Here is a 72,089-nt window from a genome sequence, read left to right as displayed (position 1 = left end):
GTACTATAAATTTTCCTCTCAGCACTGCTTTAGCAGCATCCCACAAGTTTAATATGTTATATTTTTAGGTTCTTTCTATTGTTTCTATTTTGAAATTTTGGGTTGTGACTTCCTCACTGACCCTTAGGTTTTTATTTTTAAAGATTTTACCTATTTATTTGACATGGAGAGAGAACTAGCACAAGTAGGGGGAGTGGAGGAATCCCTGGGTGGCGCAGTGGTTTAGCGCCTGCCTTTGGCCGGGGCGTGATCCTGGAGACCCAGGATCGAATCCCACGTCGGGCTCCCGGTGCATGGAGCCTGCTTCTCCCTCTGCCTGTGTCTCTGCCTCTCTCTCTCTCTCTCTCTGTGTGACTGTCATAAATAAATAAAAATTTAAAAAAAAGCAGGGGGAGTGGAGTAGGAGAGGGAGAAGCAGACTCCCCACTGAACAGGGAGCCCAACTCAGGGCTTGATCCCAGGAGCCTGGGACCATGACCTGAACTGAAGGCAGATGCTTAATTGACTGAGCCACTCACATGTCCCTGACCTATGGGTTTAGAATCATGTTGCTTAATTTCTCCATGTTTTCCTGTTGTTTTTCTGCTATGGACTTCAATTTGATTCTAATATGGTAAAAATTACACTATATTTCTGTTATTTAGAGTTGGCTAAGATTTGTTTTAGGGCTCAAAATACAGTTTATCTTGGTGAGTGTTCCATGGGTACTTGAGAACAAAATGTATATTCTGCTATTATTGGGTGAAATATTCTATGTATTTCAATTAGCTCCATTGGTTGATTGACTGTGTTCAGATCTCCTATATACTGTTGCTCTTTGGCTTGTAGTCCTTAGAGTTGCTGAGAGGGAGAGTGCCTTTTTTTAAGTTCATTATTGGTTATTTTATAGAGTTGCTATCGTGAAAGAATTTTTTCCTTATTTCCATTTTCTGGCACTTATTGGTAATATTGAGCAAAGTCATTGAATCTTTTTTTTTTTTAAGATTTTGTTTACTCATTTGAGAGAGAGAGAGAGAGAGAGAGAGAGAGAGAGCATGTGTACAAATGAAGTCAGTAGCAAAAAACTTTACCTAGTCTTTTCTTTTTTTTTTTTTTTTTAAATTTTTTTTTTTTAATTTTTATTTATTTATGACAGTCACAGAGAGAGAGAGGCAGAGACACAGGCGGAGGGAGAAGCAGGCTCCATGCACCCGGAGCCCGATGTGGGATTCGATCCCGGGTCTCCAGGATCGCGCCCTGGGCCCCAGGCAGGCGCCAAACCGCTGCGCCACCCAGGGATCCCTACCTAGTCTTTTCTAATGTTTACATCATTTTTTTTCATTGAACAGCACCTCAGGGATGCCTGGGTGGCTTAGCAGTTGAGCGTATGCCTTGGACTCAGGACATGACCCCAGATTCCCCGGATTGGTCCTTCATCAGGCTCCCCACAGGCAGCTGCCTCTTTCTCTGCCTGTGTCTCTGCCTCTCTCTCTGTCTTTCATGAATAAGTAAATAAAATCTTAAAAAAAAAAAAAAAAAAAAAAAAGAATAGCACCTCAAAGAAAGCATTGAATGCTACTTGAAATTGTGAACAACCCTGCCTGGATTCTAAGTATAATCGACATGGTTTTAGTATTTAACATTTTACAATAGTATTTGTTAATTTGGGATAGTCTTTGTTATATAATCCATTCTTTTGCAATTCTACCTTCTTTAAAGTTTTATTACCAAAAAAGTAAAAATAAAAATAGTTTTATTTCCATTGGCTGCTGCATATTATCAAATACCTTTTAAGCGACTAGATGTATGCTTCTTCCCTTTAATTTATGAATGTAAAGAATTATATTGATGAATTTTCTTAAATGTAATCACTTTTGTATTCCTAGATTAAACCTTACTTGGTCAAAACTCACTGGGTTTATTATTTATTTATTTATTTATTCATTCATTCATGAGAGACAGAGAGAGAGAGAGGCAGAGACACAGGCAAAGGGAGAAGCAGGCTCCATGTAGGGAGCCCGACATAGGACTCGATCCCGGGTCTCCAGGATCAGGCCCTGGGCTGAAGGCGGTGCTAAACCGCTGAGCCACCCCGGCTGCCCACTCACTGGGTTTATAAGTAAGGTTAGTCTGTAGTCTTCTTTATTGCATTATCTTCATCAGGTTTGGTATTAAAATTATGCCAGCATGGGGCACTGGGGTGGCTCAGTCGATTCAGTGTCTGGCTCTTGGTTTCCACTCAGGTCATGATCTCAAAGTCTTGAGATTAACCCGGGGTCAGGCTCCATGCTCAGAAGGGAGCCTGCTCCTCTCCTCCCTCTGTCTCTGCCCCTCTGAGAGCACTCTTTCTCTCAAATAAATAAAATAAATCTTTAAAAAATCTTTAAGGTTATGCCAGCTTAATAAAATAAATTGGTAAGATTTTTATCATTTCTATTGTCTTAAAATGTTTAAATATACGGATTTATCAATTTTCAACATTTATAGAACTTGGCTTTTTTAGTATTTTTATTTTTTAAAAAGATCTTATATATTTATTCATGAGAGACATAGAGAGAGGCGGAGACATAGGCAGGGGGAGAAGCAGGCTCCATGCAGGGAGCCCAAAGCTGGACTTGGTCCCAGGACCCCCAGGTCACGCCTTGAGCCAAGGCAGATGCTCAACCACTGAGCCCCTGGGGGTTGCCCTGAATTTGGCTCTTTTAAATAACTAATTACTTTTACAATGTCTTATGGTGACTTTCAATTTCTTCTGTGGTTAATTTGTGTTATATCATCTCAAGTTTAATATACATTTGTTGTTTCTAAATAGTTAATTTTTCTTTTTTATTCCTAGTCTGGCCTATTTCTCATTTTTCTTTAATAAGGCTCTACTAGGAATTTATTGGCTTTATTATTCTTTCTAAAAAACAGCTTTTTTAAAAAAAATTTTTTTTTAAATTTATGATAGTCACACAGAGAGAGAGAGAAGCAGAGACATAGGCAGAGGGAGAAGCAGGCTCCATGCACCGGGACCCTGACGTGGGATTCGATCCCGGGTCTCCAGGATCGTGCCCTGGGCCAAAGGCAGGCGCCAAACCGCTGCACCACCCAGGGATCCCCTAAAAAACAGCTTTTGAATTTATTTATCCTTTCTACTAATTTTTTTCTATTTCACTATGTTCAGCTTTATATTATCCTTATAGTATAATATCTTTACACTTAACTCCACCTTTGTACTTTGGTTTATTTAGTTATTATTCTAATTTCTTAGTTAATTTTTATTTTTTTCTTAGTTAATTTTTAAATTAACTAATTAGAATTTCTTTTTTTTTCCAGTTCATCTAATTTTTACCAACGCATAACAAAAAATCTTTTATGCAGACAAAATTTGAAGCAGAAATAACACTTTCAACTTAGTTTTCTAATACATCAATTAGATGGTAACTAGACTTACTGTGATGATTATATTGCAGTAAATACAAATATTGAATCATTACATTGTGCACCTGAAACTAATATATTGTTATATGTCAATTTTACCTCAATACAAAAATTATAAAGTTAGAGCAATTAAAATAGTTTGCATTGATAAAAAAAAATCACATCAATTCTACAAATCACTATTTCTGGACAGAATTATAATTGTTCCCTTCCCATTTCTGTCATGCTTACAATAAAAGATAAAAAGTGTTCTAAACACAATAAATGGAATTCTTATATTTTAAACTATTTTAATATGAAGAATAACAATTAAATCATGTTTTACATTTCTAGTTAAGTTTATATTGCACTAAAATTATTTTACATGGAAGAACTAGTCAGTGTATCATGACAAAATACCTTAGAAACATTCTTTGACGTTCACATCTATATTAATGGATATTTCACAGTCCATTTAAATTTCCTAGTATATACCAAATGACCTAACAAAAACAAATCTATAATGCTAATCTGTTTTGAAAGCAAAGATATTCAGTATTTATTATTACTGCCTTTGAGGAATACATTGACTTTTAAAAACAAATTTAAGTCAGTCATAGTACCTAGAAATAACAGTTGAGCAATACCTGAAAATTCTTCATTTATTGTTGAGTTTCTACAAGACTAATTTTTAAATACAACATTTATTTTATTTTAAAACAGAGAAAAACTGTCAGTCCTATGCAGTGGAGCAGAGTTAAGAGAAGAGAGATAAGAGCAATCTTCAGGGATCCCTGGGTGGCGCAGCGGTTTAGCGCCTGCCTTTGGCCCAGGGCGTGATCCTGGAGACCTGGGATCGAATCCCACGTCGGGCTCCCAGTGCATGGAGCCTGCTTCTCCCTCTGCCTATGTCTCTGCCTCCCTCTCTCTCTCTCTCTGTGACTATCATAAATAAATAAAAGTTAACAAAAAAATTTAAAAAGAAAAAAGAGTAATCTTTAATGCTGGCTTCTAAGCTACAGGTTTTTAAATTTAATTTTTTTTATTTAATTAGAATTTCTTAATTCTAATTTTGTTCTTTCATTTTTGTTTTTCTTCCTTAATGATGATGGCATTTAGTTTTTCTCTGAGTTTAGGTTTTGCTGTCTTCCTTAGCTTTTGTTCTGAAGTGTTCTTTTCAAAGTGTTTTAGATAGTTCAGGAAAGGAGTGATATTAAGAATATTTTACAACCAGTGTTTGTGAGCACCCACCAATCAGGATGGATGTTAGTCATTAACATCAGTATAGCTGGGATCCCTGGGTGGCGCAGCGGTTTGGCGCCTGCCTTTGGCCCAGGGTGTGATCCTGGAGACCCAGGATCAAATCCTGGAGACCCGGGATCAAATCCCACGTCGGGCTCCCGGTGCATGGAGCCTGCTTCTCCCTCTGCCTGTGTCTCTGCCCTCTGCCTCTCTCTCTCTCTCTCTTTCTCTGACTATAATAAATAAATAAAAATTAAAAAAAAAACATCAGTATAGCTTTATCAGTGCACATTGAAGAATATCTAATTCCATTTATAATTTCAATTTTTATTACCTCTTTGGACCAAAGATAATCTAAGAGTGTGTTAGCGTATTCACTTCCCGGTAGTTATATAATTCTACTTCATAAATTAGTATAAGAATTAAATGAATTGTTACATGTCAAGTACTTAGAGTAGCACCTGACATAATATATTTTTAAACAATGCTGCATATATATTGCTAGATATTTTTACTCTGAGTCACTTTTTAAAAAAACATTATTTCATGGATTAAAGGATGTGTGTCTTTTTTTTTTTTTTTAGGAATGTAAGGGTCTATGTATGTTTATTAAATCTAGTGCATTGATTTATTTGTTCTAACTTCTTTACTTATTTTAAAAAATATTTTAATTAATTAATAATTAATTTCAGAGATCTTGCAGGAGCAGGGGGAGGGGCAGAGGGAGAGAGAGAAGTAGACTCTGCTGAACAGGGAGCCTGATGTGGGGCTTGATCCCAGGACTTCAATCAGCATCATGACCTGAGCCAAAGGCAGATGCTCAAATGACTGAGCCACCCAGGCACACCTAATTCCTTATTTTTGTTTATTTTGTCCAATTCTGAAAAAAGAATGTTAAAATTTATCAACATAATTGAATTTTCATGAGATTTTCCTTGTGTTTCCCCTTAGTTTTTATTTTATTTGGATGGTGGTTTTAAAATATATTTGCAGATTTTTTGACCTTTCTAATTCCCCTATCTTTGAATGTGGACTGGATTTAGTTACTTGTTTCTAATAAACAGAACAATACTCCGTAACCTCTGAGGCTCCACCTGGCTCTTGAGGATATTCAGCTCTGGGGGAAGCCAGCCACACTATCATGAGGGCACTCCAACAGTCCTTGGAGAGCTGATGTGCAAAGGAACTGGGGCTTCTGACCGGTAGACACCCAACTTGCTGGCCAGGTGAGTGACTCAGTTTGGATGCAGATCCTGCAGCCCCAGTTGAGCCTTCAGATGAGTTCAGCCCTGGCCCATGTCCTGAGTTCATCTTCAAGAGCCTTTGGGCCAGAGCCTCCTAGCTAAGCCATGCTTGACCCACAAACATTGTGAGAGATAATGAATGCTTAGTGTTGTTTCAAGCCACTAGGGTTCGGAGTAATTTGTATATAGTCATAGAGAACTAATACTGTGTATATAAGCTCCATTCAGATTAATTTGTTATTTAACGCTCTTTCCCAAGTCTTTTACTCAACTGGTAGTACGTATGATATATTTTCTGAATCCTTTTGTATGTATTTCCGAACTAACAGGTAAGTGATAACTTGCCTGGAATTCTTGATTTTTGGTACTTTTTTCCTCAGTACTTTGTAGTTTTGCCACCAGCTTTCAGCCTCCAGAGTTGAAGATAAATCATGTACCTGTCTGATTCTTTTTCTTTATAATTTACCCATCCCCCCCCAGAAACTTGTAAGATTTTCCCTTTCTCTTGAAGTTCAGAAATGTTACCAGTATATGCCTGGATATTAGAAAGCCTCCTGAATTTGCAGACACTGGTCTTTCTTTAATACAAAAAAATTTCAAAATATTTTCAGAAAATATTTTCTTCTATTATTACCTCCCCTCCATCTGCTCCTTTTTCTCTTTCTAGAACCACTCCTTTAGGGTCTGTATTCCAAATCTCTTGTCTTTTTTGTTTGTCTGTTTATTATGATTTCTATCTCTTGGTATTTTTGCTCTGTCACTTTGAGATCTTTCTTCCACTAAATTTTCCATTAACTTGAGTCTCAAAAATGAGACTTCATTTTATTAAATTTTTAGTGTGAAAATCATGGTTTGGTTTGATTTATCTTCAGAGTGTCTCTGTTATGCTGCACTGAAGTCTCCTTAGGGTCCTCATTACTTTTGGTGTGCAATTACTATCTGTCTTTTCCCACTGCTCTACTTCATAAGGCAACTCAGTCTGATTGTGTGACTTGCACTCTCTTTCTTTCTGGTTGTGGGCCTCTTGGGAGTAGCTGAAGTATCAGTGGCCCTCAGAGAGTGAGAGGGACATGGTGTCTGATTGTATGATAGTTTAGTGGCAGAGACATCCTCAGGAAGGAAGGAAGCCCTGCTGCTCCGTGATCTTTTAAACCTCTGGCTTCAGTTTGGTTCCTTCCCAGTTCCTTGGGGTCAAGGAGAATATGCACACTTACACAGGGCAGAAATCAACCTGCTGGTAGGCCAACTATATCCTGACACCATCAAGAGGTCCAAGTACCAGGAACCACTATTCTCAGGTCTTTGCATCAGGACTACCCTACCCTGACCCCCAGCTTCGGTCCTGCCCACAGGTGAGAATATATCACCTCAAGCCTCTGATTCCCACAGCCCAGGACCCTCCTGCCTTCTGAGTAGCAGGCAGATGGAGTTGGAATGTGTCTAGAGTTGAAAGTAGAGGGAATGTGAGAGACGTTAAGTGCCACCTTACTCTGGCATAAATTTGAAATTAATTATTTTTTATATCCATCCAAATCATCTTTCACTCTAAATGGATAATATGCAAATAAAGCCTTTGTGAGTCCTGTAAACATAAAAATATACTTAGAATTGAAATTTCAAGGAACATTTTATATATTCCCTACAGAATTCGAACTAACCAGATGATTTTTGGTTAGGCTCTCTGATGTGACTCTGTGTATGTAGACATCAAGCATGAGAAATGTCAAACCTGGCATGGAATCTCCACAAATGGAAGAATCTATGGCTTTAGAGTGGAATGGTTATTTGATCTCTATGCAAACCTCAGCATATTTCTTCTTCTTGTTTTTGTATCCTCTGGAAAGCTATAATTTGAATTTAAGAGCAGTAGTTAGGAGCAAAATGCTAATCAAAATCAGAAAACCATGTATTACGTGAGTGAGGCTCCTCAGCATCCATCTTTGAAGACTTGAAGCACTTTTTCCAACCCCAGCATTAGTCCTTCATACATCCCCAATTTCTTCTTGCAGACCTCAGGACTTCTCCAGATTACTTCTCTTCTTAGCCATGACCAGTCTAATTTTTCTTCCAGAAATCTTTTTTTTTTTTTTTTCCAAATTTAGCCTCAGAGAGGGCTACTCTGGTTACTTTTGAAGCAAGCACACAAGTTTTTCATTGTAAGGGTTTTCATTGCTCCACATTGAGAACCAGAGGATTACACATAAACACACAGTGGAAGAGTTATAGAAGTTTAAGGATTTACCAAAAGTTATCTAAAATACATGTCCCAAGACCACAGTAAAATGTATCTGTGACTAGGAGGGCTTACTCAACCACTGTCTTTGGTTGCCTATGTTAAGAGTTGCAAGAGCAAGCTCTGGGAACCTCTTTCTTCCATTTTACATCACTCTTTTATGGCTTTGGCCACAGCTCAGCAAGATCTTCCCTTCCCTCCCACACCCTCAGCCCCTCTCCATTTCCACCAGGCTGAGATATTCCCATAATCTTATCTGAGTAGAACTTCGTGTGGGCCCTTGCAGGTCATACAAACACCTACAGACATAGGAAGTGGGTCATTTACATCCCCAGTGAAGTTCCATGTTTATAATCTTCACCTAAAAACAAGTATCACAGACGGAAGGAACTATGAAGTCATTTGTCCTTACTTCTCAGTAACAGTCAGGCGCACATGGAATTCACAGCTCCAAATCTAAGTGGAATCATGTATGTTTGAGTAGAGGTTGAAAGAAAATTAAATTGATTGTTACAAAGGTCTGGAAAATAAGACTATGTTAAGAAAGGTAGAGGGGCATCTGGTGCTGCAGTTGGTTGAACGTCTGAGTCAACCAACTGCAGGTTTTGCCTCAGGTCCTGATCTTGGAGTTGCAAGATTGAGCTCAGGCTCTGGGCTCAGTGGGGAGTCTGCTTAAGACTCTTTCTCAAAAAAAAAAAAAAAAAAGACTCTTTCTCCCTCTCCTTCACCCTCCCCCATAACTAACTAACTAGCTAAATAAATAAATAAATAAATATTCTCTTTATAAAAGTATAGTTTATCAACCTTAATACTGTTAACATTTTGTAATAATTCTTTGGGGTGGAGAGAGAGAGAGAGAGTAGAACATTCCTGTGCATTGCCGGATGTTTAGCAGCATGCCCAGCCTCTGCCCATTAGATGCTAGTAGCACCTCCCCTCCAGTTGTGACAACCAAAACGTCTGCAAACATTGCCAAATGTCCCCTGGGGGTGAAATAACCTCCCCATCCTGTTGAAAATGACTGGGTTAAAAGAGTTAAAATAATCAGCATCTAGAAGAGCTTTTAATTACAGTGTCCAAATATATGAAGGGCTCTCACACTGATGATAGTCATCAGTAGCTTTTTGTTTCCAGAACAGAAGAATTTCAGCCCAAAGGATTTGGATAAAACATAGTTGATTAATTTCTTGTGAAGCTTGTTATGTACTGACATGGGTTACTAAAAAGGAATGGAATTCCCTCCTCTGCCAATCTTTAAAATGAGATAAAATCTCTTATTTCTAGCTACTTCTCCTGCAATCATTCCTTAGAGGAGATGTGCTGGAAGACTTCTGAGCCTGTATTCTTTTATCCAGCACCCTGCAGGAGCTGCCCCAGCTTCATGTAACATGACCAAACACCAGTACCACCCCATTGATCAAATAGGACTTTTCCAAACAGACAAAATGAAGTGTGAGTAATTCTTACTATTCTGAGATTATTAGAAATGATACAGGAATCCATAAAATTATGCTTCAATATTTTCCTAAGCGATTTGGAAGAAATGTAATTAATTCTATGTTACATTTGGTGTTATCTTATTCTGAATTATTTATTCACTGTAAGTGCTAAGAAGAAGTATTGTTGGTACTTTTTCGGAGACACCGGATGAGGATGTGGAGTCTGTGTAAAAGGAGAGTTGATTGCTTAGAAAAGAAGCTACTAGAAAGAGAAAGAAGTTGCTTGACACCTTTTTCAACTTATTTATACTCCTACCTCATTTCAGAAAGATTTAAAACTGATTTATACATAATCACCAAATTTTTAAACTCTTGAGTCCATGGTAATATTAGTATTTAATAATGTATGAGAAAGAATTCTTGAAGCCTGTAATCCAGTCAGTGCTTCAAATTCTGGAAGTACAGTGTAGAACAAATGATGCTTTGTGCATATCTTTGCTTTATGATAATAGCTCATTCATTTAAATATATGAACTAATCAAGTATCTTACTTGGTTTTTCAAAACTATTTTAATTCTTTATTGCATATAATCTTACATCCTGGAGACTTAGAAATAGTCTCAAATATATCAGTTAGGATTCTTTTTATTACCAGTTACAGAAAACCTACTACAAACTAGTGTAAGGATAAAAATAAAACAAAACAAAAATGGAGAAGAGGGTTTACTGGATCTTGTAGCTTAGAAGCCCCACTCTAGAGCAGACTCCAAACATGGCTGGATCCTAGGCCTAAAAAAACCCACCACGACCAATAAAAAAAACCCCAAAAAGGAATGGTTTTACTGTCATACTCCATTTAGCAAGATGGCTGCGGAATGAAAGGAGAGTCTACTTTCCTAGTGGCTGAAATGAAATTATGTGCCCATCCCAAACCAATCATTGTTGCCTAAGGAATGTGGTATTCTAACTAGGTAGGCTGGTTAGGTCACAAGCCATCCCTGGATTCGAGAATGGAGGCACATGCACAGAACCATGGACTGAGAGGAAGAATGGATGCCCAAATACAAACCAGAATTATTATTGGAAGTAGAGCGAATGGATGTTAGGCAGTCGAGAACAAATGCCCCTCACATACCTATTACTGGTATTTGGGTATTTCACCAAAACTCTTAGTTTAGAGCACATTATGACTGTGATATTTGGTGATAGCTTCTATTCAGAGTTATTGGAACACAGACTGCCAATAGTCTCCTACTATGCACCCTCTCCCTCTTCCCAGAGTAAAGGAATTTCTCTCCAGGCACAGGGCTACCCAGAGTAAACACTATGTTTCCCAGCTCCCTAATGGCATGTGACAAAGCTCTAACCAATGAGATGAGAACCAAAGTTCTTTTTTTTCTTTTTTTTTTTTTAATTTTTATTTTTTTTTTTTGAGAACCAAAGTTCTAACAAGTAGAAGCGGTATATACAATTTCCATGGCAAATCTTAAAAGGAAAGTGGATGAGGCTATTCTTTTGTAACAATATATATTTACTACATACATAGATATTTATATCAAGAATATATATTTTAATTTATTATATATTTTTAAGTGACATACTTTATTATATATTATATTAAATATATGTAAATACATATAACCAACATTTCAAAGAGCAAGAGATCTTTAACAAGAAGACTTAAGATAATGGCTTTCTAGCTATTTTTAAAAGATTTTAGCATATTCCTTTTAACCACTGAAATAACATTTTAACCTCAATGGGGCATCACAACATTTAACATTTTGCCAAACTACTACTAGCTTTCATGCTCTAAGGTGCCGATACTGCCCAAGAGGAGGGCATTCTCATTCTGCTTTTACATTCACTAGACTCCAGGTAGGAGTCACTGACTTAGTGGATGAGAAAGCAGGTCTTTAAGAATTAAAGTGCTGTCACGGGAGATGGGCAGACTTGTTTTTGTGCAACAATAATAAAAGTTAACCACAAACCTCGCCAAATATGGAATATGGCTGAGATTTCCTACTTTTGGAGGTGTTTAAAGAGACAGTGGATAATTATTCGAGATGCTGTTGAAGGGGCTGATGCCTTTCCATCACTAATTTGGATTTAAAGATTCACATTTATTTGAAAAGTGATTCTAGGAAATAAGAAGCTGGGAGGCCAGGAGGCTGTCTTGTTGCTTTGGAGTCAAAACTGTACAAAATGGCTTCATTATTTGGTTTGAAATACTTGGGTTTTGAAACACTGAGTCATTAGTATTAAAACATACTGAAAAAAAATGCCCAAAGACAAAACAAACAAACAAAAAAAAAAACAAATGTCACCATCTCAACCCAAGCTGTGCTGCGGCCAGCCTCTACTAGCCTATCATCTGGAATTGACTGTACAAAAAGTTATTGTCTTTAAGATTCGGGTCCTTCAATGATGCCTGCACTTGGGAGAATGAGCTTTTGGACTCATTTAAGTTGGAGAATCAGTGATTGATGAGGTTTAATGTGCTGACTTTTAGGAGTATCGTACTCAGGAAGGTTTAACTGAAAGGTACACGTTTCTAAAAATTTTTTCAAAATAAACAAAATAAAACATACAGCTCTTTAATGGTAGGATTTATGCCAAAAAGTTAATGCTAGCAGGTGGGATTGTGATCTTGTGTTTGCCTTTAGCAGGGACAGCCATCTTAGCAGCTCTTGTTTTTGGGGTTTTTTACAACGAGTTTGTTTAAATCAAGACAGCCAAATAAGGGTTGCATATTACATTGAGCATATACTTCTCTCTTTTTTTGTTTGTTTTAAGTACCCAATGCAGGGCTTGAACTCACGACCCTGAGATCAAGACCTGAGCTGAGATCAAGAGTGGGATGCCACCCAAGCACCCCACTTATGGGTCTCTTTTAAACTCTGGGTTCCTCCTCTGTTTCTGTTGCTCTCCCTTTCTTTTTCTTGTCATTTTTTCCTGTTTTTCCAAGGTCTGAATTTTACTGATTGCATCCCAACCGTGTTGTTTAAAAAACTCCCGTCTCTTACATTTTCTGTAAATTGAAACACCATGAGGCTCCATCAGATTTAGGTTCAATCTGTTGGCATGAATACTTTGTGAGCGGTTTGTGTACTTGCATCAGGAAGCACAAAATATTTGATTGTCTCTTTCTGTGATGCTAAGATCGATCAGTGGATTCAGGCAAAGCCAGCAAATCGTGCACCATCAAGTTTTCTGTCACTTTTTCGATGGCTTTTAGGGGCCACTGATGATCTTTGCTTACATCCATCATTTCATTAGAAGTCCCCACATGGTGATATTCTGATTCTAGCAGGCCTGCTTCATTTATTAGCTAGAATATCTCTATAAAGGGAAACTTCATTTCATCCACTCATGGTTGCCTTCACATATGGTTTGTACAGGAAAGACAGACAATTGTTTGATGCTTTCTTCTCATTTATAAGGTTTTAGAATTATAAATTGGCTCCTAAAAGAAAAATGCTATTTCTCACCACGCTCAACAAGGCCAAATGTGTGGGGGGCAAATCTGTCACTACCTACCCAGAATTAGCACAGAAAGACTGGGGGCTTTCTAGACAAGACTGCCCCCAACCTCAGATGCTAGTTGCAAATTTCAGTACAACCACCAGCTAAACCCCAAGACTCAACCTTTACAGCTGACCTGCATGTACCCACCAACTTTTGTCCCACATTTTTCCTTAAGCTCTTCTCTCATGCTTATCTCTTAACTCAAAGGACCCCATGGGCGTGACATCCCATGATGGAAGCCAAAACTATCCCTCGGGTGGTGACAACTACCAAGAGGAAGAGCTCTAGTGGCCCAGGTCTCCCAGACTAGTTTGAGCTAAACCCCCAATTTGCGCCTGCACGGATGGAACAAAGCAGTGACTTCTGCAATGACCCACAATTTTTTTTAACTCGTTATGATACTAAAAATCTCAGCCCAAGGAGGAGCACAAGCCTCGTTTGCATATCGTACCGTGTGTGTCCTGGGCCTGTTTCCTTAAGGCCTGGGTGTCCCCTTATGCCCGCCCCTGCACGCGATGACCAATGAACACTCATCCTAACCCCAAATAAAAGGAACTACTGTACCCCTGTTTGGAGAGCAGTACAGGGCTCTGGGAGTCATTCAGGGGCATCTCCTTATTTGTGGCACATGGTTTTCTCCGTGTGATAATGCCCGCGTGTAGTTGTGACAGGGACGCCCCACAGCGTGACCTCGTGTCCAGTGGGCTGCAAGCCAGGGGCTCCCACACGTCCCCTCGGGTTTGGTAGGTTGCCGTCCTGGCTCACAGACCTCGGGGGAGCCAGTACCCCATAGGCCTTCCGCAGGTGCCCCCGCCCCGGGAGCATCCCTGATGGACGGATGCTCATCCACCAGGACAGCGTGGCCTCCGGCTCCCTCCTCCCGGAGGCCGAGGCGGGTGGAAAGTTCTGACCCTCCAATCAAGCGGTTGGTCCCCTGACAACCTGTCCTCCTAAACCCCACAGGCAGGGGGGCTGTCAAAGCCACATGATGAACATCAGTTTGGGTGGGGTTGAAAAGGGCTTGTTACAAATAGGAAAAGATGCTTCTCTTTCTCCTGCCCCTCAGGAAATTTCTAGGGCTTTAGGAGCTCTGTGCCAGGAACCTGGTGCAGAGACCAAACACATTTCTTATTATATCACAGTTCCCTAGCATCCCCCGGGGTGGCTCACCGGGGTTCTTCTTACCTGTCTTCTTTCTTTATCGTCGTCAAATCTATCTACCTATAACATGAACGTAAGTAGGGCTATGTAACATTTTTACTAATACACTCTTTTCTCAATTTTTAGGTATTAAAGGAAATCAGTTCCACACCCTGCCATATAACACATTTAAAATACTGTGGGGCCTTCGTCCACTCGGCTGCCAGGACAAAATACCGCAGCCTGGGTAGACCAGGAACAACAGAAATTTATTTCTCGGGGTGCCTGGGTGGCTCAGTGGGTTGAGCATCTGCCTTTTGGCTCAGGTCATGATCTCAGGGGCCTGGGATCGAGCCCCACCTCGGGCTCCCTGCTTGGCGGGGAGCCTGCTTCTCCCTCTCCCTCTGTCTGCTGTCCCCTTAGCTTGTGTTCTCTCCCTCTCTCTGTCAAATAAATAATTTTTTTTAATTTTATTTTTAAAAATTTTATTCTCACAGTTCTGGACCCTAGAAATCCGAGATCATCATCAGGCCAGAAGATTCCGTCTGGTGAGGGTTTTCTTCCTGCTTCATAGATTGTGCCCTCTTGTATCCTTCTCTGCTGAAAGGCACAGGGGGTCTCGGTAGAGTTTCTTTTTCTTTTTTTTTTTTTTAAGATTTATTTATTTATATATTCATGCTAGACATAGAGAGAGAGAGAAAGAGGCAGAGACACAGGCAGAGGGAGAAGCAGGCTCCATGCCGGGAGCCCGATGCGGGACTCGATCCCGGGACTCCAGGATCGTGCCCTGGGCCAAAGGCACTCGCCAAACCACTGAGCCACCCAGGGATCCCCCTAGAGTTTCTTTTATAAGAACGTTAATCCCTCTCCTGAGGACTCAGTCCTCATGCCCCAGCATCTCGTGAAGGCGTCATCTCCTAATACTACCACACTAGGCATTAGGTCTCCAACACGTGAATTTTAGAAAAACACAAACATTCAGATCCCGGCATATATATTTTTTTAAGTAATTGAGAGGTAAACTAAATACTGATGTATTTTTAGTAGCAAGATGAAAAATTAAAATTAAGAAATTATAGATATACAAACTGATACTTGCCGACTTATAGAAAATGAGGTAAAGATGTGTCAGCCATATTCATAGTAAAAAAAAGCCAACCCTTTTTTTAAGTAAAATTTTATTTGACTCAAGAAATGTGGCATCTTCACGTGTCTCAGAATCTAATCCTAATCCAGAAATATCTGTCATGCTTCTCTGAGGCGTTATTATTCCGAGTGATCCAAACAGACTACTTATCTAGATCTACGACGTTCCAGACAAATAGGCTGCAAGCTTTTGTATGACTCAACCTTATAAAAAAGCATAGAAACTCTAGGTGTAGGGACAAAAATGATTAAGAAGGAAACTAGTGTGGGTCAGGAACTCCCTTGGGTTGTTTTCTTACCTTCCTAAAAACCTGCACATGGCACCTGCTAGCAGCTTTCGCTACTGTGCGAGCCAGCAGTTACCCCGAGCTGGAAAATAAATTTCGATCATTGAGTCGGTAATTTGCTGGATTATTAAGTCCTCATAAATCATTCAAATGCATAGTTTCCACGCACCAAGTGCTGCAAAGGCCCTGGTGATACCAAAGTAGAAATCTGGGGTCCCCTCCCTCAAGGAATTCCAGTAGAGTCCACAGGCAGACGGTCTTCCTAAAGGGCTCTGATAAAGGCTAAGAGCAATCCTTTCCCCTCTAGTGTAATCACTACGTAATAACCCTGAGTGAAGACGTATATCTGGTATTTGACTGTATTAGCATTTCCGTGACACCCCCTCCACGGTACTTAAGCACAGTCTCCAAGGGATGCAGACACAACATCTTTGGCTCTTGACATCACGTAAGCCTTCCAGAGCTAACACTCTGACAGCGTTTCCAGCGCCGCTATGGGGCCACCTGCCATGTAAAGGCCTTTCACGTTGCACCTTGGAATTCAGGTGAAGTCACAACTGATCAGTTATTATTGAAAAGATTTAGACATTAAGTGCTTTTTTTTTTTTTTTGCAAGGGCTTACGTTCATGCTCTTTAAGAACATACATCCTCTTGCTTCACGTAATAATCATAATAGTAATAATGATATCTTGTAACTTATAATGCCTTTCACTTTTGGAAGGGCTTTTCAATGAATTATTTCAGATTTTGTGGTCCGTGTCCTCTCCAGTCTTAATGGAGTCATTTCTAATTTCATGGTCTATATCTGAGAGGAATATGATAATATATTCTTGGATTTTTTCTGCTTAAGCAGTACTGCCCTTCAACTGAGTAGATCTCTTCTTGGCAAGTCTGAATTGACAGTTATTTTCCAGAAGCCCAGTTATATATATCATCAAATACTGCTTGATCCACCCACTCGCAACAAAGTAATTAATCAACCTATTAACGTATGCTATAATAAAGAGAAAACCCCTAATCCTTTCAAAATACTTTTATACAATCTCTCAGACTATTTAAATACATCTATTTAATTTTCACAGTATATTGTTATACTATCAAATCGAAATTTTTAAAAAATTTGCAACATTCATTCACTGTTCTTTATATTTTTCACTGTTAAGGGATTATAACTAAATGATAACTGGTCATGGGGTAAAGGAAGGAACAAGAATGCAATCTGCTAAAGTGGCTTAAAGTATTAAACTCAATTTGCAAAATCACATCGAACGTACTACCATCCAAATTAAGACTTTAAAGTGCAGAAAGTTCTTGCAATGCAGCAAACAATGAAAAGTCAAAAATGGAAAGGCATCCAGCCTGAAGTGAATCACCACACAAAGTGAGAAAAATAGAAACACCCACAGATTCCATTATCTGAAGGGGGAAAAAACCTACTTCCTCTATTTTACATTGGCGAACGGTAAAAAGATGAGGGAAATGGCCTCTGAGAATAGGGCCGTTTTCTTTTAGGGGCAATTATTTAACTTAAGAATGGGTCTTAAAGGGATGTCTGGGTGACTCAGTGGTTGAGTGTTGGCCTTTGGCTCAGGGTGTGATCCCGGGGTCCTGAGATGGATTTCCACACTGTGCTCCCCGCAGGGAGCCTGCTTCTCCTTCTCCCTGTGTCTCTGCCTCTCTCTGTGTCTCTCATGAATAAATAAATAAAATCTCTCCCTAAAAAAAAAAAGGAATGTCTTAAACTCATGAACCTCCATTAGTCCTAAGAAGCTACATGTTGAGATAAGCCATTTAAACCATACATTTGTTTCTCTTTTCCTACAACCAGAAACACTTGTTTATTGCAGAAGTTATAGATGAACAAAACATAAGCCACCATCCAGAAATAGATCCCGCTAACACTTTTTAAAGCTTTATTGTGATTCACATACATGCAATTCACCCATTTCAAGAGCACAATTCAATGTCTTTTAGTATATTACTGGATTGTACAACCATCACCACAGAATAATTTTAGGGGAGCACCTGGCTGGCTCAGTTGGTAGAGCATACAACTCTTCATCTCAGGGTCGCGAGTTTAAGCCCCATGTTGGGTGTGAATCTTACTTTAAAAAATCATCACAATATAATTTTAATTTTATAAGAATATGAAATTTAATTTTATAGAATATTTCATCACCTTACAATGGAATATTACTCAGCAATTAGAAACGACAAATACCCACCATTTGCTTCAACGTGGATGGAACTGGAGGGTATTATGCTGAGTGAAATAAGTCAATCGGAGAAGGACAAACAGTGTATGTTCTCATTCATTTGGGGAATATGAATAATAGTGAAAGGGAATATAAAGGAAGGGAAAAGAAATGTTGGGAAATATCAGGAAGGGAGACAGAACATAAAGACTCCTAACTCGGGGAAACGAACTAGGGGTGGTGGAAGGGGAGGAGGGCGGGTGTTGGAGGGGAATGGGTGACGGGCACTGAGGTGGACACTTGACGGGATGAGCACTGGGTGTTTTTCTGTATGTTGGTAAATTGAACACCAATAAAAATTAATTTAAAAAAAAAAAAGAATATTTCATCACCTTAAAGAGAACTCCATTAGCAATCACTTCTCATTTTCTCTACCACACATTCCCCCCTGCTCAGCCCTAGGCAACCATGAACCTGCTTTTCTGTCTCTCTAGATTTGCCTATTCTGAACATTTCATATAAATGGAATTGCATTTTGTGACTGACCTCTTTGACTTAGCTCAATATTTTCAAGATCCAAGTTGTAGCATGTATCACTTCTTAATTTCTCACTGCCAAATACTATTCAATTGTATGGCTATACCGTACTTGTTTATCCATTTATAAGGGACATTGGGTTGTTTCCACTTTCTAATTGTCACAAATAATGCGGCTATGAATATAATAATAATAATAATAATAGCCAGACAAGTTTTTGTTTGAATACTTGTTTTAAATTCTCTTGGAATCTAGGAGTGGATGGAGTTTCTGGATCATAAGGTAACTCTGTGTTTAACGTTTTGAGGAACTGACAGGCTGTTTTCCAAAATGACTGTGTACTACGTTGCATTCCAAAGTAGTACACAGCAATGTATGAAGGCTCCAATTTCTCCACCTCTTTGCCAACACTTGACATTGTCTTTTTCTCCTTTTTAATAGCCACCCTAATTAGTGTGAAGTGGTATCTCGTTGAGTTTTGATTTGCATTTTCCTAGTAATGATGTTGATCATCTTTTCATGCTTTTATTGGTTATCTGTATACAATCTATGGAGAAATATCTATTCAAATCCTTTGCCCTTTTAAAAATCAGGTTATTTTTCTTTTTCTTTTTGCATTTTAAGACTTCTTTATATATTCTGGATGTAAGTGTCTTATGAGATATATGCATTACAAATCATTTCTCCCATTCTGTGGACTCTCTTTTCAGTTTCTTCATGGGCATCATTTCTAGCACAAAGTATTAAAGTTATCTATTTTTTCTTTTGACCCTTATTGGTTTTGGTGTCATATCTAAGAAGGTTTTGCCTAACTCAAGGTCACAAAGATTACTCCTATGTTTTCTTCTAAGAGTTTTATTATTTTTTTTCTTCTTCTAAGAGTTTTAAATTTTTAGCTCTTATATTAGTGTCTATGGTGTGAAGTAGGGATCCAGTTTCATTCTTCTGCATGTTGTCTCAGCACCATTTGTTGAAAAGACTATTCTTGCCCCTATTGAACTGTCTTGGTGCCCTTCTAGAAAATCAAGTGACTACAGAGGTGAGGATCTCTTTCAGGACTTTCATTTTATTCCACTGATCTATATGTCTGTCTTTATGTAACTGCTATTAATATTTGCCATGAATCCTTCCTCATCTTTTTTCCTCTCTGTATATTTATTCATACATTGTTTTTCCAAAACAATCAGATCATACCAAATATACAGTTTTTAACCTTTTTTCCCTAAGAGATCATTAATATCCTCCCATGTCATTAAATATTCAATATGATTTTCAATGGTTATGTTGTTTTCCATTGTACGCATGTACTACAATTAGCTGAAAGAATTCCTTTCTGTTGAATATTTAGGCTGAGGCCAGAATAATATCATTTTCAAATAATGTAATAAACACACCCCAGATACACTTTTATATGTAACAGTAATTACTTTATAACAAAAACCTAGAGTGGGAATTGGTAGGTATGAATATTCTTAAGCACTCAATACTTACTGTTATTGTACTAATTGACTAGCAATGGACAAGAGCTTTGGCTTTCCCACATCCTTATTACAGATGGATGTTGTCATTTTGAAATCTTAACCAATTTTGCATTCACATATTATCATAGACTTATAAGGAGAGGGAATCTCAAAACTGGTAGTTTTTCATTGATTGACTAAAAGTCAAATAGCAAGCTTTGCTCCATGTCTTAAAAATCTTAAAGTTTAATGATATTTTGCATCTCATGTGAAGGACTGATTTATTTTGCTTCATGGAGTAAACTACCTTTGGAAGAAAACATTTCAAATGAAGTAATCAACTGATACAGACTTACAGAGATGGTGACCATTCCAGCAGGGCCCCACTTGATGATGTTGATGTGGCCATCAAAGTTGAGCTTAGTCATGTACATCCAGAAAATTTGACCAGTATATTTAGGGTTGTTTGGTCTCTGATGGAAAGACTCATGATAACCAACTCACAAAAGCTTGATGTTTAAAATAGAATGCCCAATTATGTATTTCTCGTGAGTCATCTCACTGACACAGACTGGATTGCTCAGGATGTTTGCTTAGGGCATGTTTTCCCTTGCATTGAGGCCTGGCGCACAGCAAGTCCTCAATAAAGGTCAGTCACCATTATTACTGCTACTGTTATTTTATCATTATGGTGTAATATGCTATGACTTTGTGCTTATCTTCCCTTTTTTGGTAACACTTTCTTTTTTTGTTCTTAAAAATGTTATTTATTTATTGAGAGAGAGAGTGTGCTAGTTGGGGGAGGGGCACAGGGAGAGGGAGAGATCTCAAGCAGACTCCGTGCTGAGTGCGGACTCAACATGGGACTCAGTCTCAGAACCCTGAGATCATGACCTGAGCCAAAATCAAGAGTCAGGCACTTGGAACTCCTGTGTGGCTCAGCTGTTGAGCACCTGCTTTTGGCTCAGGGCATGACCCCGGGGTCCCAGGGTCAAGTCCCACATCGGGCTCCCCGCAGGGAGCCTGCTTCTCCCTCTGCCTGTGTCTCTGCCTGTCTCTGTGCGTCTCTCATGAATAAATAAATAAATCTTTATAAAAAGAGTCAGGCACTTAACTGACTGAGCCACTCAGGCACCCTTATTTGTAAGATATTCTCATCTTCGGGTTAGCTCTATGATGTTTCAGGGTCATGTTCACTTTGATAATCTAATGAAATCTGTGGAAACTTCTAGCAGGGGGCAGGTTTGAATGGAAGGTAGAGAGATCATATGTAGATATGGAGAATTTCATGAGCTAAAATCTGTGCTCTTTTCTCACTATGGTCCTCCTCTCTTTTTACCCTTCCAGAGAAATGATGCTCAGATTTGGTTAAGAGTAAAATGTGTTTGAAGTTCATGATCAGGCCACCATGCTAGAAGACTGGGTTGGGACAAAATCTTTTGGCTTTTTCCTTTCATATTGTGTTTTGTCCCTTTTCTTTTTTAGAAATATCTTCCCCTGAGGAAGCCAAAGAGAAGAAGGCCCAGTCCTACCTCTAATCAAGGCAGAAATAGTTCTCATCCCACCTGGCTCACTGCTTTCCTCTTCTCTCTCTTTTTCTAGTAATTTCCATTTTCACATGGATGATCCATTTGATGCTTTGGCCTCTCAGTTCCTTAGCCATCTTGGCGTCTAAGAATCAAATCTTCCATCAGACTTCACTCATCCATGGTCACATGCCTGGCTTTGTCATGACAATCAATCACTGCACTACCTCTGAAATTCTGACTTCAAGAATCCAGCTCTCTGGCCACCATCACCCATCCTTCTGGCTCCTCTTCTTTAAAACTCCTGTTCTAGCACTTATGTGACCTCATCAAGAACTCCTATACATACGTTCTATCATTTTCTCAACTATAATCATTTAGCCACATCTTCACAACCCCCTCTTCACCCTACCTAAAGTCTATAGTTAACATCTATAATTACTGAAGATATCCTTAAAATCTTTGCCACTCTCTCCCTGAGATCCTCCTGTCGTCCTCATTAGGAAAGTTCCCAACTCTGATTATATGATTATACCCAACCAACTGCCCACTTTGGGTTTACGCACTACAGCTGCTGAATATAACTCAGCTGGTCTTATTCACCATGTCCACTGGACTTCTTTAAATTCATGGCCCCAAATCTCAATTGGGTGCTGAATATTGCTTGACAATCCTATCATATTTCTTGGAATGATCCTTTCCCACTCTTCAAAAAGACTATTTCACACCTTTTGTCTTTTGATGTTTTAGTTATTTTTTTTTAAAGATTTTATTTATTCATAGAGACAGAGAGAGAGAGAGAATGAAGCAGAGACACAGGCAGAGGGAGAAGCAGGCTCCATGCAGGGAGCATGACATGGGACTCAATCCTGGGTCTCTGGGATCACACCCTGGACTGAAGGCGGTGCTAAACCGCTGAGCCACCTGAGCTGCCCCCTTTTGTCTTTTGAAGCCTCCTAAATTATGGTCATAAAAAATTAAAAAATAAAGCAGACAACTCAAACTACAACCGCAACCATTCAAACTACAACCTACCTTCATATTGAGCCTTGTGCATTTCAAAGGCTACTCCTTCTCCTCATGTGCTGGATCCCCTGCAGTTTTTCCGTCTTCAAGGATGTTGCTCTGCCAATCATTCCCTCTCTCACATATATCATCAATTTCCCCCCATCTAATGGTTTATCCAAACACAAACAATATGTCACAATACTTCCTATAAGAGAAAAAATTATCTTGACCCATCTGTCTCTTCATTCTTAGTCCAGTTTCTCTGGTCGGTCCTCTTCTTCTTCTTTTTTCTTTTTCTTAAGATTTTATTTATTTACTCGTGAGAGACACACAGAGAGAGGCAGAGACACAGGCAGAGGGAGAAGCAGGCTCCCTGCGGGGAGCCCTGACGCGGGACTTGATCCCGGGACCCTGGGATCAGGCTCTGAGCCAAGGGCAGACGCTCAACCATTGAGCCACCCAGGCACCCCTCTCTGGTCCTCTTCTTAACAAAACTTCATGAGTTACCTAACCATAATCACGGACTTAACTTGTTTCCTCACATTTTTTCCACTGTCCATTTCCCCCCAAGACTCCTCTTGTTCAGGTCATTAACAGTTTCCTGTTGCCAGACATAATGGTCACTTCTCTGTTCTTGTCTTGAATCTCTGAGTGTTATGGACACACTCTCTTTTTCTTGAAATGCTTTCTTCTTTTGGTTTCTAGGTCAAAACAATCTCTGGGTTTTCTTTATTTTCTTTTTTTTTTTATTTTTTTTATTTTTATTTTTATTTATTTTTTTAAATTTTTTATTTATTTATGATAGTCACAGAGAGGGAGAGAGAGAGGCAGAGACACAGGCGGAGGGAGAAGCAGGCTCCACGCACCGGGAGCCTGATGTGGGATTCGATCCCGGGTCTCCAGGATCGCGCCCTGGGCCAAAGGCAGGCGCCAAACTGCTGCGCCACCCAGGGATCCCGGTTTTCTTTATTTTCAATGAAGTTTAGTCTCAAATCCGTTGCAGGTTATTTTTCTGGTCAGCTTTTAAATGCTGGAGTGCCAGAGGTCTCTGTCCTAGGGTCCTGCTCTTTATATACACATGCTCCCTAGTGATCATTTCCAGTCCTGTGGCTTTAAACTTCATTTATAATCTTGCACGAGGAAGAACTAGAAAGCTGAGGGAAGGGTAGGAGGAATATTGTCTTTCTACTGTACACCAATTTATACCTTTAATTTTTATACAATGACTATTACATTTTCAGGACAAATAAACAAATAAATATATGACAGAAAAATTAATTTCTCTCTTGTTTAAGTCACAATTATTTAGGCTTCTTTACATGCAACCAAGCTTGATCTTGATTGCTCTGCAGGTATGAGTTGTGACTTTCTTTGGTCAAATCTATTTACTGGTTCTGCCAGTTAATAGTTGTTTGATCTCGGGCAAGTTAGATCTACTTTGTACCTCAATGTTTCCTTATTCATAAAGTGGGAATTAATTAATTCATTCACTCATTCATTCAACAAATATGTATTGTTTACTATGTGCCGAGTATAGTTCTAAGGTTAGGAATAGAGTAAAAGGCAAGAAAAAGCCTCTTCCGTCATGGAGCTCATGTTAGTTATACCTCCTTTTAGGGTTGCTGTAAGGGTGACATGAGATTCTAATTTCATCAGTTTTAAGATATTCACTTTTCCCCATGCACATTTTAATTCTCTGAAACCGAAATATATCTTATAATTAATCGACAGGATGTTTTTCTTTCTTAGTGTTACATAAAGTAATGGCGCCTCTTATAATCAATGGAGTTCCAGATTCAGTGAAATATGATCTGACTTGTAAATGCTTAAAAAGTCTCTGGAAGGCTATACATTGCATCCAGTTCACTGCTATTAAAATTTCTAAAATAGTAGAGAACTGGAAACAACTCAAATATTTACCAACAGGAAACTATAGCTATAGTGCAAACTCCCAATGGAATAAGAGAAAAGAATAAAGAATATTTCTATATACTGCTAGGAAGTGACTTCCAGGACATGTTGCTAAATGAAAAAAAAAAAAGTAGAGAAAAGTGTCTATTGTAACTTCTGTTTATTTAAAAGGTAATGTATATATTTGTGCACATATATAAAATATTTGCTTATATTTTCCAAACTAGAGGAATAGACAATTTTTTTTTATTTTAAAAGTAACCTATAAAAAATAAGTAAAAGTAATCTGTGAGGAAGGCAGCAATAGGGCAGAAGAACCCAAGATAAAAGCTAACGTTTTCAGAATATTCACTATTTTTTGGATTTGATTTCAAGCCAGGCAAGTGTTTCATGTAATTACAAAACGGTACTAAATGAAAATAGAAGAGAAAAGCAATTCCTAAAAAATCAAAAGCAAAATGAAACAAATGAGCCCATCTGTGCAGTGATTTTGTGTCTTAAGCACACAGAAAAGCATTATTTCACATTGTTTTAAAACATAATAATTTGACTCTACATACCTAGTGGAACAGATGTGAAAAATGTTTAAAATTTGAAATACATTTTAAATTGTTTTCAGTAGTCATATGGTTGGTAATAATTTTGTTTGTTATTTGAAATTATTCTGTATGTAACATAACTAATTACCTTAATACTTCTAGAAACCAAGATTTTCAGTATAAAAATGATACCAGTATAAAAATAAAAGAAGTTAAATAAAAATCTTGTAATTCTAAGTTTGAATCAAATGAATTCAGGATTTTTTTCTTCTAGAAAGACGAGCAGAAAGAAAACTCTTAGCTCTGTCCACTAAATAGGTTGAGAAGACAATAATCAAGTTAGTAGCAATTAGTATTTTTAATGCTTAGACTGTGGCCTTTATTTATTTATATTTTTAAGATTTCATTTATTTATTTTAAAAAGAGAGAGAGAGAGCAGGAGGAGGAGCAGAGGGAGAAGGACAAGCAGACTCCATGCTGAGCCTGATGTGGGGCTCGATCCCACAACCCTGAGATCATGATCTGAGCTGAAATCAAGAGTCTGACATTTAACCAACTGAGCCACCCGGGTGCCCCCAGACTCTGGCCTTTCAATACCATTTTCTATTAAAGAAAACCCAGGAACCAGGCTCCTGGCAGAAATAGCTTCTTGGTCCGGGGCAAACATATGTAAGATGAGCCTGCAGTAGGCTCTGTAATACCAGCAAGCAAGGAAACAAAGGCTATTGGGGCTGTTGTGTCCGAAGAACCCAGAAGCCCTCCTGAAGAGGTCCCCATGTCCAAGGTGGCACAATTTCAGCTCCCGAAAGAAGAAGTGGTGACGTGAAGCCAAATGTGCCAAATATGTTAAAATCTTTGAGTTCACAGAGATTTTAAAAAGTACCTTCACGAGGTCCTGTTGGGAGGATGCCAGGGGCCAGCGCCTCAGACCGCCGGGCCTGGAGCAGCAGGTTAACCAGCCCCTTTGCCCTTGGCCGCGGGGCCGAGGCCGCGAAGTCCGGGGCATTTCTGCTCTCGGTGAAATGGCTCAGGCTTGTCGGAGGCGCGGGAACGAGCCCTTCTGGCGCAGAACGAAGTTGGGCAAGAGGGAAAAGGAAAAAAACAGAGATGGCAGAGATATTGGGACATTGTAGAGAAATTAACGGCGTATCGGGCCCTGCGTGGTTGAGAAATGATCAGGCTGGGAGAGGCTGGACAAGCAAGGCTGGAGAGAGGGAGGCTGCTGCCAGAATAAAAACGTGTGTCTGAACGGGTGCCCTCGACCTGGCCACTGCTGGGAGATTTTGAGTGGCCTTGGAAAAGCTTCAGAGACTCTTCTCCTTCTCCTTTGAGAATTTAGTGACCCAGCAACGGGCCTAATCTTGAAAAGGGGGAATCCAGTACAACATTTTCTTTCCTCTGGAAAATCAGCGCATGTCGGCAGCAGGTTCCCAAGTGTTCTGATGGTCCTACCGCTCCTATGGGGGCTTCAGAGTGTGATGCCTCACAATGGCCAACCTGGAAGAAACTGTATGTCCTTCCCTTGCCAAGGCTTACAAAAGGAGACTTTATAGCCCAGCACCTGTCTATTTTTCTTAACCACCCAGTGACATCTTTGTGAGTTCGAGTTTTAAGATGAATGTAGAATTGTAGAATAGACCTACTCTTAGCAAGGCGACTCCTGATTTGGCATCCCGCCCACAAGCTTTGCTGTCAAGGATTCTGTGCTGCTGGGAATGTATCTGTACCAGAAGCGTGGGCAGAAAGAATAGTATTGATCACTGAGGTCATAAACTCCATCATGTTTTTGAGATTACTAGGAAGACATTTCTAAGATTATCAATAATAAAATCTCATGCTCATCTGTGAAAGCTTTTATCTTCATTTTATATTCTGTGGTTAGGACGCGGGATAATAGTATGTATTGAAATTGAGTGTCAACTGTGACTTCTCTCTCACCCTCCATGTCCAATCAATCAGGAAGTGCTATTAACTCTACTTTCTACAAACCCCTTGATTCTATCCACCTCTCTGTATCTCCACTGCCACCACTAGTTCAGCCTCCCATCCTTTCTAGCTTGAATTACCACCTTAGCTTTCCTACCTCAACTTTATCCCACTACAATTTTTTTCTCCATATTATAGCATCTCCTACAATCTTTTCTCCACTTTGCAGCACGAATGGGAAAGAAACCTTTGATATCACATGCCACCGGGATGTTGGGGTCATTTGTTACTGCGGCATAATGTGATTTAAGTAGATGGAGACCTAACGCCTTTCAATTCCTTGGATGGGCCATACTCTCACTTTGAGCCTTTCCCTCCTCTTCCCTTTCTTATTTGAACTGTTCCAATTCCAATTCAGCCTTCAGATCTCACTTTAGGGGACATTTCTTTGGGAAGTTTTCCCTGATCCCCCAAGGCTGGATTATGTGCCCAACCTATATCTTCCTAGGACACCCTGTACTTCCCCTTACTACCCTGTAATTGTCTCCACTCCCTCTACTGTAAGCTCAGGTGACAACAGGGACTATGTCTTTCTTGTCCATCATTACAGGGTCATAAGTTATATGACTTATCAGGAACAGATTACAAAGGCAGAAAGCGATAGGGTTGGAGCTGTGGTCCGATACATGGTGATGCTACAAGTGAGACAAAGATCAATGGCAGCCAGACACTATTGACCTGTGCTTGACTCTCCTCACCTTGACTTAAACTCGGACAGGTTTTCCAAGCCTCACATATTAAAAGAGTAAGGGATAGCTATAAACTAATAGGTGTGAGACTGAAGATCCCTGGGATGAGAGAATGGTAGGCATTATTTCTATACATGTCTCAACAGCACCTGAGAATAACATACAGGTCAGCTCACATTTTTGCAGCATTTCCTGTTCTAAGATGCAGCTTAAGGCAAACTCTCAGAGTGCTTAGGCAGGATGTATGCATTCCACAACTCCTGCCTAACTGAGTCACCCCGGATATTTTCCTGTCCCTCCCTGCCATAAAGCGTAATGCATAACAGGAATGTATTAGTAATGCCATCTGTGATTTCCATGTGAACTACTATAAGGAGAGTTTTCTGCAGTCCCACAATGAAAAGACCAATCATAAAACCATGTCAGTGAAGACCTTTTGTGAAGAAAACAGAGCCGGCAGTTTAGGTTAATTAGACCTTGTGCTGGGAGACCTAAGAGGAAATCGAATCTGAGCTCTTTATTAGAGAACATACAGGTGAGGCCTGCGTGGTTCTGAGGTTTGACTTGTTAACCCCAGAAGATAAAAGGACTTGATGAATATTAGGCTTCATCCAGCAGGCCTAACTCACATGTGGAAACGACTTGTGACTCACTAGGCTGTGCATGAAGAATGAAGCATCGCACATATAAAGGCTGATTTTCTGAAAGCAGCAATAGGGGAAGGCATATGGCAAAGGGCCAAAGCTTCTATGAGAAAACTGACGAAAGGTGGGCGGGGCTATGGAACACACATTAGCTGGAGTTATTTCTGAGGTTTCCAAGAAATTGGGAAGTTCTGGGAACATTAAAAATGGTGGTTACAGTGACATGATTTTAGACCTAACATTAAAAACTTGGGAGTAAAAAAATAAAATAAAATAAAAATAAAAAATAAAAACTTGGGAGTATAAGGGCATCCAGGTGGCTCAGTCGGCTACGTGTTGATTTGACTCTTGATTTCAGCTCAGGTCATGATCTCAAAGCCATGAGATTGAGCCCCGCGTAGGGACCACGCTCAATGGGGAGTCTGCTGGACATTCTCCCTCTGCTTCTGCCCCTCTCCCACTAAAAATTAGGTGAAAAAAATCTTTAAAACAAAACAAACAAACAAACTTGGGAGTGTAGGGGCACCTCAGTGGCTCCGTCAGTAGAACATGCAACTCTCGATATCAGGGTCTTGAGCTCGAGCTCCATGTTGGGTGGAGAGATTACTTAAAAAAAAAAAAAAAAAAAAACTTGGGAGTGTAGCCTAGTGGATGTAGCCGACACACCTGGGTTTAAATTCCTGCTGTTCCACCGCAAACTATGTGACCTTGAGAAAGTTGCTTAATTCCTCTATTTCCTCATTTGTACAAAGGGGATAAAGTACCTGCTTTATAAGATTGTTCAAGAATTAAGCACGATAATGTTTGTAAGATGCTTTACCTAATGCCTGGTCTTAGAGTCCACTTAAATGGAAGTATAGTCAAGCACAGATCTCCAATGATCTGGGCTCCATCTCACAAGCCCAGTATTCAGTAAGGGGTGCTGAGTGGTGGAGGCGGTTAAGCGACCAACTCTTGGTTTTGGCTCCGGTTGTGACCTCGGGCTTGTGAGATGGAGCCCCCCATGCGGGGTCTGCCTAAGACAATCTCTCTCTCCCTCTGGCCCTCCCCAATGCATGTCCTCTCCCTCCCTCTCTTAAGAATATAAATAAAACGTAGAAAATAAATAAATAAAGGGGGATGCCCGGGTGGCTCAGTGGTGGAGTCTGCCTTCAGCCCAGGGCGTGACCCCGGGGTCCTGGGATCGAGTCCCACGTTCGGCTCCCTGCATGGAGCCTGCTTCTCCCTCTGCCTGTGTCTCTGCCTCTCTCTCTCTGTGTCTCTCATGAACAAATAAATAAAATCTTTAAAAAAAATCGGTTTTGAAACACAAAACAAACATAAAATAAAGAGGATGGTCAACAACATCAGAAGTTGATTCTTAAAAAACACTACAACAAGATGAACTTTCTGGTGAAATGGATTAATAAAAAAATGAAAGAAAGGTCAAAGGAATGAGAGAGAGGCATGATTACATATTAAACACATATTTTTTAAAGATAAAATGAGTTAACTTAGTGAAAGTAAATATAAAAACTGTTGAAAAGGACACTAAAATATATAACTTGACAAAACTGATTCAAGAATTCCCTGAGAGGCTGTCTGGTCCTATGACTACTAAAGACAATTAATCTAAAGGTAATAGTATTTCCATATATATGAAATAAATTCCTGGCCCAGATAATTTATACGGATTTCTGTCAAACTTTCAGCAGAATATTTCAATCCTTTTTAAAACATTTTTTAAGTAACCTTCTTACCAAACACAGGTCTCCAACTCATGACCCAGAGACCAAGAATAGAATGTTCTATTGATTTTTAAAAATTTTTTTATTTATTCATGAGAGACACAGAGAGAGAGAGAGGTAGAGACACAGACAGAGGGAGAAGCAGGCTCCATGCAGGGAGCCCAATACGGGACTTGATCCCAGAACTCCAGGATCACACCCCAGGCTGAAGGCAGCACTAAACCACTGAGCCACCTGGGCTGCCCTGTTCTATTGATTGAGCCAGCCCGACATCCTTGAAAGAAAGGTCATTTATATGAGATGGAAGTATCCATCTCATATAAATGATTCCAGAGAATGGAAGGGGGAAGAAATATTCCCCAACTGAGTGTTTGATGCCTGTATAATCATGAAAAGTGTGAGAAAGGAAAATTATAGGTCAATCTCACTGATAAGCATAGATTTTAAAATCCTAAACAAAATGTTAACACAAAATGTCAGGTATATAAAGGTAATGTATCATGGCCAAATGTGGTTTATCGCTGGAATGCAAAGATGTTAAAATGTGAAAAACCTAGAGTTATTTCATACTGATAAATCAGGGAAGAAAAAAAACCTCATAAGATGTATTTGAGATACCCTCAACACACATCATTTTTAATGAGGAATCATGTGAATTAAAGGCATTTATTTATTTTTAAAGACTTTTAACATTAGGAGCTAGACATGAATGTCCATTAACATTGCATTTATTCAACATCGTACTGGAGTTTTAGCCAGCACAAGTTATGTAAAAGAAAAGGAAAAGGAAAAGAAAAAACTATCATTACTCAAAGTTACTTATTTTTAGAAAACTAAAACTTATTAGAATGTGAAGAGCATTTAGCAAGGTGACATAAAATTTGTAAAAAATGAAATTATATAATCCTGTAAAAAACATATAAATTTCATTTTATAAACCGAAAAACAATTCAAAAACATGTTTTTATTCATTTTGTTAAAAGATTTTATTTACTTATTTTAGAGAGACAGTGCCTGGGAGAAGGGGGAGGGGCAAAGCAAGAGGGACAAAGGGGGAGGGAGGGAGAGAATCTTCAAGTGGATTCTGTGCTGAGTATGGAGCCCCATGAGGGGCTTGATCTCATGATCCTCAGATCATGACCTGAGAAGTCAAGAGTTGCATGCTTGACGAACAGAGCCATTCGGGCACCTCTATTTGTTTATTTGCTTGTGTATTTATTTAAAGTAGTCTCCGAACCCCAACATGGAGCCCAACTCAGGGCTTGAACTCACAACTCTGAGAACAAGACCTGAGCTGAGATCAAGAGTCAGTTTTAGCCAACTGAGCCACCCAGATGCCCTCAAAAACATGTTTCTAAATGGAGACCATTCACAGTAATAGTATAAAGTATAATAAATTCAGGGATGTATCTGATGAAAAACAGGCAAGCATCTGAAGAAAATTAGAAATTTCTATGGAAACCATTAAGGAAAACCTAAATAACTAGAGGTAGATAATATTGTAAAAGTGTCAATTCTCCCCTCTAGGTGATGGATACAAAATGCATTTCCAATCATCATCACATTAGGACTTTGTGAAAACTGACAAGTTGATTCCAAAACGCATATGGAAGAACAAAGGGCAAGAATAGCACACACACTCCTGAAAAAAAACAAAAACTTGCTTGACTGGATAGCAAAACTTATGAAGATAAAGTAATTTAGACGGAATGATATTAGTGTAGGGATGGGCAGCCTGGAAGAGAGTAGTGAGTCTGGAAACAGACTTGCATGTTATGGAACCTTGATGTGGGACCAGAGATGGCACTGCAGTCCACTGGAGAAAGGATTCTAGTCAATAAATGGTATTTGGAACATTGGCTGGCCATTTGGAAAACAAAGAAATGGATTTCTCTTCTGTACCAAACAAACGAAATCTAATAATTTATTTTATTATTTTTTAAAAGATACACAGGCAGAGACACAGGCGGAGGGAGAAGCAGGCTCCACGCAGGGAGCCTGATATGGGACTCGATCCCCGGTCTCCAGGATCAGGCCCTGGGCTGAAGGCAGCGCTAAACCGCTGAGCCACCGGGGATGCCTGAAATCTAATAATTTAAATATGAAAGTCAAGGGATGCCTGGATGGCTCAGCCATGGAGCGTCTGCCTTTGGCTCAGGTCGTGACCCCAGGATCCTGGGAATCAGTCCCACATTGGGCTCCCTGCAGGGAGCCTGCTTCTCCCTCTGCCTGTGTCTCTCATGAATAAATAGATAAAATATTTAAAAGTAAATAAATAAATAAGTAAATAAGAAAGTCAAAACTTTAAAAGTCTCCCCCCCCCCCCCCGCCAGTTCTAGGAAGTACCTTTCTGATTTTAGGGTAGGCAAAGATTTTTTTCTTTTTAAAAGAGCAGCTTAAGGTTCACAGCAAAATTGAGAGGACACTACAGAGATTTTCCATAAACCAAGTTGCCCATGCATGCGTAGCCTTTCCTGTTCATCAGCATCTCCCACCAGAGTGCTATGCTTGCTACACTGATGGATCTCCACTGGCACACCATTTTCACCCAAAGTCTATAGTTATTTAGGGTTCACTCCTGGTGTTGTACATTCAATGGGTTTGGACATGTACCATGACATGTATCCACCGTTATTGTGTCCTATAGAATGCTCTCACTGGCCGTAAACTCTTCTGTGCTTCACATATTCATCCCTCCCCCTCCAGCCCCTAACCCTCTGGCAGGGCAAGGATTTTTTAGATGCCAGAGTTGCAAACTGCAGAAGAAAAGATTAACATATTCAACTACATTACACCTAAGAACTTTTACTCATCAAAAGAATCTATAAATGAAGTGAAAAGATCTTGGACGGGATCCTGTATTGTTGTGTGTGGGGGGGGAATTGCTCTAAAGAACACTATTGGAACTGGTCCAATTTCAATATGGACTATATATTAGATGTAAGTATTATACTGATGTTAAATTACCTAAATTTGAAAATGGGCACATAAAAGAATATTTTTGTTTTCAGGAATACATGCTGCAACTTACACTCAAATAGATGAACAAAAATGATGTATACATTGTCTATTTTGTACACAAATATAGTAAACAGTGAGTTGATGTGAAGGATATGTGTATATATATATATATATATATACACTGTATTAGTCCTGAAGCTTTTCTGTCAGTTTGATTTTCTTTCCAAAATAGAGTAAAAAAAATCTTTTGACACTTGAAAAAACACACGCTATGAACAGGGAGCAAATATTTGCAGTACATACACTTGACAAAAGATTGATATCAATAATAGATTTCTATGAAAAACCCTTAGAAGAGAAACAGGAATGGACAATCAGCATATTAAAAAATGCTCAACCTGAGGGTATTGATTTATTCTTGGTAGACTAGCAAAAATTAAGAAATCTGACAAGAACAAGATTTGGAGAGAATGTGGAGTACTGCTGGCAGCATAGATTGTACCGGCACTTTGAAAACATTACAGCATTACCTTTTATTTTTTTTAAGGTTTTAAAAAGATTTAAGAGACAGAGAGAGATCATGCGTGAGCGTAGGGATGGGGGAAGGACGGAGGGAGTGAGAAAATCCTCAAGTGGACTCTGTGCTGAGCATAGAGCCTGATGTGGGGCTCAATCCCATGACCCTAATCAGGACCTGAGCTGAAATTGAGGGTCAGACACTTAACTAAGCCACCCAAGCGCCCCCAGCATTATCTCTTAAAGCTGAGCCCCCCATACTCTCTGACGTTCAAATGAGACTCAGTCACTTCCACAGGAAGTGTTCACAGAATGCTCCTACCAGCCTTGTTTGTACTTGCCAGGGGCACATTTGGGTTTTGTGGGGCATGAGATTATATAATTGGAGAAAAACCACAACGCATTATAAATGCAACAAAACCCAGGAAAGTAGCATACAATATTTGAAATCGTTTTTTACACACTTCTATACTTTTTCCTTTTTTTTTTTTTACTGCATACTCTGATACCCTCTTCATATGACAATGATTTCTGCAATGTCATTTATATAGAGAGAATAAAAAGATGAAGTATTTCTTTTACATGGTTTATTCAGCTGTTTCAAATTATTAATCTTTGGGATGTAAAAAAAAAAAAGTCTGGACAAAATCACTGTGGTTCTGTTCCAGGTTTGTGACCTACAAGTTCAGGGATTCTGATAAATTTTACTTTGTGTGATTCCCATCAATAAAAAATGTAAATCATACATTTATAATCATATAACCCTGGGTACATCCCTAATGGGAGAGAACTTCCATTTGACTAAGCATTGGTCAGAACTTGATCCTCTGCTTACAGTTTCACAGATCTAATAAATCTTTACAGACCAGCTTCTAGCTTCCTACATTGCAAACTATATTTCTCCCTCAACGTGCGTATACTTCTGGCGTGGGACACATTCAGATCCTGATAAAACATTTGTCCCCACACCTTCCTACTCTGGGGTGGAAAGCAATAGCCTAACAATTATGAGACTGCAAACCCACAAATACATTCCACTGAGCTCAAGTAAATGTATCTGCAGCTCAATCCGCTTTGGCTCAACCCCCAAATGCCTGCTGCTTCTATCACCACCCAACTTGAGAAGTGTTGAAGAAGGCGAAGCTGGGGTGTAAAGAGAAAGTGGTCCTAATCCATTGTGGTTTAAATATCCTTCTTTTGAAGATTTTACAAAAACATATGACCATGAGAACACATTGACGAGAACTCTTCTTTTAGGGCTATGGAAGGGACCCATGGGACTGAGGGGCTCTGAAGCTCAAATTTCATTAGCTTCATGGTAAATTTGCCTCCATTAAGTACAAAATACTGGAGACGACTCAAGTGTTCGCAGGAAAAGCAATAAATAACTACACAAAAGCAGCTTTGCAGACACACAATATTATAGCAGTAAAATGTTCTACTCCTTGCTTACACTTCACTTGGATGAATCAAAGAAACAAATGCTGAGTGATAAAAGCAGATCCCACAGGGCTAGCTATGTGTTATTTCTATAAAGCTCAAAAAAAGAGAAAAAGTCAACAATATATCAATGAGGGATGCATTCAACTATGATAAAAGTCCTAAAAATGACAAAGAGAGACAAACAAAATTCAGAGTAGTAATCACCAAGGGAAGAAGCAAGGTATGGAACCAAGAGATGAAGGGCTATATATACTTGCTTATATTTTTTTTTAAAGATTTTTAAAAATTTATTTATCCATGAGAGTGAGAGAGAGAGGCAGAGACACAGGCAGAGGGAGAAGCAGGCTCCACGCAGGGAGCCCGACACAGGACTGGATCCTGTGACCCCAGGTCACGGCCTTGGCCTAAGGCAGATGCTCAACTGCTGAGCCACCCAGGCATCCCTGTGCTTGCTTATATTAATAAGGTGGTGCAGTCAGAGATCTTTCACATTATCAGTATGTTAAGTTTTAGAACTTAACATATTTGTTCAGAATATTATTTTGCATGCATCAAAAATTAGACTGAACATATATTTTTTTTAATAGTTAAAACCTCAAGTATTTAGGTCGTCCAGCTCAGCTTCCCTCTTTCCTGCTTCCTCCCCATCCCTCCCTCCCCACCTGCTTGGGGCAGGTGGCTCCAGAGTTCTAGCAAAGCAGGGAAATGAAATTCCAAAGGCACCGAAAACCGTGATTTGTGGTTCTGTTTTTTTTTTTTTTTCTTTCTGGGGTTGGGTGCTAGTGTGGAAGCATTACCCAGCGCACCCGGCTCCCGCGCCACCGGCTTCGGCCTCTCCGGGCGCGCAGGCGGCTTGCCCCGCCCCGGCCCCACTACGTCACGTTCGCTCTGCCCCGAGGCTCCCCGGGCCGCCCCGCCCTGCGGGCCCCGCGGGCTCCGGCCGCGCCCCAGCCGCGCTCGCCCGTCGGCGGGTCGCCCCGAGCCGGGAGGGGGCGTGGAACGGCGCCAGGCCCCGCCCCCTCCGCCAGGCCCCGCCCCCTCCGCCAGGCCCCGCCCCCGTCGCACGGCGCGCCGCGGCCTCCCCGCAAAACCCGGACAAGTGGATCCTGCGCTCCGCACGGCCCTCCGCGCGGTCGGGAGGCCTCGCCGCTGCAGGCCCGTCGGCGGGAGGCTCGGCCCAGCGCCCGGAGCGGGGAGCCGGCCCCGAGCGGGAGCGGACGTGGGCCCACGTCTGGGCCAGTGAGCGGCCGCGGGCCCCGGCGGCTCGGGCCTCCTTCCCGTCCTGCTCGCTCGCCCCTGGGACGCGGGGCGCTAGGCCGCGGCGGCGGTAGGATCCCCCGCCCCGCCCCCACCCCCACCCGCGGCCCCGCCCCTTCCCGCCCGAGCCCCAGAGCCCCCGCCCGCCCCCACCCGTGCCCCCGCCCCGCCCCTATACGGGCCCGTGCCCCTGCCCCCGCCCCCATTGGTGCCCCCGAGCCCCCGCCCCGCCCCCACCCGTGCCCCCGAGCCCCCCCCGCCCCCTCCCCGCCCCTATACGTGCCCGTGCCCCTGCCTCCGCCCCCATCGGTGCCCCCGAGCCCCCGCCCCCACCAGTGCCCCCGAGCCCCCCCCTGCCCCCTCCCCGCCCCTCTACGTGCCCGTGCCCCTACCCTCGCCCCCATCGGTGCCCCCGAGTCCCCGCCCCGCCCCCGCCCCCGAGCCCCCCCCGCCCCCTCCCCGCCCCTATACGTGCCCGTGCCCCTGCCCCCGCCCCCATCGGTGTCCCCGCCCGTGCCCTCGAGCCCACTTCCCGCCGCCATCAGTGCCCGTGCCCCCACCCGCGCCCCGCCCCTTCCCGCCAGCGCCCCTGCCCCGCCCCCACCCGTGCCCCCACCCGTGCCCGTCCCCCCCGCGCCCCCTGCCCCGCCCCGCCCCCACCCGTGCCCCCGCCCCCGCCCCCGCCCGCGGGCCGCAGCGCCCCTCCCCGCCGTGCGGCCTCCGCGGCCCGGGCGGGGCGGGAACCCCGTAGCCCGCCTTCTAGCAGCGCCGTGACGTGCCCGCGCCTCTGGGGGGGGTCGCGGGTCCTGCAGCCCCCGCCCGCCCGAGCGGGTTCCGAGTCTGCACGTGAGCACCTCGGGCGCCGGGCTCTCCTGCCGCCGGGCCGCCCTTCCCCCACCCCCTGGACGTCCCGGGACTTAGGAAGCCTGCGTCTTCAGTTGCATTTATTTATTTATTTATTTTTTGGTTGGGGAATTTTTCTGGAAAAATTGAACCTGGTCATTTATCCTAAGAAATTTTTTTTTTTCTTTTTAGCAAAGTGTTGATTAGAATATTGAACGGCCCCCAAATTAGGTGAAAAAGCGTTTCACAAACCACATTTTGCAAAAGCATTTTGGTGGCTGCGAGCTGGAGCTCGAGCTCTGGACCCCGAGGGCCCGGGCTCTAACCCTTTAGGAACCCGGTGAGCTGGGACGAGCCCCTTCGCCTCCAGCTGGCCCAGTTTTTTCATCTGAAAAATTACCATACACAGGACAGCATAATACAGCTGTGTGTGTGCGGGCGGTACTAACCTTCCAGCTGTGGAGGTGGGCTCAGGTGAGAAGCACCACACACGGCTTGGAACCTACAGAGCAAGCATTACTACCTCAAGGTCGCATTTTTCTGTTTTCTGGTTTTGATTTTAAAGCTCCCAGGGGCAAAGCATCCCTCCCGTTTCCTCTTGTGAAAACTTAATAGGATTTACTCCACGATTCCTAGGATAGTTGGTGTTTCAGAGTGCGGAGTCAGTAAACAGGCAGGCTGTACGCACAGGCTGTGCTAGGCAGTGTGTGAAGTCTCACCACTCCCGTGTATAAGGAAAAGGCCTTTTTTTTTTCCTCCACCAGGGAAAGTTGTGAATGGAAGAAAAGCCCTGCTGTAAGTAGTGTCAGGATGGCTTCTTTCAGTCCTTTCAGGCAAAGCCCAGGGACACACGAGGCTGACTCCGGGGTAATCATACGGTCCTTTATTGAGGATCATATGTTAACTTTACTGAGGATAAAATAAATCTCATTACATAATTTTCTCAACAGAATATTGAAGGATGTTTGTTCCAAGATCTCTGAAAATCAAGAGGAATGCTAACGAGGATGGCAAAAGTTGCGCGGCCAAGAAAACCAAACCAGAGGCGGAAGACCTTCAGCTGGATGAAGGCAGAGATGATCCAGCTGATGCGCTGACCCCCAGGGGGGCCAGGACGGCGGGCGGGTGCAGCGCAGAGCCGGAGCCGTGCCCTTTCCCCAGCACCGCCAGCCAGTGGGCTCGCGTTGGTTTGGTTGGACCTGAGCAGGATTCAAAGCGTAGCGACCTTTCCGAAGAGCCTGTTAAGTCCTTTTCCAAAACACAGCGCTGGGCAGAACCCGGAGAACCTGTCTGTGTTGTTTGTGGTCGTTACGGAGAGTACATCTGTGATAAGACCGATGAAGACGTGTGCAGCTTGGAGTGTAAAGCAAAACATCTTCTGCAAGTAAAGGAAAAGGAGGAGAGGTTGACACTCAGCGCCCCACACAAAGCTGCTTCTGAGCCAGAGTCTCCACTGGACGCTTTGTACGTCTATAAGGAGCACCCCTTTATTCTGGACCTTCAGGAAGACCAGATTGAAAACCTTAAACGGCAGCTAGGGATTGTAGTTCAAGGGCAAGATGTCACCAGACCCATCATTGACTTTGAGCATTGTGGGTTCCCTGAGGCCTTGAATCACAACCTGAAGACGTCGGGCTATGAAGTCCCAACCCCCATCCAGATGCAGATGATTCCTGTGGGACTTCTGGGAAGAGACGTTCTGGCCAGTGCTGATACCGGCTCAGGAAAAACAGCCGCTTTTCTTCTTCCTGTTATCACCCGAGCCTTATGCGAGGTAAGAGTTCACAGGTGTTTCTCTCAGAAACAAGCCAGTTATATACCAAGTTTCATCCTTAACTAGGTTAAAACTGCAAATGGAAACTGTAACTTCAGTCATTAGTGCTCCTGGCGGTTTTGCTTCTGATAGTTGCTGGTATGAGAAACATAATTTTAGGCAATTTTTCTTTTATTAGATTGAACCTTCAGGATCTTTTCATTGAAGGTCTTAAAAAATTGCTTTCCTTACGAAATATTTTCTTTCAACAAATTTTCTTTCTTTTTTTCTTTTTTTTTCCCAACAAAATTTCTATTCAAGAAGTAAACTCTTGGTTTGGGAAAAAAAAAATCCTGCTGACCGGATGACTCGCAATTTTTGTGTTCAATTTAGCCTCCTTGGTTTTTTAAAAAATTGATTTGTGTTTTTTAAACAATTGTTTTTTTTTTAAATTGATTTATTCCAAAGTTGGAATGTTATCATAGACTTCAAAATAACACGCTTAAATGGTCCATCTTAAAATAATGCTACCTTACTTTACTCGTTAGCTTATAGTGCGTAAAGCACCCCCACACACACACAGTTAATTTAACCGACGCATTTGCCAAGTGCTAGTGAGTTTGTGAGATCTGAAGTAGGGCAAAAGGGAAGCCAATGCAAAATATAGGCAAAGAGAGGAGAGGTAAAGGAGGAAAATTTGGAAAACTAAAGAATCGTAGAAGATAATGTGAGGAAAAAATAAAAGAAAGCACCCGATGTTCAAAATATTAGTAAAACTCACTGGATGCCCCAAAATAGAGCTATAGGGCAGGAAATAGGACATTTATAAAAGGAAATTCTTTGGACAAAGAAAAAAGTGAATCTACAGGACTGCTGAGGGGACTGTATCAAGGGTGGAACACCAAGCTTTAACCGGATTGTCCTGGTTTTGTCTTCAGAGGAGCGTGGCCAGAGATGGCAGGGTCCCCCTGGGAGCCAACTGCCACTTTCCCCACCCTGGTTATCACAGGTGCTTCTCCCTGGCCCCAATTTTGATCTTTCACTGTGTATCCGTGTTATGTAAGGAAGGGTTCAATTTATGATGGTTTTTGGAGAGAAAATCTGCAGTGAGCAGAAGGCAGGAGGGTTCCTATCCAGTTGGGCTGATGGGAAGACTCCCAGAATACTTTGAGGATTTAGCCCATCCGCAGGAATTCACTGCCGGCATTTTCAGACGTGTTTCTGACGTCTTCGCAGAGCAAGACTCCGTCTGCACTGATTCTTACACCAACAAGGGAGCTGGCCATTCAGATAGAGAACCAGGCTAAGGAACTGATGAGTGGCCTGCCTCGCATGAAAACCGTGCTCCTGGTGGGGGGCTTACCCTTACCCCCACAGCTGTACCGTTTGCGACAACACGTGAAGGTAAGCACCAGTTTGATCACGGGTTTGTCCTGGTGGTTTTGTTTGCCTTCAAGGACCTTAATACATGTGATTTTAGGTTAGCCTTTAATTCTTGCCGAGTAAGCCTTAAGGTTTTTTTTAAGGTTGTTTTATATTGGAAAGGAACACAATTAATTCCTGCCTTCCGCCCGATGCCGTTGGATGTTCTCACCCGCATCGTTTATCACATTTGCTCTTGAAGGTGGGTGGGCATATCCCATCTTCATGGCTGAGAAGCTGAATCTCAGGAAGATGACGTTTACCTAAGGATCCGTAGCTAACGTACTCGAGAGTGTGATTCCTACAAACAAGGCCGTTATCCCAGTGAGCGCAGTGCAGTTGCAGAATCAGGAAACGAACGTGGGTACCCTGGAATGCCGCGGGAGTTCAGGCTGCTGTCATCTGTCCTCAGACCCCGTTCGTGTTTTACTAGTTGTCCCGTCAACTCTTCTTTTTAATAGCACAAGAATTCAGTTCAGAATCACATTTTGAATTCAGTTGTCGTGTCTCTTTCATCTCCTTTGGTGTAGAACAGTTCTTTAGTCTTTGCTCCCCTCCCCCCCATAATCTTGACAGTTTTAAGAATTTTAAACTGCTTACTTTGAAGAAGATCTCTCAATTACTGGGTTTAAGTTATGTATCTTTGAAAGGAATATCACGGAAGAGATGCTTTGTTCTTTTCATTACATCCTTTTATTTTTATTAAGATTTTTATTTATTTGGCAGAGAGTGAGCACACAAGCAGGGGAAGTGGCAGGGAGAGGGAGAAGCAGGCTCCCTGCTGAGCAGGGGGCCCAACTCGGGGCTCAATTCCAGGACCCTGGGATCACGACCTGAGCTGAAGGCTGATGTCTAACCTACTGAGCCACCCAGGCGCCCCGTGACTACATCCTTTTAGATGATACACGATTTCAATGTGTCCTTTTACTGGTGATATCACCTGTAAAGTAACTGAAAAATTTATTTGTTCCTTCTGTAATTAGTTAAGCATTTTGAATACCTTCATTTTGTAAACTTCTTGTGCTTTACCAAATTTCCAACTTACTCTTTTTATATGTATCTCAGTATGACTCGTGATTACCGATTGTATTTAAAGGATCATAATGTGTTATTACCATTATTTGTTTTGGTTCCCCACTTGTCCCCAGTTTGAGCAGTGGAAGCACTGTGGAGTCGGTTTCTGTGTTCTTTTATTATGTCCCCATCATTCTCTGAGCACTTTCTTTCTTTCTATCTGAAGAAGATGATTGTGCTTACATTGTTCTTCCCTTGGCTCAGCCCTGAAATCATGCTTTTCCCCAAGCTATCCTGACTCCTTTTGGTAGAGGACGGTATTTAGAAACCAAAATCTGGGCTCTTGGTTGGGTTTGTTGCTGTTTCTCTTTGCTGTTGAGTTATCATTGCTTCGAGGACCTCTCAGTGAATAGAAGGTGAGAATATTCCTTAAGTGTGTATTTCTGCATCTATATTTATCGTAGCCCATGAGTTCGTGTCGATACTTCCAACTCTAATTCAACACAGCAAGATTATTTTGGCATTTTCTGCTTCCATATTTGTCACTCTGACAGTGAGAAATCTGCTACCTCTTATCTTTTACCTATTTATTTACTTGATCAGCCATCCTCTATATAACCAGTAGCCCATCCTCATCCCTGTCCCTTGCCCCACAGTGATGCCTTCCTTCCTAGACTCCATCCTGCGCCCTCTTCACTCCCTTAGACCGCAACACCCTGTGCAGGGCTGCCTTTCTCCGGAGGGTCCTTCATCACCCTGCTGCCTCTCCCACCCCCCGTGCCAGGCCATGTCCTTCACAGACACCCTCTATGAAAAAAGTAACTGAAAAATCTGTCTATTCAACAAAGTGATCTTTCAAAAGCCAGGGCAGAATAGAGACCTTTTCAGGTAAACAAAACTGAGAGTTTATTACCAGTAGATTTATATAAAAGAATACTAACTAAGATATTCTGCATATAAAGAAGATTCTGGAAAGGAAGGCGTGGGATCAAAGAAAGAATGGCGAGTGGGCAGCCCTGGTGGCTCAGCGGTTGAGCGCCTGCCTTCGGCCCAGGGCATGATCCCGGAGACTCGGGATCGAGTCCCACGTTGGGTTCCCTGCTTGGAGCCTGCTTCTCCCTCTGCCTGTGTCTCTGCCCCTCTCTCTGTGTCTCTATGAATAAGTAAATAAAATCTTAAAAAAAAAAAAAAAGTATGGTGAGCAAAGAAAATAGTAATCATGTGGGTAAAAATTTTTTTTAAAGATTTTATTTATTTATTCATGAGAGAGACAGAGAGAGAGAGGCAGAGACCCAGGCAGAGGGAGAAGCAGGCTCCATGCAGGGAGCTGGACACGCCACTCGATACCGGGACCCCGGGGTCATGCCCTGGGCCGAAGGCAGGCGCTCAACTGCTGAGCCACCCAGGAGTCCTTCATGTGGGTAAATGTAAACAAACATTGACTAAATAAAAAGTAATAATGAGCAATACATGGGTGTAAAAAAATAGAAGTAAAATACTGACCAACTGTAGCATATCAGCGCAGGAAAGTTGTGATTGGTGTTAAATCATTTGCCCTTGATTATTCAAGAAAAAGGTAAATACGTCTAGTTCACTTCAGACTTTATTAAGTTTATATACATTTATTTTACAATTCAAGGGAATTCCCACACTAAAAGAATTGGGGGAAAAGTTTATAATTTCCAAACCAGTAGGGGAGGAAAATGAAATAGGAATAGAAGGGATGAGCTCAGTTGAAAATAATTAAAATGGATTTAAATGTTTATGGTATTTCTGAAAAAACTAAGTGGAGCGCTGTGGTTCTGTGGATACAGATCCTTACGACCTGAGACTTATCATTCTCCATGACCCTCAGCATTGTGTCGGTTTGTCTTTGAAAAGTAGAATACAGTTGAGTTTATTAGATCATTTGTAACTCTACTCTGCTTTACTCCAGGCACTGTCTCATTTAATCTTCACAGTAATTATTATTATTTCCATTTTATGAATGTGAGAACAGAGACTCACACCATTATTAAGTGTTACAGCCGAGATTCCTACTGAAGTTTGGCTAACAGGCCCCACTTTTAAGCACTGCTTCAACTAATACGTTATAAGAGCGTTAAGAGCCTTAAGCAACCTTAGAAATCATTGTGCCCAACCTTTTAATTTAAAAACAGAAGAGCAGGGCCAAAGAGGTTAAGGGATTTGCACTTGGTCATAGAGCCAAATAGTGGTCAGCCTGCCTGCAAGGCCCTTCCTGGTCTGGTCTCTGCCTACTTTCGAGCCTCCTCCGAATCTTTGTCCCCTCTCCACCCCAGTGGCCTTTCAGCTTCAGAAGTTCTTGGATGCTTTCCCTCCACCTGGCCCTCTCCTCACCGGCTCCCACTCCTCCTCTAGGTTTTCGCTTGCCTGTTAGCCAGGACTGGATAACCTCACGAGCATTGATGTGTTTCATCTGTTCCTTCCTTTGTGTTATGAGATTTGTGAGAGCAGAAACTATGTCTGACCTAATCAACATTGAATTCTGAGTCCTTAACCCAGTGGCTGGCACATATTAGCCACTCAGTAAGTATAGACAGAAAGAAAGAAGGAAGGAAGATTATCTAATTTGTTTTTCTCTGTTCTTCAGGTTATCATAGCGACTCCTGGGCGACTTCTGGATATAATAAAACAGAGCTCTGTAGAACTCCGCGGTATAAAAATTGTAGTAGTAGATGAAGTAAGTAGTGTTGTTTAGAACATTAGTCATATAATTTTATATAATTTATGAAAATTATATTATAATTACATAATTTCACTGTATGTTCAGGCATTTTCTTCCCCAAAGGAAAAAAAATTAGGAATTTTTTTTTTTAATTGCAGTAGCCATTCGTAAGCTGGTTCCCGTGTGGTACCCAAGGTATAGTGCACCAAAATTAAATCACATTAATAAATAAAATCAGCTATCTTTTCCTAATTTCCAATAATTACTTTATTCTCAGTGATAAATTTTTTAAATATTTGACACTGGCTCTCATTTGTCTAAAAAGAAAAACACATGAATCCACAGCATGTAACTATTAACAGGGAATTTGGAAGTAGCTAATAATATTTAGTTGGATGACCTTTTATATTTTCTTTTGTGTGGACATAGGTGTCTGTGGTCTTGATTTTCAGTGTTACACAGAGCATATAGGCATTTTTATATTTTTGATTTGCTTAATATGTTATTATCTGATGATATTCCAGCAAGTGAACAAGCAGGAGGACTCAAAACTGTGTCAGCACAGGCTGGGCATGGGCCAGTTCTGCCTGCAGTGCATTGCACATCTACTTTCATATATGTCCCACCAGCAGTGACAGAGCAGAGAGGCCCAGCAGTGATCAGAAATGTGGGGTTCAGGGGCTGACCAGTGATGGCAGCGTGGTTCCAGGAAGTAGCCAGAGGACGTGGAAAGAACACATAGGCAAGATCCTTGAGACTGGGATTGAGCCTTTACTCCACCCCACTGTGGGGTGCTGGGCAAGTCGTCTGATCTTCCAGAGTTGTGGCAACAATGAAGTAATGATTGGGAAAATGTCTCATAGACTGGAATGTCCTATATAAATGTAAAGTAATTGTTTAGGACAGTTAAGGTAATGTTATTCAGTCCTTTATTATTTTTTTCTGTTTTCTTCTTACACATCTACTCTGTGTGTGTGTGTGAGAGAGAGAGAGAGAGAATATTTAAGTTCTACTCCCTTAACAAATTTCAGTTATATAATTATTAATGGAGCATCATTAATTATGGTAACCATGTTATGCATTTCAGACCTTATCTGTTATATAACTGAAAGTTTTTACACTTTTACCCCAAACCTCTTCCTATTTCACCCACTCCCTAGCCCCTGGCAATCATTTTTCTACTAATTTCTATGAGTTTGACTTTCATTTTTTTATTTTTAGCTTTCTTAGATTTCACATATAAGTGTTCCCATACAGTATTTGTTTTTTTCTGTCTAGCTTACTTCACTGAGCGTAATGTCCTCCAAGTCCATCCATGTTACTAAAAATGAAGTAATTTTAAGTCGGAATAATATTCCATTGTATATAACATGCACCTCATTTTCTTTATCATATTCATCTGCTGATGGACACTAAGGTTGTTTCCATACCTTGGGTGTTGTGAACTGTTATTCAGTCCTTCAAAAAGTGCTGCTAAGTCAGCGTTTTCCTGGTGTGCCTTTTGATTCAACTGATTTATTGCATCTGATTATCATCAGACTTACTGCCACCCTGCAAGTACAAGTGGGCTTCCCACTGTTGATAAGCCCATGTGTTCTCACCATGTGGTGAGCCTGAAAAGTGAGCCTCATATAGATTTTAAAGTTGGATTCCATTCCTGCTTGCTTCTCTCCACAACATTTTTCCCTTTAGCCAATGGATGAAGTTTCACAGGGTACCTCTGTGCTGTGCTCCATATAAAAGGAGTATTCATTCAGCAAACCTATAGTGAGTGCTTGTAATGTGTGGCCTCGGTCCCAGCTCCTCAGCATTTAAGGAAACCAGCTGGTAAACAACATAATTGGTCATGTACTGAAACTGAAGTTGGCACAGAAGTTCTATTTAGATACAGATTGACCAAGTCTGGTTAAGTTTGGATGGCGTCACAAAGAAATTTTAAATATTATTCCAGCCTATGAAGTGCTGAAATCTCATTGGAGAAAAATACATAAATTCTTGAAGTAAAGGCAAGAACATTGTCATACATACGGAAATACAAATGTACCGAAAGGTGCTATGCAGGCCGGGGAACAGCAAACTCTTTCTGCAAAGGGCCATTTAAGACTTTGGGGGCCACATGTCCTCTGTTGGAGCGCTCAGTACAGCCAGACACCGGAGTGGGTGTGACTGCATTCCCACAAGCTCTATTTAAAAAAACACCTGAAGGTCTGTGTTTGTCCCAAGAGCCTCAGTTTGCTGACTCCTGATACAAACTGTTAGTAAAGTAATGGGGCTGTGTATGATACGCTAATTGTTTAGGGCATTTAAGGTCAGAAGGAGAAATGAGAGTCCGTGTGAACTGGCACCATAAGAGATGGCTCCTCCGAGGTGATGGGATATGACCTGGTCATCCACAGATGGGAAAGGATTTAGAAAACTAGAGAATATATCAAGTGTTCCAGGTGAAGAGCCTAACATGAACAGAGCCAGAAAGGCCAAGCACAAGCGCAGAGAGACCAGCCAGCTTGAAGCATTCTTCCTGAGGAATAATAGGAAGTAAAGTTGGGTAGTTAGGGTGGGGTCAAATTACAGAGGGCCCTGAAAGGGAGGCAGAGGATTTTGGATTTGATGTGGGAAACAATGAGGCTTTCTAAATTATTGAGTTGGGGTGTCACATGTGGAAAGTGGTGGTTTAGCAAGGTTATTCTGCTGCTCCATGCAAGAAAAATGAAAGAAGAAAGAATCTGTGGGACAGAATGGTAGCAACCCAGACAAGAGGTGAGCAGGGTCAGGGACAGGGTGGAGGCAGTGGGAAGCATGAGTACATCAGAGAATCGCTGTGAATCATTCATGAGTCTTCTGAGGACTGAATATGAAAGAAGATGAAGAGGAAGGTGGTTGAGGGGACTCCATAAATTCTGGTTGTGCCTTTAATTTTAAGGAAAGGGTAAGCGGGTAAGGGTTGGGGCTTGACAGTAGTATTTGAATTGGTTTTAGAAATGTCGAATTTCTTGTGAATGACGGATGAAGGGGAAATATTGTGTGGATAGGAGAAATGGGCATTAGCATCCGTGGGACACACTGGTCTCTCTAAGGGTGGAAGGTGAGAGAGGAACAGGCACTGGGGCTCTGTGTCTGTCTGTGGAGTTTGAAGAGGAGTCTAAGCAGAGAAGTAGTCTGAGAAACCAGAAAGAAACTGAGAGCAAGTGATATTGCTGCAAAGACAGGCCACTGTTTGAGGAGGAGGGTGAAGATTCAGGAATGGTCAGGCATGAAGACTAAGATAATTCCTTTAGAATTAGAGGAATCTGCTGTGTCACCCTTCTGTGTCTCCCATGGATTCTCTCACAACTACCTGCCCTAACTTCTTTATGTGTACGTGGCTCTGAAACCTTCCGTCAGTCTCCCAGGTAGACGTCAGACCTTTCCTCTCTGCTCTGTTTACCTGTGTATAGACTTTATCCTTTCTCTTGTATTAGGCTCCTGCTGTATCCCAACAATCAAGCCAATAGTGCTGGTCCAAGTTTCCCTAATGGTAAGAATCACCCAGTGTGTTCACTGAATGTAGTAGAAGAGCAGATCTCTTATGTAGATATTCTGATTCAGGAAGCCTGAGTTGGAATCCAGGGATATTCAAAAACTTGTTCTGGATGATTCTTCTTTAGGGGGATTTGGGACACACTGACTAGCAAGCTAAGCTGCCTGGCAGTGGTTTTTCCAGTGCTTAGAATTAACGAGTGCTTGTTTATTTATCAGGTGCTTTTTACATGCTAGACACTGTCCTGGGTTTTGAGGATACAATGGGAATTGATATAAGCCCTGACAAATGTATGTACATGGGTCGTGTAACAGAGACAACTGGGGGGTTAGGTTAGTATCAGGGGAGGGCTCTAAGTGACACTTATGCTGAGACCTGAGTGAGAGGGAGCCAGCCACGCGAAGATCCAGCTGGAGGATCTGCTTCAGACAGAGCTAACGTGGGAGTGACCATTGGGTAGTTGGGGGCAGAAAGAAGGCTGGTGCGGCAGGGTCGTGGAGCATGAGGTGGAAGAGTGCTAGGCAATGAAGTCAGAGAAGCGGATGAGGATGAAAACTGTAGGACTTTTAGCCTGTGGTAAGCAGTTGGGTTTTATTTTATGTGTGATGGTTAATTACTGGAGGGTTTAAGCAGAGGAGTAAGAGATAGGATTTGTGTTCTAGAAGATACTGGGTGCTTGGGGTGGATGGCTTCCGGCGTGGGGGTGATAGGATGAGGCGGAGTCTCACTATTGTGCGCTGGATAGAAGCACCTGAATTTGGGGCGTATTAGTGTAAACAGTTTATTTATTTTTATTTTTTATTTTATTTTTTATTATTTTTTTATTTTTTTTAGTGTAAACAGTTTAGATGCAGGGAAACTTGGGAGAAGACAGAGGAGATTTATTTCTGATGGCCTGTGTTCTGAACCAGGAGAAGCAAGGCCATCTCCTGAGATGAGGGGGCCTTAGTAGGGTTATTGAGGAAAAGGAAAAGCTGGGGATGTTTTTCAAGACCTACTACCTGTTGCACACGTGTGCACATGTGTCTTGTAAGTTGAAACATTGAGATTTACTATGCTGTGAGCATGGTCCCAAGTGGTTTATGTATTTTATGTATTAATGAGATCATTAATCATCATAACAGACCTATTAGGTAGTTAACTCTTATCATTCCCATTTGTAAAAGAAAAAAACCGAGGCTTAAAGACATTCGTTAACATGTTTAATTTAAGGTCATAGGTAGAGCCAGGATCAGCCAGGATCACCTAGACCATTATGATTATTTTAGATTTTTTTAAATGTCATGGAATGAATAGTATTAAAACAAGTGTTCAAACTTCCACGTAGTGGACACTTAAAAATACAGTGCTTTAAAAGAAAAAAAAAAAAAATACAGTGCTTTAGGGGTGCCTGGCTGGCTCAGTCAGTGCAGTGTTGGACTCTGGATCTCAGAGTCATGAGTTCGAGCCCCACTTTGGGCATGGAGCCTACTTAAAAAAACAAAAAAACAGCAACAAAAATACAGTGCTTTATGTAAATACTCGAAAATAAATGATTGTCAGACCTTATTTTTCAAAATTATAGGTACCTGGATTATATTTAAAAATCAAGATAGCCTTTGTGTTTCATTATTTTATTTTATTTTATTTTATTTTTAAATTTTTATTTATGATAGTCACAGAGAGAGAGAGAGAGAGAGAGAGAGAGAGGCAGAGACACAGGCAGAGGGAGAAACAGGCTCCATGCACCGGGAGCCCAATGTGGGATTCGATCCCGGGTCTCCAGGATCGCGCCCTGGGCCAAAGGCAGGCGCCAAACCGCTGCGCCACCCAGGGATCCCGTGTTTCATTATTTTAAACCAGTACTAACTTAGAATTTTTTTGTTTGCTTAGTAATACACAGATTGTTTTTAAAAACTAGTAATGCAGAAGTATATACAGAAGCAAAAGCCGCCAACATTAAGTTTTTAAAATTTATTTCATATTTTATTACAAATATATGTCCGTGGTAGAAAAAAAGACCCAAACTGCAAAAAGCTGTAAAATGAACAATTTAATTGCATCCCCTTCTACATTCCATAGGTCTTTTCCCCGGAGCTAGCAATTAAGTTTCTTAAATGTATGTACAAACAGTATCATGTTATATATAGTGTTCTGTACTTTTCTTTATTCCTCCTAGCAGTGATTCATTATCATTTAATAAAGGACTTTCCACTCATAATTAATGATAGCAAAGGGTTCTATTAAGTGGATCTACTGTATTTTATTTACCAAAGCCCCCATTATTGGTATTTAGGGTTTATATATTTGTTGCCACTGTTAATAATACCATAAAAATCTTTGTATAATTATATGTTTTCAGTGATACACAACATACAATTTTGTATAAATATGTTTTTCTAAATCCTTTATTTTTGACGTTGTGATATATTCTAATGTGTAAAATTTTTTAATTTTTTATGTTCTTAATCAGTTTTTTCCTTGAATGGCTCAGGGTTTTAATGTCAAATAGGACTAACTTTAAAATGGTTTTATTTTAGGCTGATACCATGTTAAAGATGGGCTTTCAACAGCAAGTGCTTGACATTTTGGAACACGTTCCTAATGATAGTCAGACCATTTTGGTTTCAGCTACAATTCCAACTAGCATAGAACAACTAGCAAGCCAGCTTCTGCATAATCCTGTGAGAATTATCACCGGGGAAAAGAACCTGCCCTGTTCCAGTGTGCGCCAGATTATTTTGTGGGTGGAAGAACCAGCCAAAAAGAAAAAATTATTTGAAATCTTAAATGTGAGTAGTAAGTAGTAAAGCAGGCACCCTGTTTTGTAGATTATGTTTGCATTTTTCACAGTTATTAAGATAATGATTTTTAGATGCAGCATTTGGGGAATTTTATACAGATATTTTTTTTAAGATTATTTATTTATTTATTAATGAAAGACACAGAGGAGAGAGAGAGGCAGAGACACAGGCAGAGGGAGAAGCAGCTCCATGCAGGGAGCCCAATGTGGGACTCAATCCGGGGACTCCAGGATCATGCCCTGGGCCAAAGGCAGGCGCTAAACCACTGAGCCACCCAGGGATTCCCTCACCGAAGAACCCAGGGATTCCCTATATAGATATTTAGTAGTAAATTGCTTTACTTCAGAATTCTGTGGGGATCAAATAAATGCTGTATGGATGCAGGGTTGTTTTTTATTTTCCGTATTATAGAAAATACATTTAAATATCAAGATTATTCCTAAATAATATTTTTTTTTGTTTCAGAAATTTTTAGTAGTTTTATGTAACAGATAAAGATAAGTTCTTTCTTGGCCATTCTGTCCTTGAAAAATAGAATTTTTTAGCAGTAACTTATTTAAACAGAAATTTATTAAATGGATGATAATGTGTAAGCACAGTTACTTTAAAATGTTAAGGGGTCGCCTGGTGGCTCAGTCAGTTTAAGCATCTGACTTGATTTTGGATCAGGTCATGATCTCAGAGTTGTGAGGTCAGCCCCACGTTGGGCTCCTCACTCAGCGTGGAGTCTGCTGAAGATACTCTTTCTCTCCCTCTCCCCTCCCCCAGCTCACTTTCACACACTCACTCTCTCTCAAAAAAACAAATTAATTTTTAAAAATATTGAGTTAAATATGGCTTGTATTTAATTATGAGCAGCATTTAAAATTTTATTTTTTTATTTTTTAGCATTTAAAATTTTAAATTGCACTCAATTTTAAAAATAGTTTTACAATATTAATAAAATGGAGAAATGTGAAGGGCAGTAGACTTTTGTGCTTCTATTTGTGCATATTTTAAAGAAAACACTCATCTTAATAACGCTAGTTTTTCCTCTGTAACTAGCTAATACTAATGATTTCAGAAAAGCTTCCATTGTTATTTATGTTACACGAATAATTTTAAATACATGTTTTTCATTTTTCAGGATAAAAAACTCTTCAAGCCTCCAGTATTAGTGTTTGTGGACTGCAAGCTGGGAGCAGATCTGTTGAGCGAGGCAGTGCAGAAAATCACAGGTCTGAAAAGCATATCTATACATTCGGAGAAATCACAAACAGAAAGAAAAAACATATTGAAGGTTTGACATTCAGATTATCTTTTCGGGGGGTTCCCTACCGGCTGCTTTTTAAAGCAGACCTTTTTTTTAAGGACTGCAAGAACTTCAGGCACACAGTGACTATGAGCTAATTGTTCCTCTTGCTCAGGCTTCTGTGTTTTGGGAGCAATAAGCCTGTTCTCCACGGGATTATCTACTAAATAGATTACTCATTCAAAATCCACCATTTCTGAAATCAGGTCAGTTTAGACTGGGGCAGAGGAGTCATTCACCCTTGGAAAAGATTTGCCTGAGTACATTAATAGAAACAGACGGATGCAGGGGTTGGGGAGGGGAAGACTTACACTACACATGTTTCTCAGGTATATATACTAACAACCTTTACTTACTGAAAAGGTGCAGCAAAAACGGTATTGAAGAAAGTATTGAAAAAAAGATGTCTGAATTATACAAAACCACGTAAGATAAATTCTGAATAATGAATTTTGTTGCTTTGTGGGGAAGGGATTACTTGAAGGAGACTACGAAGTTGTGGTGAGCACTGGAGTCCTGGGACGAGGCCTAGACTTGATCAGTGTCCGGCTGGTTGTCAATTTCGATATGCCTTCAAGCATGGATGAGTACGTGCATCAGGTAAGGACGTTTTATTTGTTTCCACCATGAGTTTTCTTAGGCGAGGCATTGTCAATAGAATAGTAACTAAAAAGAAAGAAAACAAGTTTTATCATAGACCTATAAAAACTTATAGTTTTGTTTTTAAAACATATATATGGGTAGGGGTGCTGGTCTGGTTCAGTTGGGGGAGCACGTGACTCTTAATCTCAGAGTTGTGAGTTTGAACCCCACGTTGGTGGTAGAGATTACATAGGAATAAAATCTTTAAAAATATGTATGCATGGATATAAACTAAATTTTGTTTTAAAAACCTGCGTGTACTAGGCACCTGGGAGGCTCAGTGGTTGAGCACCTATTTGGCTCAGGTCATGAGCCTGGGGTTCTGGGATCAAGGCCTACATCAGGCTCCCCACAGGGAGCCTCTCTGGGTCTCTCATGGATAAATGAATAAAATCTTTAAAAAAGAAACAAAGCTGTGTGTAACTAAAATGAGTTAAAAAGTATTGAAAATAATAACCTAAAATGTTAGTTTAAAAAAATTTTAAATCATTGGTTTTTAGCTTATTTTTGTCTCCTTTATACTTCTCATTCAGTAAGTGTATTAAATGGCTTTCATAATCAGGATTTTATAAAAGGGCTTGTTTTAGGTTGACATATCTGGCCAAAATAAAGTTGATCTGTTAAAGTATTTGGTTTTTTAGGAATCTTGTCTTCATCTCTTCTTCATATCCTTATTTGTTCTAGACTTTCACCTATTAAAGTTTTGTTTCTTTATTTTGCTGCCAGAGATAACAGCAGCTCTTCTTTCTAACAGAAATAGAGCATTCTCTTAGCGTCGCCTTATCTCCCTGACTGCTACCTGTTTTCCTCCTCCGGCATCACTTACAGACTCTTCAAGTAAAGCCTTTCTGTCATGTTCTTAGAATTACCTCTGAATGCCACATTCACTTGGATCACCCACTGAAACACTTTTAGTGCCTTGAATGCATTGTTGCTTGTATTTTTACTTAGACTTAGTAATATAGCAGTGCCACCTCATTTACCTGTGCATCAGGGAATTGGCCATCACACAGGAGTTGATTGCTCAAATCACTGAAGTTGGTCTTCTTTCAAATTTTTAAATTTAACGATTTTGGATGGTAATTTTTTTCAAAATATTAAAATAATTAAGTCTTTGCTTCTTAAATAGAGTATGCTGATCAGAATGATTTAACTTTTTCTTGCTGCATCAAGGGCAACCCTGTGGCTCTCAGTTATTCACTGAGCAGGAGGAGGGGCACAGGAAGAGGGAAAGAGAGCCTACAGCAGAGCCCAATGAGGGACTTGATCTCACAGCCCTGAGATCACGACCTGATCTGAAATCAAGAGTTGGATGCCCAACTGACTGAGCCAGCCAGATGCCCCAAAATGAAAAATAGGTCTTTGTAAAGTAGCCTTCCTGCTTTGAGTAGTTATGACAGTTAATGGTACAGAAAATACAAATACCTATTTGTACATAAACACACATGTATATGCATACCCTGTTACTCTTACTACATAAATGGGACCATATTACACCAACTGTTTATGCCCTGCTTGTTTTATTAAATATATATTAGGCACCTTTTAAAAATAGGCACCATTTTTTTAAAAATATATTAGGCACCTTTCCTTATTAGCACACATAATAGACACCATTTTAAAAATACTAATGTAAAAAAGAATAAAAAAATAAAAATACTAATGTATATGAAGTACTTACCATATGGCAGGCACTGTTCTAAACTCTTTAAATGCAAAAAAATAAAAGAGTAAACTATTTGAATGCTTTTACTTGTTTAATTAGTCTTGATCTATTTTCATTGCTGCATGGTCATCTACTATGTGGATTACCATAGTTTATTAAGTAAATCCTTTATAATTTGATGGACAATTAGCTGTTTCTAATATTCCGTTATTAAATAATGCTGCCTGGGGCGCCTGGGTGGCTCAGTCGGTTAAGCATCTGACTCTTGATCTCAGCTCGGGTCTTGATCTCAGAGTCATGCGTTCAGGTCCCACATTGGGCTCTATACTGGCATGGAGTCTACTTAAATAATAATAATGCTGCAGTGAACATCCACCTTTACAGTTGTGCCTCTCATGCAGTATATTTGTAAGATAAATGTATAGGAGACCTGCTAGATCAAAGGATATGTGGATTTTATTTTATTCTATTTTATTTTTTTATATTTGGTCTTTTTTTTTTTAGGATATGTGGATTTTATTTAATTATTTTTAAGATTTGTTTACTTACTATCTTAGGTTTTGTTTATTTATTTGAGAGAGAGAGTATGAGCAGGGAGAGGAGCAGAGGGAGAGGGACAAGCAGACTCCTCACTGAGCACAAAGCCCTACCAGGGGCTTGATCTCATGACCTGAGCCAGAACCAAGAGTCAGACAGCCAACTGCTTGCTTGAACCACCCTTAGGACATTGTTACTTTGAATTACAGTAGGTATTCCTATATGTCTACTTTTAAAGATTTATTTGTTTATGTTAGAGAGAGAGAACTCTCGAGCATGAGTGGGAGAAACAGGAGAGGTAAAGAGTGGGAGAGAAGCAAACTCCCTGTGGAGCATGGGGCTTGATGATGACACAGGGCCCAGTCTCGCAACCCTAAGATTATGACCTGAGCCAAGATCAGGAGTCAGATACTTAACCAACTAAGCCACCCAGGCGCCCCTGTGTGTCTGCTTTTAATTTAGGGGGCAGAGAGCTTCTGGGGAAATAATTTTGAAGTTGTTAAGTCTTTTAGAGTTTGTAGACTATTGCAGTTATTTTTTTTAAACAGCTTATGTCTTAGTATAAAACATCTCAGAATAAATTATGTCTCAATTGATATAAATCACGTGCTATACAATTCACTTGGAAGTGTACAACTCAGTGGTTTTTATTATATTCATATACTTGTGCAACCATTACTACAGCCAATTTTAGAAAATTTTTATCATCCCGAAAAGAAGCCCCATACTTGTCCCATCTGCAGTTATTCCCCACACCTGTTACACATATAGATCCCTTGGGCAACAGTTACTCTGCTTTGTCTTTATAGATGTATCTCTTCTAGGCATTTCATATAAGTGGAATCATATGGTATGTAGTCTTCTCTGATGGTTTTTACTTATCACAATGTTTTCAACTTTCACTCATGCTGTAGCATATGTCAGTACATCTTGTATTGCTACATAATATTCCATTCTAAGGATATGCGGCCTTTGTTCATTGTTGCTAGCCATTTAGTGTGTTTCTACTGTTCGTTTTCTGTGGATAGTGCTGCTCTGAGCACTCATGTACAGGGTTTTATGTAGACATGCATTTTCATTTAAAAAAAATTTTTTTTTTAATTTTTATTTATTTATGATAGTCACAGAGAGAGAGAGAGAGAGAGGCAGAGACACAGGCAGAGGGAGAAGCAGGCTCCATGCACCGGGAGCCTGATGTGGGATTCGATCCCGGGTCTCCAGGATCGCGCCCTGGGCCAAAGGCAGGCGCCAAACCGCTGCGCCACCCAGGGATCCCCATTTTCATTTTTTTAAATCCCAGTGTAGTTAGCATACAGTGTTATGTTAGTTTCCGGTGTACAATATAGTGATTCAGCAATTTGATGCATTACTTTGTGCTCATCATGACAAATGTACTCTAAATTCCCTTCACTTATTTCACCTATCTTTCCCCTCCCCCATAACCATCAGTTTGTTCTCTGTAGTGAAGTCTACACTTTTTTTTTTGGTTTGTCTCTTTTTTTCTTTGTTTTGTTTAATTCCACACATGAGTGAAATCACATGGTATCTGTCTTACTCTGACTGACTTATTTCATTTAGTGTCATATTATCTAGCTCCATCCATGTTGCTGCAAATGGCAGGATTTCCTTCCTGTTTATGGTGGAGTAATATTCCATTATGCATACATACTGTATCTTCTTTATCCATTCATCTGTGGATGGGCACTTGGGCTGCTTCCATAGTTTGGCTACTGAAAATAATGTTGCAATAAACATAGGAGTGCATGTATCTTTTCAAATTAGTATTTCCCTGTTCTTTGGATAAATACCAAGTAGTGGAGTTACTAGATTATATGGTAATTCTACTTTTAATTTTCTGAGGAAACTCCATACTCTTTTCCACAGAGGCTGCACCAGTTTGCATTCCAACCAACAGAGCACAAGTGTTCCTTTTTCTGCACATCGTCCCCACATTTGTTCATTCTTATTTCTGTTGGGCATGCACCTAGGAGGGAATTACTGGGTTATGTAGTAATTCTGTGTATACATTTTGAGGAACTGATAGACTCATTTCCAATACGGCTTTATGATTTTACATTCTCATCAGTGATATAGGAGGATTCTAGTTTCTCCAAACCTTCCTTAGCACTTACATTATTTATCTTTTTAGTTGTAGCATTGCCAGTGGGTGTGAAGTTACATCCCCTTGTGTGTGTGCATTTTTTTTAAAGAAGTTTTTTTTCATTTCTTTCAGAGAGAGAGAGAATGGGGGGCAGGGCAGAGGGGGAGGGAGAGGGACAAGCAGACTCAGCACTGGGCTCTATCTCACAACCCTGAGATTATGACCTGAGCCAACATCATGAGTCCAGGCTTAACCCACTGAGCCACCCAGGCACCTTTCTCCTTGTGTTTTTTTTGTTTGTTTATTTGTTTAAAGATTTTATTTATCCATGAGAGACACACACACACACACACAGAGGCAGAAACAGGCAGAGGGAGAAGCAGGTTCCATGCAGGAAGCCTGATGTGGGACCCGATCCCAGCACCTCAGGATCATGTCCTGAGCCAAAGGCAGGCGCTAAACCGCTGAGCCACCCAGGCGTCCTTCTCCTTGTGTCTTTGATTTGAATTTCCCTAATGACTAATGAACATCATTTTATGTACTTAACTGGCCTTTTGTGTATCTTCTTTGGAGAAATGTTTGTTTAAATTATTTGCCCATTTTTTAAATTGGCTTATCCTTTATTGAGGAGTATTATTGAGTTGTAAGTTATTTATATATTCTAGAAAACCCTTACCAGATACATGATAGGCAAATATTTTCTTCTAGTATGTGAGTACAGCTATATTTTATATTAATTTTTAGTTTTATTGGAACAATTCAGTAACATAATTAAATAAAACAACATTCCTTCCCTTACTTGTTCCCAGTCTCATTCCCCAGAGGGCCATGTTTTGCTTTCTTTTTTACAACATTAAAAATGTCCTATATATTGGCAGCAAGTATTCATTTAAATACTCTAAATACTGACTTTAAGTCCTACATTTCAGTTAAGAAGCAGAAATTGAGCATAACTGTGTGTTTACCACCTTCTTCTGAAGAGTTTCTCAGTATATTTGGAAACAAGTAAATTTTGTTCCTTGTCATGTATTTTCATCACAAATTTGTGTCCATTTAATTTTATCAAAGTGAGAAATAACTACACAAAATGAATTTGCTTAAATCTCATATTGCAAAGGCATTGAAGTACTCTAAAACAAATAGACCTCTTGCTCTAAAAGCAGTAGCTTTTGAAAAATTTTTACCTTAACCTACCCACAGTAGGAAACATCTTCCTGTCATTACTACCCTACACACACACACACACACACACACACACACTCTCACACAGCACATGCGCACACACACAAACATGCTACATAACTGAAACACAAGTTTCACAAACATTTCCTTAGATGTGGTTGCTTTCATATCTCCTGTTTGAGCTGTTGCTTTAAAAATATGCTGGTGGCAGTCCACTAAATTGGTTTCACAAAGTACATTGAGACATACAATTCAAAAAATGCTATGTGAGTGAATGTTAATCTTAGTAAAAGCCTCTTTAAATACTGATCTTCATTTTCTTTCAAGAGACATTAGGTTTTATATGAACATTTTGAAAATGTCCTTTGCATTTCATTTCAGGTTGGAAGAGTGGGGAGATTAGGCCAAAATGGGACAGCAATTACGTTCATCAATAACAATTCAAAAAGACTCTTCTGGGATATTGCAAAAAGAGTGAAACCCACAGGATCCATTCTTCCCCCACAGTTACTGAATTCTCCCTACCTTCATGACCAGAAAAGAAAGGAACAACAGAAAGATAAACAGACACAGAATGATCTGGTTACAGGAGCTAATCTTATGGACATCATTAGAAAACATGATAAAAGTAATTCTCAAAAATGAACACTTTTTAATTGTGTATTGTCAGTGAAATTTCTGTATATTATTACTGTATGATTTGAGTAAATGGAATTATACATGAAACAAAGAAATTTAACATAATTTAAATTTTTTAAATTATATATCAAATTTATACTGCAGTATTGTATTTATTTCCCTTTTAATTCCCATAAATTTAAGAAAATCAGAAAATGAATTGCTAAATAAAATTTTTTCTGTCTAGACAAAGCCTCAATTTTTCCTCAATAATATTCTTCGAGCTGCTGTCAGAACCAGGAACCTGCACAGCAAGGAATCAGACTCAGAATGGTGATGCTTTTGTTTAGTGTCCCCAGCTCACTGTGAGCACATTGGCACTTGGATTATTGTTGAATCTATTAAGGTTAGGAAGAAAGTGAAGAATGGAAACCGGAAGAAATGGTCGGTCCTTCTTTTCAAAGATAACTGTGAAATACCTTTTTCATTCTGATTGTTTTCCCTTCATCTTGGTAGATATAAGTTTACATTATATTTACTGGGGGCTGCTTATCAAAATCACGCAAGTCATGTTAATATTGCTACTTGTACTTTTATGTTAATTTCCACTTGCTAATTCAATTGATAATATTAAATACTTAGAAGAAAGGATAGGTGTTTTGCTTTGATACATCAATACTTTAATTTCTTTGAAAACTTGGTATCAGTTTACTTGCAGGATTTAGATAGGGTGTTACATAAAACGTTGGCACTTAAGCTTTGTATCCTAAACATCCTCCTCAAAGGGATGTGGCAAGATTTATCCAACTAACTAGAGTCCCTGTGTAGGTAGTTTCTTAATGTCTCCACCCAGAGGAAAGCACTGGAGAATTTCCCTAATGAATATGAACTCTCAAGACTCTGGCTCTCTCCACCCTGCTTCTATGTTTGCTAACTGTTGAGGCAGCCATTAAGGTCTCAGAGCGTGGCAGCAGAGGTGCACTGAAGTAAGCGTTTGCACAATGTTCAACATGTAAAAGAGGCCTTAAAAGTGTTGGTAATGCTCGCTAGAGAAAAGGTGCTTTTTCACTAGACTCAAATTTGTGTATAAATAAAAGCAGTATAGTTATAACAGAGTTTTGCAAATCAGCATTTTTAGAAGACCACATATTTTTAAAAAATCTTTATTGGATTTCTTAAGCCATCACCAATGGGCACTAATAAATTTCTTTAAGAAATCATCTCTGTGCCAAACATGGGACTTGACCTCATGGCACCCCACGGCCCCAAGATCAAGAGTTGCATGCTCTACCGGCTGGGCTGGCCAGGCACCCCTAGGAGACGATATTTAAACAAAAATAGGTAGTAGTGGGCTATAATGTAACCCCAGTCGTCAGCTTAATTTGCTGGCCGTCTGGCTTCTGTTCCCACCACTGCTCACGGGGCCTTTGGTTGCCTTCTTACAGCCCTATATCCGCCTCCCCCAAACTTTACTATTGCATCAGGCATCACCGCCCCCCCCCTTTGAAATTCTCGCTTCCTTGAGACAACAGGTGAATGAGACAGCGGGGGTGGGGAAAGAGCCCCAAACTTAGAGGCTCATCATGAGGAATAAATCAGAGGATCTTTTTTAAAAGCCACAGTTTTGCGGGGCTACACAACATCTTCCCAAAGAACATTACCACATAGTTAAACCAGAACTCAGACCGATTAATTTACTTTTAAATCTAAGTTGGGGGATCCCTGGGTGGCGCAGCGGTTTGGCGCCTGTCTTTGGCCCAGGGCGCGATCCTGGAGACCCGGGATCGAATCCCACATCGGGCTCCCGGTGCATGGAGCCTGCTTCTGTCTCTGCCTCTCTCTCTCTCTCTCTCTCTCTCTCTCTATCATAAATAAAATTAAAAAAAATAAAAAAAATAAAAAAATAAAAAATAAATAAATCTAAGTTGGATCCATGAACTGTCACATTTTTCTGATAAAATTATACTCTCTTTTTTGGCTGGCTGTATGTTATTCAGCTTGTGCCCTTCTGTGGAATTAATATCAACACAACTCTTACTGCCTTGTGACATTTTCTGCTCACCATGATCAACCCAGAGCTTGCCCCGTAAGTGTAGGTAGACATGGTACAAGAGGTGACGTGTCATTCAAGGTGACTTTCCTGGCAGCCAAAAGTAAACTGACTCCAGACAGATAGGACTCTTTTGTTGGCTCCAAGGCACACTTAGAATGACCCCACCAACTGTAGGGCCCCAGTATGAAAACCGACCAAGGGTAATTAAGCTAACACAGTTCCCTTGTTCTGCTAAATTACTGCGAGGACCTATGTTACAGTTCTGTTTTATAATGTATGGCACCTGTGGTGTTAATTCGACAGAATTACAAATAAAGTATATAAGACAGATGTTTACAAATAGTAATTCATAAAATCTTTACAAAGAATTTTAAAACTTGAATTTTAGCTTTCTGAGGAATTTTATGTCATCCTTATTTTTCTCATTTCATCTCATAAAGGTGAAAACGTAATAAAACTGCAGATAACTGGGTTCTAGTTACAGCTCCACAATTGTGTTTTGTTTTTGTTTTTCTTAATTAGGGGAAATTCATTACTATCTCTTAATTTTTACCTTTGCTCATTGGTAAGATGACAGGGTTCGCTTTAAACTTCTCTGAGGTCTTCTCAAATGTATATTTTCTGTGCTTCATACTTTTCTTTTTTATTAATCTCTACACCCGACATGGGGCTTGAACCTACAACCCCGAGAGCAAGAGTTGCATTCTTCACCAACTGATCCAGCCAGGTGGCCCAGCACTTCAGACTTAAAAGTCTCTCTCTGTCTCCATATCTGGAATATGCGTTGGAATAATTTGGGGTGAGGAGTCAATGAAACAAAGTTGGCTAAGAGCTGATCATTATTGAAGCCAGGTGATGCTGGGTACGTGGGAGTTCATTACTGTTCGGTCTATGTTGGGTATATCTGAAGTATTCCATAGTTAAAACCTATATATACAGGTACACACACAAATATATACCTATTTTGTACATATACAAAATTCCCAATCCTATCCTTCAATTTATGCCCTCGTTACATACCTTCAACTTTCCACCTCCACCAAATCTTTGGCTCAAAATAAGCCTGTCTAGAGCCAAATATATCAGCTTCCTGACAAAAAAGTCCAATTCCTTCCAACTTCCCCATTGCCCATGTGCTACTACGTCCAAGTCATGCTCAGAATCGTGGTATCATCATTGACTCACCTCTCTCCCTCTCCGCTTAGTCACAAGTCCTGTCTGTTTTTCTTTCAAAATGCCCACGTTTTTATACCTGCCACAGGAGGCTGGAGCTCCATCACCCAAAACCGAAATTTCACTAGAGCCTCCGAACCAGCCCGTCTAATTCCCAGCCCCACCCGCCCCCCGGGCCACCCAGTGTCCCTCCAGGCCAGAGCAGGAACATTTGTTCGGAGTATAGCTTCAGAGACCTTCAGCCCTTTCCTGTTGAGGCAACCTCAACCCCAACGCTGAGCTCTCTGGCTGGTGTCCGAATCCCTCCTCCTTCCGAGTCCCCTCGACAGCCTTCTTCCCGCTGTCCCCAGGCCCGAGCCATCTGCTGTGGCTTTCTCTGCCTTTCAGAACAGTCCCGGACACGCTTGCCCAGAGCAGCAGCAGTTCCTGCGAACCTCGGTGAGACGTCCCAGCACCCATAGTGAGCTGCTGGCAGCCGCACTGGTGTGCCACCCGCCGGGCTTTCAATCACCCCACACAACCCAAGGAAAGCAAAGAATCTGCTAATGGAGGGACAATTTTAATTAGGGAGGGAATGTTCGTTCCACTTTTTTTTTTTTTTTTTTTCTATTTTGAATCCTGGTGATAGTTTCATTGGAATTCTAGAGAAACTGAAGTGCTTGACATCAGGTAATAATAGTAAAGGGAATTGTGAAACTAGGGCAGCGCTTTAGAACCCACGGAGCTGCTCCAACATAGGAGTTAGATGACCGAGTGCATTTTATTAAATGTGCTTTAGACACAGGAAATTGGGTCTTATTTATTTATTTATTTATTTTTAAAGCTTATTTATTTGAGAGAGAGAGAGCACGTAACTGTGCAGGGGTGGGGGAGGGCAGAGGGAGAGGGAATCCTGAAGCAGACTCCCCACTGAGCACAGAGCCTTATGGGGAAGGGGGGCTTGATCCCAGGACCCTGAGATCATGACCTGAGCTGAAATCAAGAGTGGGAGGCTTAATTGACTGAGCCATCCAGGTGCCTCAAGGGTGTTTTTAAACAACTGTTATGATTTTTAAAACATTTCACACAGAAGAGTTTATGACTTCTGTGAATATAAAAATGTAAACCAGAAAATTCCTAATTGAACATAACATTTTACAGAAAATGTACACAGCACACGGGAAGTATTCGGGATCCCTGGGTGGCGCAGCGGTTTGGCGCCTGCCTTTGGCTCAGGGCGTGATCCTGGACACCCGGGATCGAATCCCACGTCGGGTTCCCGGTGCATGGAGCCTGCTTCTCCCTCTGCTTGTGTCTCTGCCTCTCTCTCTCTCTCTCTTTCTCTCTGTGTGTGTGACTATCATAAATAAATAAACATTTAAAAAAAAAATTTTAAAAAAGGAAAGCAGATGCGATAGCCCACCAGGAGGAGAGAGCTGGGGCTGTATCTTTTTAAAATAGAGTACAGATTTCATATTTACAGGTAAATGGTTACTCAATTTCCTTTAAATTCCTTTGGATTTGGGGGTGGATGGTACGGAAGTGTGGATTTAGTGTGAATGTTTTATAAGCAATACATTTCAATTTTATTTTATGAGGAAAGATGGCATTGTGTTAAGAAATAAAATGGTTTGTATTTTTGAACTCTCACTAATAGATATGAAATAGTACACATAAAATTATAATTCCTTCAGGGGCACCTGGGTGGCTCAGATGGTAAAGCATCTGCCTTTGGCTCGGGTCAGGATTTCCAGATCCTGGGATCGAGCTCAATGTTGAGCTCCACATCAGGCTCCCTGCTCAGCAGGGAGTCTGCTTCTCCCTCTCCCTCTGCCTCTCCCCCTGCTCATGCTCTCTCTGTCTCAATTGAATAAATAAAATCTTTTAAGAAAAAGTTCATTCCGATTGCTAGAAAATTATAATAATTTAGCTTATGCTGTTGGAGAGGTGTTATTGAATGGGGATGCATTTGGACTTTTTTTGAAGATAAGAGATCATTGTAAATGATTCAAGGAAAATGTATGTGGGCTTAAGGAAATACCCAGACTAAAAGGTGTCCTAGGTACATCAGTCCAGGGACTGAGGAGTCCATCAAGGACCCAAGGTAAAGGAGAAATAGCTTGACTTTATCTACCATCCTCTCTTGCGTTCATTTTGTACTGGGGATGATATTGGGATCTGACTGCTTTGTGTACTTTAAAAAAATCTATAGAATGGGATTCTCAGGATTTCAATTTTTTTATGTGTGACTGAAGCTTCCAAAGCTTTTCTTTTCTTTTTTTAAGATTTTTTTATTTATTTATGATAGAGAGAGAGAGAGAGAGAGGCAGAGACACAGGCAGAGGGAGAAGCAGGCTCCATGCAGGGACCCCGATGTGGGACTTGATCTGGAGACCCCAGGATCACGCCCCGGGCCAAAGGCAGGCGCCAAACCGCTGAGCCACCCGGGGATCCCCCCAAAGCTTTTCTTGATTAAGCTTTCTTTGGGTGTGGTTTTGCTCTTGCACACATAGTATTTATTCCCAAGTAACTAAGTTATTAATCTTCATTCTGTTTTGCAAAAATACTGCTTTTTCCGGTTTTATTAAAAAACTAAAGGCCTTGGTAGCCTTTGTGAGGCTAATGAACCCAAATCAATTTACTTTTCTTAAAAAATGCAAATACAAAATCACCTTGATAACCTGCTTATGATGACTTTTTTTTCTAATACCAAACAAAACATGGACACAATCTTTTTTTTTAAATTTATTTATTTATGATAGTCAGAGAGAGAGAGAGAGAGAGAGAGAGAGAGAGAGGCAGAGACACAGGCAGAGGGAGAAGCAGGCTCTATGCACCGGGAGCCCCATGTGGGATTTGATCCTGGGTCTCCAGGATCACGCCCTGGGCCAAAGGCAGGTGCCAAACTGCTGCGCCACCCAGGGATCCCACAATCTTTCTTTTTTTAAAGATTTTTTATTTATTCATGAGAGACACAGAGAGAGAGGCAGGGACACAGGCAGAGGGAGAAGCAGGCTCCATGGAGGGAGCCTGATGCGGGACTCGATCCCGGGTCTCTGGGATCATGCCTTGAACTGAAGGTGGCGCTAAACCGCTGAGCTACCAAGGCAGCCTTTATAGAAGATTTTGTTTCCTAATGTATAAATGCATTTGAATGGTCAGACTTGCACAGGTTTAAAATCAATCATATTGGGGCGCCTGGGTGGTTCAGTGGTTAAGCATCTGCCTTTGGCTCAGGGCATGATCCTGGAGTCCCGGGATTGAGTCCCACGTCAGGCTCCCTGCATGGAGCCTGCTTCTCCCTCTGCCTGTGTCCCTGCCTCTCTCTCTTTCTCTCTCTCTGTGTCTCTCATGAATAAATAAATAAAATCTTTAAAACTAATAAATAAAAATAAAATCAATCATATTAATTACACATTTATTAAATTGCCAGAAATCCAGGCCATATCGTTGCTGCATAGCGCCTTGTTGATAGACTATGATGGTGACATTTTATGATATGATTATATGAGATTTGCGTGAGCTGGAAATGCTGATAACTGGAGGGTTTTAGTTGATTGATTTTTTTTTTTTTTTTAGTCTTTACAAAAGCCAAGCAGGATGGACAAATAGAAGCAAATTCATAAGGCTGCTGGGCAGCATAACTACATGAAAGGTGCCCCCTTGGGATCCCTGGGTGGTGCAGCGGTTTGGCGCCTGCCTTTGGCCCAGGGCGCGATCCTGGAGACCTGGGATCAAATCCCACATTGGGCTCCCGGTGCATGGAGCCTGCTTCTCCCTCTGCCTGTGTCTCTGCCTCTCTCTCTCTCTCTCTCCCTGTGTGACTATCATAAATAAATAAATAATAAAAAAAGAAGAAAGGTGCCCCCTTGAGTTGTGCAAGGTCGCTGTGAGTTTTAGAGTGTTTATGACAACTGGTGAAGTGAATGTTGGGTGAGCAGTGAAGCCCCACATGGTTTGGCGCATTGGGTAGCAATGCACTGGCTAGGAGCTAGGGATCCTGGTGGCTTCTCTGAGCTCCTTGGATACGGGGCTGTATGGACTTACCGTTTAGTATTCAGGGCGCGTCCCGGCATGCTGAACACAGCACAGAGCACTGGTGATTCCCTGCAGCTGGTGGGGGGTATGGCTATGTGTGCAAGGGCAGACATTATTTGACCATAACAAAGGAGAACAAATTTATCATGATCTGATGAGCATCAAGGCTTGGCTTTGTGCTCATTATGTTTCTGTGTCATGGAAGAGAGCAGAATCCCCACAAGTAGACCCGAAGGTAGTGTTTTACTTGGTCCAAAGAGCAAGATAGTAGCCACTTAGTGTCAAATTTTATGCTGTGAGGGAGAAACACTATTTCATTGCCTATTGCATTTACAATAAACATGGCAGGGGCACATGGTGGCTCAGTCAGTTGAGGATTTGACTCTTGATTTTGGGTTGGGAGCTTGGGCCCCAGATGGGGCTCTGCACTCAGCGGGAGGCTGCTCAAGATTCTTTCCCTTTGTCCCCCTGGCACCCAGCCTCCTCACGCCTGCTCTCTCTCTTTCTCTGTCTCAAATAAATAAATAAATAAATAAATAAATAAATCTTTAAGAATGATTAAATAAAAATAAATGTGCCAAAAAGAAAAAAATCGCATTTATGAAAATCGATCTGTGAATTTAATAAAATTGATAATAATGGCCAATAACTGTCAATTAAGTATTTAGGTGCCCAGTTTCTAAGCTTTTAATGATAGGAAATGAAACCAAGGATACAATTATTTTTTTGAGTGCTGTAGTCACTGAAAGCAGAGGTGAGTGAAGACATAATCAGTTCAAGAAAGGGAAGAAACAAATAAAAAAAGAATCACTGATATTCTTACTGATTGATTTTTCTTACTAACACTGGTAGGGAGGGAAAAACAAACATATAATCCTCGACGGAGCTGTCACGGACTGCAGGAGGTTGAGGTAATATTACTCTCTTAAACAGGCTCTGGTTCTCATCACAAGGTAAAGCAACTGGAGGTGCAAATGATTAAATTACTTCTAAGATAATAGACTTAGAATTCTTCTCTAACTAGATAAATAGGCACTGGTTCTCTGAGGAATAACAAGGAACTATTGTAGATTAAAATTATTTAGTGATTCTTTAAGGAACAAAATAACCACATGAACTTTTAAACTGTTTAATGGAGGCAATGAGTAATGCTACTCTAGCATTTCCTGTATATCAGGCGGTATTCTGACTACTTTGGATGATTAACTCATTTAATCCTCACAAGTGTCCTATGAAGTAAGTACTTTAAAAAAAAAAAAAAGAAAGAAATACTCTTCATGCCCAGCGTGGAGTCCAGTGCAGGGCTCGAACTCACAACCCTGAGATCAAGGCTTTAGCTGAGATCAAGAGTTAGACACTCAACTGACTGAGCTACCCAGGTGCCCAGGTACTATTTTTTTAATCAATATTTTATTAGATGTTCTGGGGGTGACCTAAAATTCCCAAGATAAGTGGCAGAGTCAGGACTCAAACCCAGACAGCCAGGATCTAGCATTTCTGTGCAGAACCAACATCCCTGTGCTGAGTTTCGGTACAGAATGGAGGACAAGTCCATTCCCCCGTGCCCTATTCCTATTTCTTCTCAAAGCAGGAACCATATCCTCTATTTAGAAACAAAACATTTGGAGCCAGAGAGACCACCTCCTTGGCCGCTTCTTGTTTCCCTGCCGGTTCCTCCAGAGAGGGAAAGTGTGAATATCCATGGCCTGCTGGCGGGCCAGGAGCAGAGCCCAAGCCTTTGGATTTCTTCCATTTCTTCCATGACATCACTTTGCAGACTTTATTGGTCCCCAAAGTCCCTAGAACAGTGCTGTGCTATATTCTCAGTGAATGCTTAGGCAAGTATGTATAGAGCCTATGACTTAACATAAAGCATATAAAATCTATTAATACATTATTAAAACATAACTCAATACAAAAACACTGTACCAACTTTTTGTATTTCTACTCCTTATTTATTTTTTAATTTTATTTTTTTTACTCCTTTTTAAAAAACGATGGATATGCGATCATTAAAAGGAAAGCTGAATTCTATCCATAAAATTTGGCAGTTTATGGAGAGCATCCATAAAACTGAGTAGCTGTCATGTAAAAATAGAAAAAAAATAGGAAAATAAATTTTAGTATTCATACTGTGCTTTACAGTTTCAAAACTCTTCCTTATTTATTAATGCTTATAAACAAATTATATATATATATTACATATATATTTTAGAGAGGGAGTGGAAGAAAGGCAGATGGAGAGGGAGAGAGAATCTTAAGCAGGCTCCACACCCAGTGCAGGAGCTGACTTGGGGCTCAGTCTCATGACCCTGAGATCATGACCTTAGCCAAAATTAAAAGGTTGATGCTTAACTGACTGAGTCACCCAGATGCTCGTATTATTTTAATGTATACTGCTCTGGGTTGATTTTTTTTTCTCCTAAAATATCAGGGAAAGAATAATAGCGGAAATTTGATCTGGGTTCTCTAGTTTACTTGTTGATATATAATTCAGAAATCTGTGAAAATTAAATTCCCAGTTGTGGTAGATTAGATTGCAAATAGCCATTTCTCTCCCCCTCCATCTCTTCGGGTGGGCGATATACCTTCTGCCCTCCTGGCTCTGGGCTTGGCTCTGTGACTTACGTTGGCCCCTGGAACGAGAGGAGATTTGACAGAGCAGAGATTTTAAATGAGCTCGCGTGGTTTGGCGTGCCCTCTTGTGATCCTGCCACTGACCGTGAGAGGCATCCCAGCTAGCCCCTGCCCTTCCACCTATTCCCTGAAGGAGAGGCACAAGGACTAGACCTGGTTCTCACCAGCTCCCTGCTCAGCAGAGTCTCCAAAATTTCAGTGGCTAGGATTTTGGAGTCCACCTCTCCCCTCGTTTCTGCACTCTCTCTCTCTCTCTCTCTTTCAAATAAATAAAATCTTGTTTTAATAAGAGGAAATCACATTTACTAACAGTCTACTATATGCCAACTGTTTCATATTCATTGACTGTGCAATTATTATTATTTTTTTAAAGATTTATTTATTCATGAGAGACGCAGAGAGAGAGGGGCAGAGACACAGGCAGAGGGAGAAGCAGGCTCCATGCAGGGAGCCCGATGCAGAATTCGATCCCAGGACCTCGGGGTCACGTCCTGAGCCGAAGGCAGATGCTCAACCACTGAGCCCTCAGGTGTCCCTATTTTTTCCCCTACTTTTTTTTTTTAAAGATTTATTTACTTATTTATTTCGGGGAGAGAGAGAGGGTGCACAAGTGGGAGGGGCAGAGGGAGAGGAAGAGAATCCAAGCAGACTCCAGGCTGCGCGCAGAGCTGGACGGGGCTGGATCCCTCAACACAGGGATCAGGCCCTGAGCCCAAACCAAGAGTTGGGCGCTTAGCCCACCGCAGCACCCGGCGCCCCCGCTGACCACACGGTCCTTAGGGCAACGCCACGTGGCGGGAACCATCATTACGGGGGAGTGAGCAGCTCCTCCAGGATCACCGAGGCCGGGCGGGAAGGCTGGAGGGAAGCCCGGCTCCGCGCGCCCGAGGCCCGCGCCCTCTGCTCACTGCCACCACGTGGTGCCCACGACTGTTGAAATCACAGGCTCACAATGAGAAGATTTCAAACGGCTCGCGGCGCCCTGGGCCAAGCTGGAAATCAGACCCCAGCAGCTACATCTGAGGAGATACCATGTTAATGGATGTCACTAAAAACCAAACGTCTGGAGGGATTGTTTCCAAGCTCCTAGAAACACGGAGCTGAAGGTTTGTTCTACGTTAACTGTTGTGACAAACTACACCTACTGGCCCTGAAAGCTGTTACTCTTTCTACTTCTTCCGGAGAGCTGTTGGCTCACGGCCTGTCCCCGCAACGGCCCGGCCGGGGGACAGTCGGGGTGCAATCCCGTGGGGGGGCCGGGCAGCCCGGAGGGGGTGCTCCTGGCTGCTGCCGGCTACTTGGGCGGGGTGGAGGGCGGCTGGGAGCCGGAGCCCACTGCCCCCTTGTCCTCGGTACAGCCAGTGGGACACGAGGCCCCACTGCCCGGGCCCGGCCCCCCGGGACACAGTAACCGAAGGAGGGGAGGCCGGGCGGCGGGCACCTGGCTTTCTCGGAGCTGTGCCCATTGCCCCCCACCTCCTGACGCCCGGCCCCGTGGGTGGGAAGCAAAGGTCACCTCGCGCCCACCCCTCCTTGCGGGGCCGCCTCTGTGCTCTCTCTGGCCTGCTGTTGCCTGACGGCCCAAACCCCACGCCCGGTGCCCCGCAAGCAGCATTCCAGCGGCCGCGTCATTCACGTTTGCTCTAGCTCCCATCGGAGGGATCCTAACGAGTGCGTTCACGCTGGGATTTGGGGAAAGTGGCTTAACCTATTTTTTTGTCCTTTTTTTTTTACCCCCTTGAAGGAACAATGGAACAAATTTGGATAAACTGTAAATAGTGGGGTTTCAGAGACCAAGAAACCTGAAATGACGATAACTAAATATATTGAATGCTATGGGCCAGGCAAACGGGTTTATTCACTCGATGCTCACGACGACCCGCTAGGGGAGTCCCTAGTAGTATCACGTCCACTTTACAGATGAGAACACTGAGGCACACAGAGCAAACTGTGCTGCCCAGGTCCTTGCGGCTTTTGAGCTTCACTCCTAACATCGGCTGTGAAGGAGCCAAGGGGTGCCCGGGGGGCCCAGTGGTTTGGGCTCAGGCCGTGATCTCAGGGGGGTGGACCTGGCCCCAGGAGGGCGGGCGCTCAGCAGGGAGGGCGCCTGAGATTCCCTCCCTCCGGCTCTCCGCTCCCCCCCACTCAGCTGCGTTCTCGCTGTGAAAAGAAAAAGAAAAGAAAAGCAAGAGACACGGGAAGTGGGAGTGCTGAGCGCCTGCCCGCCTGGCCCCGCCGGTCCCCTCAGCGCTGGGGACTGGCTGGTTGTTGAGAACTGGGCCCTGGTGCCCGCCTGGGCCAGGGCTGAGGGGACCCGGAGCGTCCCCGAGGCCAGGAGCTCAGCCCTGGAAGCTGATGGACTGTCCAGTCCCCTCGGCTGACAGACCGCAGGGTCCAGCAGGGCTCAGGGGTTGGCTGGGCCTCCCGCATCTCTCGGCTGCCGCCAGCGGCCTGCTCGTGCCCCGCTCTCCATAGGGCCAGTCCCCAAGTCACACGGGTCCCCACCTCAAGAGGTCCGACCCACCCATTGGCCCCCTCCCCGGTCAACCAGGTCCCTCCTTCCCTCACAGGTGAAGGACACAGGTGTCCCGCCCGATGAGCCCTTCCACCCCCCCACCGCCGCCCACGGTCACACCACTGCTCCCGGGGCAGGTTCCCGAAGGCCGCCTCGGGTCTCCACACAAGCCCGAGGCCCCAGGGCCTGCATGTGATCCCCGGGCCTCCCCCGGGCCCTCCCCCGGGCCTACCACTGGGCCACCGAGGACCCGCCACTGTGGCCAGACGCAAACCGGGCTGCTGAGAGCCACGGGCTAGAGCTGGGCCCGGGCCGCGTGGGGACCGCATCCCGGGGCTCCGTGGGGATCACATCTCAGGGCCTCCGTGGGGACCGCATCCCGGGGCTCCGTGGGGACCGCATCCCGGGGCTCCGTGGGGACCGCATCCCGGGACCTCCGTGGGGACCGCATCCCGGGGCTCCGTGGGGACCGCATCCCGGGGCCTCCGTGGGGACTGCATCCCGGGACCTCCGTGGGGACCGCATCCCGGGACCTCCGTGGGGGCCTCATCCCGGGGCTCCGTGGGGACTGCATCCCGGGACCTCCGTGGGGACCGCATCCCGGGCGGGGCCTCATCCCGGGGCTCCGTGGGGACTGCATCCCGGGACCTCCGTGGGGACCGCATCCCGGGGCCTCCGTGGGGACCGCATCCCGGGGCTCCGTGGGGACTGCATCCCGGGACCTCCGTGGGGACCGCATCCCGGGACCTCCGTGGGGACCGGATCCCGGGGCCGCGTGGGGACCGCATCCCTGGCGTCCGAGGGCAGAGGCGGGACGAGCCATCCTTACAGCTGCGGGCGGTTCCCCCCTCCCCCCCAGCGCCCTCAGGCCGGGGAGGGGACAGTGAGGAGCCAGGGCCCCCCACCCGCTGCCTCTATTTACGTTCGGTGCAAACCTGTCGGGTCCCGGGAAGGGGGGCGGGAAGGACAGTGGGCAGGGCGCTGGGCGGCAGGAGGAGCCGCGGGGCGGGGCGGGGGGGGGGGGGAGGCGGGCCTGGCTGGGGGGCGGCGGGGGGCACAGCTGGGGGGCGGGGCACGTCTGGGGGGGCGGGGCACGGCTGGGGGGGCACGGCTGGGGGGCGGGGCACGGCTGGGGGGTACAGCTGGGGGGGCGAAGCACAGCTGGGGGGCACAGCTGGGGGGGCACGGCTCGGGGGTGGGGCACGGCTGGGGACACGGCTGGGGGGGCGGGGCATGGCTGGGGGGGCACGGCTGGGGGGCGGGGCACGGCTGGGGGGCGGGGCACAGCTGGGGGGCACAGCTGGGGGGCGGGGCACAGCTGGGGGGGCACGGCTGGGGGGGCACGGCTGGGGGGGCGGAGCAGGGCACGGTTGGGGGGCACAGCTGGGGCACGGCTGGGGGGGCACGGCTGGGGGGCACGGCTGGGGGGGCACAGCTGGGGGGCACGGCTGGGGGGGCACGGCTGGGGGGGCACAGCTGGGGGGGCACGGCTCGGGGGCGGGGCACAGCTGGGGGGGCACGGCTGGGGGGACACGGCTGGGGGGACACGGCTGGGGGGACACGGCTGGGGGGGCGGGGCACGGCTGGGGGGGCACGGCT

At 42.2% G+C, this 72,089-nt stretch overlaps 1 protein-coding gene across 4 annotated transcripts; it reads left to right on the top strand.

The window, feature by feature from the left end:
* Positions 1-35,845: 35,845 nt before the first annotated feature.
* DDX59 (DEAD-box helicase 59) lies at positions 35,846-58,674 on the top strand. Of its 4 annotated transcripts, none has more exons than XM_041758856.1 (8): positions 35,846-36,110; positions 37,834-38,657; positions 39,873-40,040; positions 43,684-43,773; positions 49,795-50,046; positions 51,185-51,337; positions 51,821-51,949; positions 57,859-58,673. In XM_041758856.1, the coding sequence occupies exons 2-8, from the start codon at positions 37,845-37,847 to the stop codon at positions 58,120-58,122; spliced, it is 1,869 nt and encodes a 622-aa protein (XP_041614790.1). In that variant the 5' UTR covers positions 35,846-36,110; positions 37,834-37,844; the 3' UTR covers positions 58,123-58,673. The 4 variants fall into 4 exon arrangements, with proteins under 4 accessions (XP_041614790.1, XP_041614800.1, XP_041614810.1 ...); XM_041758866.1 differs by lacking the exon at positions 35,846-36,110 and adding an exon at positions 36,744-36,886 and having other exon boundaries at positions 57,859-58,674; XM_041758876.1 differs by lacking the exon at positions 35,846-36,110 and adding an exon at positions 36,923-37,357 and having other exon boundaries at positions 57,859-58,674.
* Positions 58,675-72,089: the final 13,415 nt, after the last annotated feature.

Source organism: Vulpes lagopus, chromosome 1 (genome assembly GCF_018345385.1).
Source record: "Vulpes lagopus strain Blue_001 chromosome 1, ASM1834538v1, whole genome shotgun sequence".
Taxonomy (NCBI): Eukaryota; Metazoa; Chordata; class Mammalia; order Carnivora; family Canidae; genus Vulpes; species Vulpes lagopus.
This window is presented reverse-complemented; position numbering and strand designations above follow the sequence as displayed.

What these genes read in the sequence shown, in the direction of transcription:
- DDX59 (XM_041758866.1), top strand. Translation starts at nt 37,845, where the DNA reads ATGTTTGTTCCAAGATCTCTGAAAATCAAGAGGAATGCTAACGAGGAT. An exon ending in TCACCCGAGCCTTATGCGAG is followed by an intron (nt 38,658 to 39,872) that starts GTAAGAGTTCAC and finishes ACGTCTTCGCAG; the next exon opens with AGCAAGACTCCGTCTGCACT. An exon ending in AAATTGTAGTAGTAGATGAA is followed by an intron (nt 43,774 to 49,794) that starts GTAAGTAGTGTT and finishes GTTTTATTTTAG; the next exon opens with GCTGATACCATGTTAAAGAT.